General features: G+C 45.9%; 2 protein-coding genes across 2 annotated transcripts in view; both read left to right on the top strand.

Moving 5' to 3' along the window:
• The first annotated feature begins 3,484 nt into the window (after positions 1-3,484).
• On the top strand, positions 3,485-26,681 carry TMEM209 (transmembrane protein 209). Its single transcript, XM_075063621.1, has 15 exons — positions 3,485-3,501; positions 9,096-9,235; positions 9,351-9,409; positions 12,368-12,499; positions 14,481-14,719; positions 15,124-15,328; positions 16,033-16,208; positions 17,267-17,338; positions 18,532-18,628; positions 19,578-19,703; positions 20,243-20,340; positions 22,145-22,259; positions 22,351-22,448; positions 23,329-23,402; positions 24,545-26,681. The coding sequence occupies exons 2-15, from the start codon at positions 9,096-9,098 to the stop codon at positions 24,597-24,599; spliced, it is 1,686 nt and encodes a 561-aa protein (XP_074919722.1). The 5' UTR covers positions 3,485-3,501; the 3' UTR covers positions 24,600-26,681.
• A 17,792-nt stretch (positions 26,682-44,473) lies between these two features.
• LOC116825165 (uncharacterized) overlaps positions 44,474-53,637 on the top strand; it is a 46,634-nt gene continuing 37,470 nt past the window's right edge. The window contains exon 1 of the mRNA XM_075061907.1: positions 44,474-44,547. Within this exon, the coding sequence (XP_074918008.1) occupies positions 44,474-44,547 (74 nt within the window). The remainder of the gene's footprint in view (positions 44,548-53,637) is intronic.

Raw genomic sequence — 53,637 nt, 5'->3', positions numbered from 1 at the left:
GCATGTCACGCTGAACACGTGTCACATTCTGGTGCTGTACATTATGGAGGTGCCATGGGCGTCCACGCTGAGTGTACTTCTGGTGCTTGTAATTAGGACAGGTGCATGGGCCTCTGGTCACGCTGACGTTGTACCTTCTGGGCTGTACCACTTATGGAGGTGCAATTGGGCTTGTCAGCTGAAGTGTCACTTCTGGTGTGTACCATTAGGCAGGTGCAATTGGGCTCTGTCACGCTGACGTGTCAACCTATTGGGCTGTACCTTATGGCCAAGGATGCATGGGCTCTGTGCACGCTGAGGTGTCACTTTGGCGTTGATACCAGTTTATGTGCAGGTGACAATGGCCTCTGTCGCTGAGTGTTACCTTCTGTGCTGTAATTATGGCTCAGGTTGCGAATGGGCTCTGTCACCGACAGTGCTCAACTTCTGGTGCTGTACATTATGGCAGTGGAATGGGGCCTCTGTCACGCTGACGTGTCACTTTGTGTGTAGATTATGGCAGGAGCAATGTGCTGTGTAGCTTGAGTTCCTTCTGGTGTCGTAACTATAGCCGGTGCCCCCATAGGCTGCTTGTAGCTGAACGGTGTCCATCTGGTGTGTACATTAGGCAGGTGCAGGGCTCTGTAAAGCTGAGTGTCACTTCTGTGTGTGTACACATTATTGCGGCCAGGTGCATGGGGTCTGTCATGCTGACGTGTCTTGTTACTTATCCAGGTGGCATGGTCTGCATGTCACTTGGGACTTGAGGTGCGTGCAACGTGCTGGTGTCCGTTTACTTGCAGTGACGCCTGTATCCGACACCTCGGCTTGTATTGTGAGCTTGCAGTAGTCCATGTAGTTTAGTTCAGCTAGGTCGCAATGCTTCAGTCACGCTGAACGTTCACGGTGGCACAGTTCTGTTCATCACCCACGCGAGCTCCTGACCTGTCATATGGGACATACTGTTAAGCAGGCTACCGACTGCAACCTGACGCGTCACAATGTGGACGTTATCATCATAAGCATCGGCACAAATGACCCCACTGTCGATGCTGGTGTGCACGTTAGGGTTCCGCAACGTGATGAAGCTTTTTTAGGAGGTTTTTTTCCAATTCATAATAGTATTTGTTATATTCCAGATAAATCTCTGGCCCTCTCAGATCAGGGAGATGATGCGATTCCGGGAGGCTCACTCCAGGAGCCAATCCTGGAGGTTGGCAACTACGTGGCGCACGCAGCGTTCGCAACGCAGCCGCGCCTCTGCTGCCACAGAGGCGGGCATTGGGAGTGGCGGGGCGCTAGTGATGGGGCGGCGGCCGGAAGTAGCTTGGGCTCGCCTCGAGCGGGGCTCTCGCGCGCCTTCATGGCCTCACACCGCTCACCAAAACGGACAGCGAAGAGGAGGGGGGGGGAGCAAACGGCTGAAGGCGAGGCGCGTCTCCCCACCTGGAAAGCCCTATCTCCTTTGTGGAAGGCTTCGGCTCGGCGGCGTGCTCGCGTGGTGGCAGTATGTCAGCAGTGAAGCTGAGGCCGGCGACTCCCACGAACGGGCGGGGTGAGTTGGGGAAGAGGGGGTTCGCGCCCCCGCCCTGGGGGGCGGGTGGGCTCTCCGCCTTCTCCGCTGTGGGCATCGCGCGTGCCTCCACGGGGAGGGAGGGGAGGGGAGGGGCTGGGCGTGGGGCTGGGCTGGTGTGAAGGTTTGCCCATTGCCCGGGCTTGGTGGTGGCCCGCGTGGCCCTCGGCGTGGGCGATAAGGGGGAGGACCCGGCAAGCCTAGGCGATGGCGTCGCAGTGGGGCTGGGGCCCGCCCTCGTGAGGGTCCATACTGAACTTGGGCCCCGGCAAGCAGCGCGTTAGCTGTCCTACAGTGTAGACAGCGCTCTGTGCGGGCACCCAGTAAGGGGGCTGATTCTGCTGCAAGGGCACCGGCCTATAATGTCCTAGTGGGTAGAACACAGCTCGTGTCGGGCCCATAAGGTGGGGCTGCTCTGCTGAACGTTGTCCTTCTGGTGCTGTAATTATGCCAGGTGCAATGGGCTCTGTCACGCTGACCGTGTCACCTTCTGGTGCTGTACATTATGGCAGGTGCAATAGGGCCTCTGTCAGCTGACGTGTCAACCTTCTGGGCGTGTACCATTATGGCACCAGGTGCATGGGCTCTGTCCGCTGGGGTCACTTCTGGCGTTGTACCATTATGGCAGGTGCAATGGGCCTCTGTCGCTGACGTTACCTTCTGGGTTGTACCATTATGGCCAGGTGCAATGGGCCTCTGTCACGCTGACGTGTCACCTTCTGGCGTTGTACATTATGGCCAGTGCCAATGGCCTCTGTCACGCTGACGTGTCACCTTTGTGCTGTAGCCATTATGGCCAGGGCAATGGGCCTTGTACGCTGAGTTCACCTTCTGGTGCTGTACCTTAGGCCAGGTGCCAATGGGCTTGTAGCTGACATGTCATACTGGTGTGTACATTATGGCAGGTGCAGGCTCTGTGCTGAGGTCATTCTGGTGTACATTATGGCCAGGTGCCACTGGGCTTGTTACGCTGACGTGTCACTTCTGGCGTTGTACCATTATGGCCAGGTGCCAATGGTCTGTAGCTGAGTGTCACCTTCTGGCGTTGTACATTATGGCAGGTGCGCAATGGGCCTCTGTCAGCTGCCGTGTCACCTTCTGGCGTTGTACATTTGTGCCAGGTGCACGGGCCTCTGTCATCGCTGACGTGTCACCTTCTGGCGTTGTACATTATGGCAGGTGAATGGGCCTCTGTCACGCTGAGATGTCACCATGTGATGTGTTACAGTTCAGCTAGGCAATGCTTCAGTCACACTGACGTTCACCGGTGGCACAGTTCTGTTGCACCCACCGCGAGCTCCCCTGACCTGTCATATGTGGGATCATACTGTTAGGGCAGGCTACAACTGTCACCTGACGCGTCACATGTGGCACGTTTACATCATGAAGCCAGGGCCACCATGCCCACACTGTCATGCTGTCGTGTCACCGTTAGGGTTGCAACTGACTGAAGCTTTTTCTAGGAGGGTTTTTTCCCAATGTGGCATAATGTCCATTTGTTTAACTTCCATAAAATCCTCCTGGCCCGTCTCAGCAGTCAAGCGGGAGATGGATGCCGATTCCGGGAGGCTCACTCCAGCCAATCCTGGAGGGTTGGCAACCTACGTGGCACGCAGCCGTTGCCACGCGCCGCGCCTCCTGCTGCCACAGGAGCGGGGATGGGAGGTGGCGGAGGGCTAGTGAATGGGGCACGGCCGGCCCGGAAGTAGCTGGCTCGCCTCATGCGCGGGCTCCTCGCGCCTCCATCGCGCCTCACACAACGCTCCCGCCAAAACGGCACAGCGAAGAGGCAGGGGGGGAGAGAGCAAACGGCTGAAGCGCGAGGCGCCGTCTCCCGACCCGCATGGACAGGCCCTCCCTCTCCTTTGGGAAGGCTTCGCTTCGGGGCGGCTCGCGCGTGTCGGCGATGCGCAGTGACAGCTGAGGCGGCGACTCCTCACGCGGGCGGGTGAGTGTGGGAAGAGGGGGTTCGCCCCCACGCCTGGGGGGGGGTGTGCGCCCTCCGCCTTCTCCGCTGTGGAGCACGAGCCGGCTGCTCACGGGGAGGGAGGGGGAGGGGAGGGGCTGGGGCTGGGGCTGGGCTGGGTGAGAGGCTTTGCCCCCCATTGCCCCGGGCTGGTGGTGGGACCCGGTGTGCCTCCCGCGTGTGGGCGATAGGGGGAGACACCGGCCACGCCCCCTCAGGCGAGTGCGGTCCGCCAGTGGGGGCTGGGGCCCGGCCCTCGTGAGGGTCCATACCTGACATTGGTGCCGCCGCAGCAGCCGTTAGCGTCCTAGTGTGACACAGCCTCTGTGCTGGGCACCAGTAAGGTGGGGCTGATTCTGCTGCCAAAGGGCACCGGCCATTAATGTCCTAGTGTGAGACACAGCTCTGTGCTGGGCACCCAGTAAGGTGGGGCTGATTGCGCCAAAGGGACCGGGTTAGCGTCCCTAGTGTAGAACAGCTCTGTGCTGGGCGCCCGTAAGGTGGGGCTGATCTGCTGCCAAAGGGACGGCCGTTAGCGTCCCTAGCGTAGACAAGCTCTGTGCTGGGCACCCAGTAGGTGGGGCTGAATCTGCTGCCAAGGGCACCGGCTGTTATCGCCCTAGTGGTAGACACAGCCTCTGTGCTGGGCACCCCAGTAAAGTGGGGCTGATCTGCCGACCAAAGGGCACCGCCATTATGTCCTAGTGTAGACACGCCTCTGTGCTGGGCACCCAGTAAAGTGGGGCTGATCTGCCGCCAAAAGGGCACCCGGCTGTTATCGTCCCTAGTGTAGACACAGCTCTGTGCTGGGCGCCCAGTAAGGTGGGCTGATCTGCTGCCAAAGGGCACCGGCCATTAATGTCTAGTGGTGACACAGTCTCTGTGGGGCACCCAGTAAGGTGGGGCGATCTGCGAAAGGGCACCGGCCGTTAGCGTCCTACGTAGACACAGCTCTGTGGGGGCACCTCCAGTAAGGTGGGGCTGATCTGCCGCCAAAGGGAGGCCGTTAGCGTCCCTAGTGTAGACACAGCGTCTGTGCTGGGCGCCTCAGTAAGGTGGGGCTGATCTGCTGCCAAGGGCACGGCCGTTAGCGTCCCTAGGATACAAGCCTCTGTGCTGGGCACCCAGTAAGATGGGGCTGATCTGCCGCAAGGACACCGGCTGTTTCGTCCTAGTGTAGACACAGCCTCTGTGCTGGGCACCCAGTAAGGTGGGGCTGATCTGCGCAGGGCACCGGCTGTTAGTGTCCCTAGTGGACACAGCCTCTGTGCTGTGTCCCCAAGTAGTGGGCTGATCTGCCGCCAAGGCACTGGCCGTAGCATCTAGTGTAGACCAAGCCTCCTGTGCTGGGCACTCCCGTAGTGGGGCTGATTGCTGCAAAGGGGCACCGGCGTTAATGTCCCAGTGGTAGAACAGCCTCTGTGCACCTCCGGGGGCACTCTGGCAAAGGACGCCCATGCCTGTGTGAAGCACTGGCTCACCCCTTAGTGGCGATCTGCCAAGGACATCGGCGTTATGCCCTAGTGTAGACACAGCTTGTGCTGCCCAGTAAAGTGGGGCTGATCTGCTGCCAAAGGGCACCGGCCATTAATGTCCCTAGTGTAGACACAGCCTCTGTGCTGGGTGCCCCCAGTAAGTGGGGCTGATCTGCCGCCAAAGGGCACCGGCTGTTAGCGTCCCTAGTGTAGACACAGCCTCTGTGCTGGACACCCCCAGTAAAGTGGGGCTGATCTGCTGCCAAAGGGCACCGACCATTAATGTCCCTAGTGTAGACACAGCCTCTGTGCTGGGCACCCCCCAGTAAAGTGAGGCTGATCTGCTGCCAAAGGGCTCCGGCTGTTAATGTCCCTAGTGTAGACCCAGCCTCTGTGCTGGGTGCCCCCAGTAAAGTGGGGCTGATCTACCGCCAAAGGGCACCGGCTGTTAGCGTCCCCAGTCTACACACAGCCTCTGCATGCGTCCGGTGAAGTGGGTATTCACCCACGAAAGCTCATGCTCCAATATGTCTGCTAGTCTATAAGGTGCCACAGGACTCTTTGCTGCTTTTACAGATCCAGACTAACTTGGCTACTCCTCTGATACCCAATGTCCCTAGTGTAGATACAGCCGTGTAGTACAGAGGGGCTCAATTGATCTGCACATCCCAAGAGTGTCCTGGAGATTGGCCAACTCTGGGAAATGGGAAGCACTGTCTTACAGTTATGTGTATTACCGTAGATAACGTTCAGGAGTCCCAGTCATGGACCAAGGCCCCATTATGTCAGGTGCTGTATAAACAGAACAAAAAGACAGTCTCTGCCCCAAAGAATTTACAATCTAAAGCCTGGTCTACACCGAAAACTTAAGTCGACCTAGCTATATTGCTCAAATTAAATGTAGGTAAACTGACTTAAGTCCCATGGTAGATGCCGCTAGGTTGACAGAAGATTTGTTCTGTCAACCTAGTTACTGCCTCAGAGAGGTGCATTTACCACAGTGATGGAAAAAGCCCTTATGTGGCTGTAGCAAGTGTCTGAGACAAGAGATAATACATAGATACAGACCGACCGGGGAGTATGAGGAAACAGCAAGCTAGGGGAACACTTAAAAGTTTAGTCAACTGAGCAGCGTTTCTCAGAGGTGAGAAATCCACACCCCTGAGCAATGTAGGTAAGCAGACCTAACCACCGGTGTAGACAGTACTAGATCAACCTAGCTACTGCCTTTCAGGAAGGGGATTAACTATGGTCATGGGAAAACCCCTCCCGTCACTCTAGTGCGTGGCTATGCTGAAGCTTATAGTTGTGCTTCTGTAGTGTTTCAAGAGTAGACCAGCCCTGAGACAAAATTGGTCAGTGTGATGTACAGTGGCCTCAGCATGCCAGCAGCCTAACTTGTTAAGTGTTTGATGTAGGCATCATGGCAAAGGAGAGTTTGAAAGAGAACAATAAAATAGCTTTGAAGACAGGGCCGGTGCAACCATTTAGGCGACCTAGGCGATCGCCTAGGGGACTAGGATTTGGGGGGCGCTATTTTCTTCGGCAGCGACTGCGGCGGCCAGATCTTTGGCCGTCACAGTCACTGCCGGCATTTAGGCTGAGGGAGCTGGGACAGGAGGGTGCGGGGAGGGCCGCCTGCAGCAAGTAAGGGGGGGGCAGCATGCAGGGGAACTCCCCACCCCAGCTCACCCCTGCCCTGCCTCCTCCCTGAGCACGCCGTCGCTGCTTCACTTCTCCCACGTCCCAGGCTTGTGGTGCCTAAGCTGATTGGCGCCGCAAGCCTGGGAGGCAGGAGAAGTGAAGCAGCCATGGTGTGCTCGGGGAGGAGGTGGAGCAGGGGTGAGCTGGGGCGGGGAGGGTGTTTCCGGGTTGGGGGGTGGGGAGCTGCCACAAACGGGGGGGTGACTCAGGGCAGGAGCACGGGGGCGGGGGCGCAAGGTGGAAGTTTCGCCTAGGGCGCGAAACATCCTTGCACCGGCCCTGTTTGAGGATATTTATTCAGAGTTCCTCCCAAGCATTAGGGGCAGCATGGGAGAAAGTGTGAAGCTGCTTGTCTGAAATGTTCACGTATTTTACCATTAAGATGCAACTAATCTGATTCACTGGTGTGTGATAACAGTTCTGTGAACACATATGTCCCAGTTTCTACATGTTATATGCTCCATCTTTGAATGGGAGCATAACAGATATTTAAGCAGGCAATTGTAGGACTTTAGTGGAGGGTTACGGGTGTTAATTATGCTTAGTTAGATTTTCAAAGTATAGCAATAATATCATGCGCAGACATAGTGAGCTATGGAGACGGTCAGGGTGGATTTAATTTAAATCATGGAAGACTCGATTTAATCATGGTTTTCCACATAAAAGTGCATTCTTGTTGGTTGTTATAACCTTAATACATATTCTTCACAACTCAAGGTGTGGGCTTCCTTTTTAGAAGGTACACACTATACATTTTTAAACAGTGATTTATTTTGAAAACTTTTCAGATTAGTTTTAAAGCTATATCAGAAAATGAATGATTGTTTGGTTATTTCATTTACCAAAGGTAATTGAAGCAGATATTTATGAAGTCATTGGGAGGTGAACTATCTCCAATTCAAGAGATTAATCATTAATATTTGGAGGATTTTCTTGCCATGCTGTATTAGGAGGAGAACATCACCAGACAGACATTTAAATTGTTTTATTTAACTAAAACAACGTTAAGTATTCTGGATTTTTTTCTTCAGCAGTAAACATATATTTTAACAAAACAAGCATATGTCCCTTGCTTCTCACATTTATCTCCAAACCTCTGCTCCTTGTCCAAATCTATTCTACCCCCAACAATCTTCTATTCATTGAACTTTTTGAAACTTTGCACTTTTAGAGAGAGGTAAGGGATTGACTCTGTGTACACAAATTTGTAGAGGGACAACAAGAGTTGAGGTCTGTTATTTCTCACCTCTATATATTATTTATTTATTTAAAAACATTTTTGCTGTTAACAAGCATGTTGCCTCTGGAGACACAAATCCAGAGTCTGAGAACTGCAAAACTAAGCATCTCTGATGGTATCATAGCACCGAGTCCCATTGGGTAGATAGAAGGATTAACCTAAATAATCTATACAGAAGCCTGTGAAACCCCATAAAATTGGGTCCCTAATCCGTGAACTACTGAAACTCATTTACAAAACTTTCCTTAAACATGACATGAATATATTGTCTCATATTATAGAATTAGAATGTCTAATCCCTGTTCCGTGATGAGGTATCTTTGAGCTATAATGTATCTAGATACTTTTTGAGGAAAAAAAACCTATTTTATAAAAAAAATCCAATTTTAAATAAAAAAAATCAGATTTAAAAAAAAATCATTGATTTTTATCCACCATGGAGGTTGTATTTTAGTGCACTAGCCAGTTCTCAGTCCAGCAGTGTATGTAGAATAGTACTTATTAAAGTGAAAGGGAAGTGTCTGTACAGGAGGACTGCAGGATCTTATGAAGTCTCTCATCCCTATGACTCCACACAGACTAGAAGAGGAAAAAATCTTGCCTATCACTTACTAAAGGACAGTAGCTTTCAAAAAGGTACTGAGTGGTTACTTAATCCATGTGACTCCTGCCATCCCCCATGTTTTATCCACAAAAGCTGGGGGTAAAGGTGTCCTTTAAGCATGTCTGTAATGTGAAAAATATGAACTTCCAGGAATTTGATAGTCTGAACTTGATTCTGCTTTGTTACCTAGTACATATTAGGACTAACTCTATTGTAAAACTGGAGTGAGATGAGAATCTGGCCCTCCGTCCTGTGTGGGTAGATTTTTCCTTCCCCATGCCCAAATGGTAAAAGTAGCTCAGTGTTAATTATGGTCCTAATGAGTAGAGAATGCTCACAGAAGGAGCTATGTTAAAAAAAAGCTCCCCTCCGCCCACCCCCAAAGAAAGGACTGAATGCTATTTACTATTAAATATTAATTTGTAACGAGAAATTAACTCCCTAAATGCAAATTCCTAGGGACTGTTTAACATTTCTTCAGTCTGGTGCTGAAGGAGAGCGACACTATATAAATATCTCCATTCTTGTCTTTCCCTATGCTTCTGTCTTTATAGATGATGCAGGGGGAACAGAGTCCAGCTACTTCCCTCATTGACAGAACCATCAAGATGAGAAAAGAGACTGAAGCCAGGAAAGTGGTTTTGGCTTGGGGACTCCTTAATGTGTCAGTTGCAGGCATGATTTATACTGAAATGTAAGTTCCCTAACAGTTTTAAAATTTAATCAATAAAAAGATATCATTATGTTCCTAGATGTTTCCATGTACCGTGGGTCAGAGAGATGCCAACTCAATTTTTTTTCTCTTTCAGGACTGGAAAACTGATAAGTTCATATTATAACATTACATACTGGCCACTGTGGTATATTGGTAAGTGATTGTACTTTGTGATGGTTTACTTATGTGAGGAAAGAGCATCTAAATTCAATCCTTTTGTTTTCTTTATGTCGGTATTTGAAAATTTTTAACCCGCTTTTTGATCATACAGAAATTGGACTTGACTTTCCATGTCCAGTTTGGATCTGTCTGGGATTATCTCCTGTGACAAACTTGCAGCAAAAAAGGCTTATCTGTTATCTTAGATCAAGTTGCATGTGTGTTGAGGCTTTACGTGGTGCTATAGGTGTGCTTTACATTTCATGTAATGGTTAGACAAAGCTCTTTTTTTCAAGACACTTACCATCTAAATGAGAGATATGAAACTAACAAAGGATGAAAATGAAGGGTGGGAATAGACATGTAAGAGATCAGTGATAGCAAACCTTCGAAAAGGCTGGGTTGAGGAGAGGGAGTTGTAGGTTGTTCCGAACCTGGGGATGATATGAAAATGAAAGCATGTCGCAGCTTTAGGAGAAATTGCTTCACATTCATTAAACTCAGTGATGTGTCATCATGTCATGCATGTTGATATGTAAATATAACACTATTTAAACTAAATATAAACTAAGCTAACTTGGTATTGACTTCCAGCCCTTTAGGCATAACTTGTTTTTGCAAATGGTGGAGTTACACTTGTAACTTTTAGAGATGTCAGCTGGTCTCGATTCCAAAATTTACTTCCTCTAAAGAATGTGAAGCTTATAAAGCAGCCCTTTGTTTGTTTATGTGATATTTTTTTTTAATTCACTTGTATGATTAAAATATTAGTCTCAAGTATATTAAACCTATCTCCAGAGTTCTTGCATAAAATATGTGCCGGACCATCTTTGCTAATAGCTGTGGATCCTCCATTAACTTATCTAATTTTTTTTAATCCTGTTACACTTTTGGTCTTCACAACATCCTATAGAAACAAGTTACACAAGTTGACTGTGCATTGTGTGAAGAAGTACTTCCTTCTGTTTGTTTTAAACTTGCTGCCTATTAATTTAACTGGGTGACCCTTTATCCTTGCATTATGTGAATGGGTAAATAACGCTTCCCTGTTCACCTTCTCCATACCATTCGTGATTTTACAGATTTCTATCATATCCCCTCCCCATAGTCGTCTCTTTTCTAAACTGAACAGTCCCAGTCTTTTTAATTTGTCCTCATATGGAAGCTGTTCCATACCCCCTACTCATTTTTGTTGCCTTTCTCTGTACTTTTGCCAATTCTAATATACCTTTTTTGAGATCAGGCAACCAGAACTGCAAGTAGCATTTAAGGAGTTGATGTATTATGGATTAATATAGTGGCATTATGATGTTTTCTGTTTTATCTGTTCCTTTGCTAATGGTTCCTAACGTTCTGTTAGGTTTTTTTTGGCTGCCATTGCACATTGAGTGGATATTTTCAGAGAACTATCCATGATGACTCCAAGATCTTTCTTGAGCGGTAACAGTTTATTTAGACCTCATCACTTAGGATTATGTTTTCCAGTGTGCATTTGAACTCATTGACAGTTAATTTCATCCGCTGTTTTGTTGCCTAATCACCCAGTTTAGTTAAAAGTACCCGTTTAAACTATTAAAATTATTTTGGTTACCATTTTAATCTTTAAGTTCACAATTTACGTTTTACATCCCTATTTTGGACTTAACTATCTTGAGTAGTTTTGTATTGTCTGCAAATTTTGCCACCTCACAGGTCACCCATTTTTCCAGATCATTTACAAATATGTTGAACAGCACAGGATCCTTGGGGGACCCTGCTATTTACCTCTCTTCATTGTGAAAACTGATTATTTATTACTACCATTTGTTTCCATCTTTTAACCAGTTACTGATCTATGAGAGGACCTCCCTTATCCCTTGATTGCATTTGCTTAAAAGTTTTTGGTGAGGGATCTTGTCAGGCTTTATGAAAGTCCATGGAGATTATATCCACTAGATCACCCTTGTCCACATGCTTGTTGACCTCCTGAAAGAATTCTAAATAAATTGGTGATGTATGATTTCCCGGTATAAAAGCCCTATTGACTCTTCCCTAGCATATAATGTTCATCTCTCTGTCAGATCATTTTGTTCTTTGCTATAATTTCAACCAATTTGCCTGGCATAGAAGTTAGGCTTACTGGTCTGTAATTGCCAGGATTGCCTCTGGATCCTTTTTTAAAAATTGGCGTTGCATGAGCTATCCTCTAATTATCTGGTACTGAGATTGATTTGAGAGAGAGGTTACATACCACAGTAGTAGTTCCGCAATTTCATATTTGAATTCCTTCAGAACTCTTAGGTGATTTACCATTGGGTCCTGGTGACTTACTGTTGTTTAATTTATCAGTTTGTTCCAAACTTCCTCTACTGACATCTCAGTCTGGGACAATTCTTCAGTCTTGTCACTTAGCTAGAATGACTTGAATGTGGGGTTCTCCCTCATATCCATTGCAGTTAGGACTGATGCAAAGAATTAATTTAGCTTTTCAGCAACGGCCTTGTCTTCCGTGAGTGCTCCTTTAGCACCTTGATTGTCCAGAGCCCCACTCACTGTTTGGGAGACTTCCTGCCTGTACTTTAGTAAACTTTTTTTTTAATTTAGTTTTGGTGAATAATTCATCTTTCCAAAATGGTACAAAGAATATACAGTAACTTTTACCATGGTATTGTTCATATCAGCAGAGTGGGAAAACAACATGAGAGTCAAAGAGACATGGTGGAGAGGTAATATCTGGACCTCTGTAAGCTCAAAAGCTTTTAGTGGACCAACAGAAGTTGGTCCAATAAAAGATATTACCTCACTCACCTTGTCTCTTTAATATCCTGTGACCAACAGGGCTACAACAACACTGCATACAGTATAAGATGTTAACAGTTATTGATTTTTGTAAATGGTGAGCAATTTAAGAACACTCTAAAATATAAAGAACTAACTTGTTAAAATAATGTGTGTTGGGTTTTTCTGTTCTAGAACTTGCACTTGCATCTTTGTTCAGTCTGAATGCCTTATTTGATTTCTGGAGGTATTTCAAATACACAGTTGCACCAACTAGCTTAGTTATGAGTCCTGGACAGCAGACCCTTCTTGGGCTTCAGAATGCATGTAAGTCTGACAATTATCTCTGGCAGCACTCTTTAAAATGGTGTCTATAAATGAGTTTGTAAATATTTAACCTTCTGAACAGATTGTCATAGGTCTCAACGTGGCATGGGCCTCCAAACAAACACAAATGTCTAGAAAAAGAAAAGAGATGCAGTCAATAACTTTTGAAGGGTAGGAGTGTTGATTGAGAGAGCATTTTGATTGACTTCACCTTACTGCTCCCTGCAGATGGGGTAACTAGGTGAAGTGGAATGAAAATTCAGAAGATCAAGAAGTTACTTGATTACTGTGTACTTGTAACTTCATGAAAGAAAGTATTGAGCGATAAAGGGCCCTTTACTTCAGCAGAGAAAGGCATAACAAGAACCTATGGCTGGAAGCTGAAGCCAGACAGAGTTAACTTAGAAATAGGGGACACATTTTTAACAGTGAGGGTGACTGACTTTGGAACCAACTAGGAAGTGGTGGATTCTTCCTCTCTTGATGTCTTTAAATCAAGACAGAATGCCTTTGTGGAAGATATTCTTCAGTCAAACAGAAGTAGGGGTTCTCAAACTGGGGGTCGTGACCTGTCAGGGTGTCGCAAGGTTATTATATGGAGGGTCACGAGCTGCCAGCCTCCACCCCAAACCCTGTTTCACCTCCAGCATTTATAATAGGGTTTTATATATATATATATAATTTTTTTTAAAGTGTTAATTTGTAGGGGGGGGTCGCATTCAGAGGCTTGCTGTGTGAAAGAGGTCACGAATACAAAAGTTTGAGAACCGCTGGCATGGGGATAATTGGGTTAATTGATACGGCCAGTGTGAGGAGGTCAAACTAGATGATCGCATGTACCCTTCTGTCCTTAATCTATGGATTTGTATCACTGCTTCCAACATCTGAAAATGAATGCATATATCTGAACGGTTCATAACGTCTCTTCCATCTTTGTACCAAATGTGGAATGTCAGTACACTACTATCACACTCAACCAATCTGACCTCTAATTGCAGAAAAATGCCATCAGGGTGGAGGGACTTCATAGGAAAGCATGAATAAAGATCAGGAGCATAGAAAAACATCAGTAACGATTGTGGCGTAGTGTGATTGATTTATGTGCAAAGATTAAAACAAGTATGTGTAACTTGACTGAACTATGAAGGGAATGTATCATTTCATGAGTATTGAAACTCTTTGAAGATGATGTGTATAGGTAAGGTTAATAAAATGAAGTTAAAAAGGGAAACTTGCCCAAAGAACCTGACTGAAGCTCCTTACTAGAGACATTTTATATTAGATATACCTATAATAGTGCTCTGTGCAAAGCACTCTCTTGCTGTTGTATCGAGGCACAGTACAAGGGGTTTAAAACAGCAGGGTCCATGCATAAGGAACAACCTCATAAAGAGTAGGAAATGTTCCTGCATTGACCATAGGGAAGGACTGGAGGTGACTTAATAGGTCTCTCATTATGTGTGTTGTTATTATTTGTGTATACTGCTATCTTTGTAATAGTAAAGTGCCTACAGGTCCCAGCTGAAATCAGGACCCTGTTGAGCTAGACTGTATATAAACAAATAGTAAGATAATCCCTGCCCTGAAGTGGTTTCAGTCCAAATAGGTAGGATAAAGGGTGGAAGAAAGAGAGTATTCTTATTCCCACTTTGCAGATGGAGAACTGAGGCACAGAGGTGTAGTGACTCACCCAAGGTCACACACTGTGTCTGTGGCAGAATTTAACCCAAGTCTTCTGAGTGGCAGTGCAGTTCCTGAACCACAAGACCATTCTTTTACTCTGTCACAGCTCTAATTTCTGTGCTTGTGACTTGGCTGCTAAATTTTATGGCTCTGAGATTTCTTTCAAATCTCCTTTTCTCGTCTCAGTGCAGGATTTTCTTAAGATAGTAAAGAAATAAAATAACAATTAAGAAAAATAATCTGGACTGCTGCTCCTTCAGCCCTAATTCTGCTTTTTTTCTTTTTTTTTTTATTACAGCAGTACAAACAACTCCACCCCGTGAGCTAGTGACAAAGAAAGTCCCTTCTTCAACACCTTCTCCTCCAATCCTGGGTCAGAGCGTGCTGAGTTACAGCCCATCTCGCTCACCTAATACCAGCCCAAAGTTTGCCACTGGTTGCATGACTGGGTACAGCCCCCAGCTACAGGCTTTGTCAGGCAGCAGCGGTTCTTATAGCACTGCTGTGACCTACTCACCAAACAGCAACTACAGTAAGGTAATAGCCTTGATAACTCAATGTAAGAAGTTGGAATTTGCTTATTAGATTGCTTGTATTGTGCCCTACACTGCAGAACCTGATTCTCCAGTAGTTTGCACCTTGTGTATTTATTTACACTTTTTGCACAGCAGGTGTAAAATTTTACCCAACAGGAATTCTCCAATCTCCCACTGGTGATAGGATTTTATTCACTTTGCACCACCTGGCGGGTGATGCAGTAAGAATTTAAATAAACCAGCCAGCAACTGAAACATACTAAAGCCAAAGTAGTGTCTAGTTTAACAGTAACTAGCAATGCAGTAACAAGTTGGATAAATACATTAATTTTGTTTACAAATTGAAACTAATAAGTAGAATTCCAGCTTTACAAAATAACACAATCCTCACTCTATTCCCCACAGGTATCCAGCTTCAGTCCCTCCTCTGGGGGCTCACCGTACCCCACCAGCATTGGACCAGTGGAAAGCAGCGGGCTGAGGTCTCGGTACCGTTCTTCGCCAACTGTGTATAACTCCCCTATTGGCAAAGAAGACTATATGACAGACCTAAAGTCCCTGGACAGCTTCCTTCAAAGTGAAGAAGAGAAGCAACATCGAGTTCAGCTGGGTAAGTAAGTAGCTCTGTTTGGTCTAAAAGTTATTGGTTTTTATAAGTGCATTTGTGGGATGGTATTCCAGTTCCTCTCATATAAGTAGACACAGATGTGTCAATCTTAATGAAATGGACTTAAGTCATTTGCACAGTATCCATCCTGTAGAAGGCACAATCTGAAGGCTGATGCAGAACAAATTAAGTCTTTTACTGAATAGTCTAAGTGAGATGTGAAGCAGAGCTCCATGACTTCTACAGCCCTTTGCACCACAGAAGCCTTGGGGAAGCTTTCCAGAGAATAAAAGCCTTGTGGTATAGATAGAAATGTACCGCTGTTGACACTCTGGAGACAACTCATGGATGTCTATAAATGACAAACTATATCTGTATAGGACTTATTGGCCTACAGTAAAGAGCCAGGGCCTTCATCTTGACAAGAAGTGTGGCCTGTGGAGAAGGCATCTCTGATCAAGATGCCAAGTAATCTACAATGATCTGTGTCTTGAAAAGACACTTTTTATTATTGAGATGACCGTGACTAATAATATTTTACATAGACTGAGTTTGGCATTTGGGTTCATAGCAACTTGTGGACGGCGTCCCTCCAGTCAAAGCGTAAAAGGTCTGACTTGTCATCTGTACAGGAACCTCGCACTGCTTAAAAACTGTTTGTCAATCAACATGGAGTAATTATTTGTTTACTGAATGGATAATTTCAGGGAGTTCAGATTCCAGCTCTCCTTCCAGCAGTCCGAGTCTTTGGAACTACAGCCGTTCCATGGGAGACTACGCACAGATGCTGAGGAAGTTCCAGTACCAGCTGGCCTGCAGGTCCCAAGCCCCATCAGCGCACAAAGATGAAGCTGATCTGAGCTCTAAGCAAGCTGCAGAAGAGGTAAATAGAAAACTCAAGGGAATCAGGACTGAAAAAGATACAGTTGTGAATTTTGCAATCTTCTGCAAGGATTTGGGTGTGTCTTCCATTCACATTACTGGAAAGAGAGGGGATAAATCCCATAGCATTGAATTGCCTTCATATAATTTAGAAAAATATTTTCTTGCTACAAATTTATATTCCAAACTTCAATCTGAACTAGTTTATTGTACATTACCTTCACCAGTAGAGGGCAATTATAGATTTGTTTGGGGTAAAAAAGTTACTTCTGACCAAACACTTCTGGATATATCTGCTGTATAGAATTTTATGGTTTTAGTATTCATTTTGTGAGCAGTGGTGGGAAACAGTAAACACAGATTTAACCTTTTCCTGTCTTAACCAATTTCTCACAAACATCTTAATTATGTAGTAATATATAACAATTCTAGATAGAGTAGTTCAGTCTGGAGTTCAAAAACTGGTAGTTTGCGTTCTTGGACTTAGTGATGTTGAAAAATCCTCTCTTCTGTCATTTTATACTATGGATAAAAGTGTTTGTAACAGTAACAATTAACTGCATCTAGTGGATTTCAAGCAGCTGAACATATATTGAAAATCCTCCTTTGCACTTGTACATGCTCAGTGGATTTTGTGAGACACATGGAGAAGAGTACCGCACATCTGACTTTAGTGTGGCCAATAGGAGTAGCTCTTAACTTGCCTGTCTTTTCATTAAATGTTACCCCTTTTCTCTACCCTGCACATTGATTTAGTGTAACTTTCCATTAACTTAAACCTTTTCTAGAAATCCTACTAGCTTAGACCAGTTTTATCCGAATACAAATAGCTAGGTACCAAAATAGTGCATCTGGACTTGGTGTGTTTAACTAACTGGTATATAGTCCTCATGAAATGCCCTGTGAGAGACGACCATTCTAAAACCTAGCTGGGCCTTATGATGGGCACGCTGTAATGAGTATCAATAAAATGGCTTGGCCTCTAAAAGCCACATTGTGTTCAGCTGTGTTCCTATATCTTTGCAATAAGTCTCTTAAACTACTTAACTTTTTACCTAGGTTTGGTTGAGGGTGATAACGAATCGACAACTACTCAATCATGTGGACTCATGGACAGCTAAGTTCAGAAATGTAAGTCCTATCATTGTTCTTTAGAGTCTAATATTTGAGTATCCTGTCCTTATTTCTGTGGAACTCAGAACTAGAAAATACATGAGAACATCATCATTTGCCTCAGCCTTAATGGAACTGAGTTATGGTATAAACTTGGTAGTGTGTAATACTTCCTTAATGATCTTTGATTTGTAACAGAACTCTTGCTTTTTGATCTAATTGTATTATATTAGAATGGTGGGAGAGGGGAGAAATCGAGTTGCCACATATGTACCTAAGGTTATAGAAAGAACTACAGAGTGTATTTGAGGATTAGCATATGGCTGTGTAACTAGCAACTAACACAAAGCATGCTCACAAAGGGCCATATTAAGTTTAAACGTTCAACCTTAACTCGTGCACTTGCTGACTTTTGTGCTATGACATCCTGGAAACTTCAAATTGTAAAGTTCATGCCAGTGAAAATGGGAAGACTTGTTTTTCCCTTTTCCACAACTCAACCTGCTGACTCTGTTTTCCTCAAACATTTCAAAATAACTCACCTGGGCTGACCTGAAGCATGGAAAATCCCATCCCCAAGGTTAAAATTTTCCAAAAGGTCTGAACAGCTGAAAAGTTAGAATGAAAATCCTGACGTAAGAACTGTTTGTTGTTTCTGCTGTTGCTAATGCAGACCTGACTACACTTCAAGGTAAAAGTATTAGGTAATCAAATAACAAACTACTCCAACACACCGCTTGTTGGAGTTCATGGCGCTCCCCAGGCATGTTTGTTTGTTAAGTCAATAATATCCATGAAAAGCTCAAGTGTTCACAAATAATATATTTCTATTGGCATCCTTCTTCCTTAAAACAGACTGTGGGAATTATGGACACATGCAAGCATAAATTAACTGTTGGTGGATGACTTACTGCTCTTCATACCATTACTCCCCTCGCCATCCAAAAAGTCTGTATCATGGTCTAGAAATGTTGTCTAGAACTCACTCACTGAATTTTTTTAATAGTCATTCAAATGCTACCATAACCTGATAGTCTATTTACTTAATAACTTTGTATATCTCTTCTGCTTCCTTAAACGTTTGTTGTTCACCTTTTTTACTTCACAATCATAACAGTAATTCAGATACTGATTAGGGTATAGTAACACTTCACATAGACTTCCTGTTCCTTCTTATCTTTTTAATTGTGTGCCTTTCTCTCCTCTTCTAGTGGATTAACGAGACTATTTTAGTGCCGCTTGTGCAAGAGATTGATTCTGTGAGCACTCAGCTGAGAAGAATGGGGTGTCCAGAGCTGCAGATTGGAGGTACTGTATGGAGATACTGTAATTGATTTAGTTCAGTTCTCATTAGTACCTGTGCTCAGGATGAAAACTTCCAGACAGAAAAGGGTGTTCTTTGCAATGTTAAGACCTAGAAACAGGTTTTTTTTTCTGAGAGAGAGCTTGGATTATACAGCAACTTCCACAGGTGCAGAATTGCAGAAAACACAGGAACCTTGTTACAGCTGCATCAGTGAGAGGACTATGTTCATTCCAATTGAGCCTCCTGAGGCAAATCCCTTAATAAGATGATAACCTGGTATTTGATCTCTAACTGTTAGACGCTCTTATAGCTGCTAGCCTGGATTCTATCTTCAGTTAAACTGGCGTTTAATCTGAAGTAATTCCACTTATTTGCATTGTTGCATCAAACTGAGAGCAGAATTTGGCCTTCTGTTTTGTAGGTTGCTTAAGCTTTAATCTCTCCTTAAAACCCACTTCTGCTGTGACACGTATGAGAAATTAACCAACTAATAATGGCTAGATGGAGAGGCAGTTAGGAATCTGCTATATACTTAGTCAAATGGAACACTAGAAAGTTTGTCGTGTCCCCTTTTTCCACCAGTATAAGTGTCTTTTGTCTCATAGGATGCAAGGTTTTCAGGACAGGGACTGTCTTCCTGTATGTGTGGTGCCTAGCATGTTTTGTATGCTATGATGATGTAAATAATACAGGCCCAATCTTTCTCCCAGTGAAGTAAACATAGAAGTAAACTTCTCTAGGATCAGAATTTGGTATTTGACAACATCAGTAGTGATGTAGTGTGCTAACTATTCCTAGGACCCAGCTTCTCAGAGTGCAACAGGCAAGCAAGCTGAACAGAATGTGTCACTTCTTTGTAATAGTCTGTGAATGAGCTTCTGAGTAGGTGAGGATGTTCAGTGTTCTGCTATGGCTGTAGATCATATGTACTGGTGCTCTTTTGTATTTCAGAAGCCAGTATTAGCAGTCTGAAACAAGCCGCTCTTGTTAAAGCTCCACTCATCCCCACGCTGAACACTATAGTGCAGTACCTGGACCTTACACCAAACCAGGAATATTTGGTTGAAAGGATCAAAGGTAAATGGTCATCATGCACACTTAAAATGTGCTTCATTACAGTTCTCATATGTCAAGTGTTAGTGATGTTGAACACTGTCAACAAGACCTTTGAAACTTGTGTATTTCCACTACTTGAAAAGCAGCACCTCCTTCATGCCTGCGGAGACCCAAGTATTTGTAATTTTCTACTCTTGTTTAAAGTGACTTAATGATGTGGGATCTTAATATAATTTACAATACTCTTAAAACAAAAGCTTTGTCACCTTTTGAATGTGTTCTGGAAGCTTATTGTTGGATGTAATCAATCTCTTCTCTTACTACTTTATCACTCCCTGATTTAATTCCAAATAAAAATGAGTTTTAGGATTTAAATCTTTTTTTAAATCCTGATGGTGATTTTTAAAATTTGCTTTGCAAGTGTTTCTTGCATGCATTTCTCATGTATGCAGCATCATAAATATGCATGATGTCTGAAACAGACATAATAGATTTCCTTCTTCCACTTCCATCTCCAGCCTTGCCCCAAAAAAACTTCATATAAACTCTGTTGCCTTTAGAACTTTCTCAGGGAGGATGCATGAGCTCATTCCGATGGAACAGAGGAGGGGACTTCAAGGGCCGTAAATGGGATACTGATTTGCCCACTGATTCTGCTGTAAGTTTGCGTAGTTGTGTTTGATGAGACTTAAAATGCATTATTTTTCAGTGCTAGTAGTAGGAATACGAAGCAGAGATACAGCTTGTGAATCTCTTGAGGAACATGATCTAAATCCTGCATACCTCATTTACCCAAGTAATCCCATTGCACTTAATGAGATTACTTGGTAGAATTATGCAAACCAGATCTAGCCCCATATAGATCACAAAAATAATGTTATGTATCTTAATCTTATGTCACTCTTATTTAGACATAATTAAAATGCCTGTTTAATAGCTTTAGTGGGTGTGGCCTGACTTGCTCTGACCTCTCTATTGCAGTTGTTTTTCTACATTCGGACACAATTAAGTAATCATCTGCATTCAAATGAATCTTCTGTAAAATAATTCCTAATACAGGAACAAATTATTAAATGACTTCACCTTGATTAAATGTCTAATTTCAGTTCTCCAAATCAGATTGCAAAGTGAACAGACATGAAAGAATAATAAACATGGATTGAGTGGCCTTGTGCCCATTTAATTGAATATTGTTTGCTGTGAAATCCTAAATGACTAACTCCGAGGAGTAAATAATCTAGTTAGAGAGAGACTTTCAGTGTGGCTCAGCCGAGCAACCTGAGAGACCAGAGGATAAGTGTTTCTCACCAGAAACAGTAACACGTACTTGAAAATAGTGAAATAAAATATTACTTCTGTTGTCAGAAAACTGACACGACATAGATACAAAGAATAAGGACACATAGCTGAGTGACACAATTCTGAGGATTTCTTTTTCTTGCTGTCTCTGCAAGAAAAGATAGCTGAAGTCTTGCCTTAAGTCAAGTGGTAACTTGCAAGTTCTTAAGGGAAAGCACTCAGTCATGGGGTAGAACATCACATCCTGTAATTGAGCCTTTTTTCCCCCTCCCACAAACAGCCAGATGAGATGCCATTGGCGACTATATTGAAGATAGATTCTCACAAATCAAGGGTTAATAGGAGCTTAGGATGAATGAGTTACTAGTTTAAAATATATTCAATATACATTGAGGAAATGTTAAAATTGAAAACTTCAAGACCAAAGTCAACAAATGCAAAATTGCAGTTTATGCAATATGAATGTTACTGTAAGAACCTTAATACTGAGTATACATTTAACACTAACATACAGTAGGTAGAGTTTCATTTTATCTGCTTGCCACTCTGTACTGGTTCTAGCACTCTTCCCCGTGTGTAGGGCATACTTGTTCAGACTGAGAGAGGTGGGCTTAAGTTTTACAAAAACGTCAATGTGTGAGTATACTGTTGCTAAACCATGCTTGGTTTGAATCTGTCAATCTCTATCAAACCTTTCAAGTTAATGAGGAGGAGGGAAGGAATTAAAATAAATATTCTGGTTTGGGGCCCATGTTCGCTACTAAATTCTGCAACTTCGCTTTGAGGTGCAGAGATAAAAACACTGCATGTCTGAGCCTCTGTATAGCCAATGACATAGAGCCATCTCAGAAAGGGAATGGATATGCCGCATTGTGGCTGAAGTCTTGTTGTTCAGCTGACAGATGAACCTTGACTTGTCAACATCTTACATAAATATTCTGGCCAATTTCAAGCATTGGGCCACCAAGGAAAGTGGTTAAAGCACTCCACTGCTTTGTCCCTTTTTAAATTTACTGGCAGTCAGTCAAAGCGGCAATAGGTTCACTGTCCCTTGGATTCTGTAACGAGTATCTGAGACAGGTAAAGATTAACCTCTTTATTGTAGCAGTTGGTTCTACAATCTGTCTGATGAGCACTAAATTCTGATATATTTTTTTCTTCAGATCATTATGCATGTGTTCTGCACTTACCTTGACTCCAGGCTGCCTCCTCACCCAAAGTATCCTGATGGCAAAACATTTACCTCGCAACACTTCATTCAAACACCAGATAAGCCAGGTATTGGCATCGTTGGTCCCTTTGTTTGCTGGGATGGACTGCTTGATCATGTCCTTTATGTCCATATTACTTCTTAAATTTCTGTTCATAGATGTTTCAAATGAGAATGTGATTTGCATCCACCAGAGCACCATCAACCCTCCCCACTATGAGCTTATCTACCAGTGCCAAGTCTACAATCTACCCAAGGTATGAACATGGTGCTTTTCTTCTGATACCTCAAGAAAGCTACATACATTCTGAAAACTCTAACTGATGTTGATTGGTTAGCTTTTTTGAGCAGTCAGGTTTATTGACAGGGAAATTGTCCTTGAATATAGCAAAGGTCAGTGCAATGTACAAGGCAACATGTTACCTTGATCTAGTCATAGCCCTTGGCAAGTAAGTTGCTACTGAATAAAACCATTACCATAAAGAGCCTCAGTAGAGTACTGAAGGCAGTGTCTTCCCCTTGTTGCATGTTCTTTTGGTAAGTTTCTAGTGTTTAAAATAAATAAATAAAGACCCCAGAGGTCTGTGTTAATTCTTCAGTGCCACAGATCTTGTGTCTCTTCCAGCAAAAGTCTGTGTTGGAAAAATTACCATTCTCAGAATCAAAAGGTTAAAGTGATGCTGTTGGATCCCTGTCAAAACTTGAGCCCTAGTTTCAGAAATGATTGTCAATTCCTCTAATCCTTAAAAGAGTGGAAGGTCATAATCCAGCCTAATAAATTCTCTCTTTTTTTGCATTTGCCCAGCTGAAGGATGTAAGCAGTGTCCCAAAACTAACTTAAGTCCTGGAGGTTCATTATGGTGAAGAAGACCATAATATTATTCCTTTGGTAATGGTTTCTCTTCTATAGCAGTTTTCAGGTCAGCATAGAAACTCCATAATGACATCTTGCTAGTTAAGTGCAGCCACTTCTGGTGTGGAGTATGACAGCTGTTTAACAGTACAAAGCAACATTACACAAAATCTTCGGACAGAAAGTGAAGGGTTTTCTTTTAAATAAGAAATTATGCAGAACTTTCAGACTGAATACTGTGTGTATTAATTAATCTTCACCCTCTTTCCTTCCCGTGCGTTCAGGGCAGAAACAACATGTTCCATACCTTGCTTATGTTCCTGTGCATCATAAAGACAAAAGAATCTGGGATGCTCGGGTAGGTATAGAGTGCCATGAATCCCTGCATGTAGTACAGGCTTTTGTAACATTCCCTGTTGTAAATAAGCAGTTTAGCTGCATGTAGACTGATCTTAAGTTCCTGCAGAAACTATCTGTATTCTTCACTGTATGGCAAATTTCTTGCTGGTCTGCAAACATCCTATTTCTTTCACTCCCCCCAACGCTCTCTTTTGGCTGCCTCCTACACTCTCATGTTAAATAACTTAAAACTTGCTATTTGCATTTCTAACAGAAATACAGAACGTTATTCTTCCTCCTCAAGCCCGAGACAGGGATGTGAGGGCCCTTTTCTCCTTATGAACTAAGATATAAATCTGCCTTAAAAAACTGACTCTACTTTCACTTTCCAGTAACAGCAAAAAGTTTTCATTTCAGGATGAGCTCTTCAAACACAAGAGCTTTACTCTGAACTTCCATGGGGAAAATCAAGCTCCTCAGTTTCTAAAAAGACTAATTCAGGGCAGCAAATGTGGACTGACAATTAAATGCGCTTAAAAAAACGTACTATGGGGAATCATGGACCCTTATGACGTACAGAAATCTGGGATGGGGCACTTAAATTATGGGAGTTCTAAAGAGTATCAAATTGATTAAGCAAAGAAAATTAGAACACTAAAGTGAAATGCAAATTTGTTTTTAAAAGCTTCTTGTACTTATATAAGCCTCTAGGTGCATAAAAAAAGTTGAATTTTTTTGCAGGCTGACAATCTTTTGGAGCACAAACTGTGGAATATTGGCCTCTTTAGTCACTGCCTGGCTACTTCCTGGCCTGAAATCCACTGCCATCGAGAAATATAGGTATAAGTAGATGCCATCATTAGCCACTAATCTTTGCTTTTGGAGCAGTATAAGAAATTTTGAATATGCCGTATTGGGCAACTGTGCCTACATTGGCAGAAAAGTGAAGTCCAGACTTTCCCATTTAATTCCTGTGGGGTTGTACTCTGTTCATAGTGAAGCGCAACTCCTAAATAGAAAGAACCTTTGGCAGGGATTGAAAGAACTGTTGGAGTCAGGAGCTTGCAACCTGACCTGGCAACTTTCTTTTATAACAAAACTTTGCTTTAAATGTAGGTTTGTACTTACTGTTATTTTATTATTATGATTTTGTCTTTGCAGGCGGGTAAATCTTGGCTTATCAGGAGTGAATGTTCTGTGGATCTTGGGAGACTAGTACATCATGGTTCATTGAGGATGGCCTCCACCTTCACATAGTGAGAAACAATTGTGCATCTCTGACATAACTGAGTAGCTTATTACACTTGTGCCTTGAACATAAACCTACAACGATGTACTATTGTGATATCCTTGTGAACATAGGATACGTTTACATCCAGTACACTGTTCGCATGAGAACATGCTTCCAGCATTGAAATACTCCTACCAGCTTTTATTGCGCAAAGACGTCTCTTTACAGCTTCCTACCTTAACAAGCCCTACTTTAGAAGCCTTCACCAGTCTTCTGGCCTAGTTGCCCTCCAGAGGCCATGATTGCTGATACTTGAATTAGAAGCGGCTCAATGGTACCCCCACCAGCTTGGGAAATGAATTGTGAACCCATCTCATCTACATGGCAGGGTAGAATACTACAGTGCAACTTGGACTGCCCTACTAAGGTTGTACATGGCTGCTTGGTACTTATTACTTAAGTGCTGCCACCTGAAAAATCAGTCACTGCAAGTGTGGCCAAGTACAAGATCCACAAGCACTAGGAAATGCCGCATAACCAGGATTCTCTTTGGCTTATGCAGAAAGGCTTGTGGCTAACCATCATTGGAGTGCCAGTGTAGTGGGATTTTGTGGCACCACCACACTTTTAAAGTGACTGCACTGAAGATGTAAGTGAAAGAAAACTTCAGATCCTACACACCAGTTAGGCTATATTCTTATGGACCTTTTTTTAAAAAACAAAATAACCCAATATATTTTAAACTTGAGTGTGTTTGGGGCAGCAGAACATTGCTGATGTCTTGACTGCAACTGAAGTCTTGCCCTAATGTCATTTTTTTTTTAAAAAAGTTCTCACATTAGTATTTCTGGTATTAATCCCCTATTTTAGAGGTGTTTGAGCTGTGTAAAAATTTACTCTAAAATGGAACATAGCTTCAGTGTCTCTGCATAAGAACAAATTTTACACTTAAATCAGGATGTCCTAGGAGTCCAAAGAGACATCCTCTCCTCCACCCCCATATAGCCCCATATTGCTGTGAATTTCTTTATAACCAAGGACCAACATGCAACTTGACCAGCGTTAGTCATTGGAGGGAGTTGAGGCTCTGCTATTTTTTCCTGCCTGGGGCAGATAGCAATGACCCAGAAGCAAGAATCAACTGTATGACTTGAACTCCTATCCTCTATGGGAGGCACGTCACTTTAGATCCTCAGACCAGCCAACACTTTATTTGGAGAAGAGTCCTGTTTTGCTCTTTACTACAAGTATATATAATGATGGGGTGTCCCTGGATAACCCGTGTTTTTTTTTACACTTATATAAGCAATTGCTCTGCAATGTAGACTAGTTGCTCCTTGGAAAAAAATGAGTTACACTTGTTTTAAACAAAATGGATTCCTACATGTCTGCCAAGGTTTTTTTCCTACAGGGAATAAGGATCCATTGCAAATCGTGATAACCAGGGAATTTTAAAAAAGTGTGTTTATAGGTTCTAAAAAAAAAAAAAAATATTGTGGGAACAATTTTAGAAGGGTAATGTTAAGGGTCCTCCTGTTTCTCTGTCTCCTGTCATAAGGCATGAGGTTAAGGCCGAGTGGCCTACTTAATTTTACCTTTCAACCCACAATGACCAGAACATTGAGACCTTAATGTCACTGTGTTAAACTACTAACGATGATGCTCTGTGGAATCCTGCTAAAAGTATTTCTCCAGGATTCAAAAAAAGAGCTGGCTGGCTAGACTTGTGAAGAATACACACGATTTGTATTAGTTTTACAATGACTACACTCTTTTGTACTGTGTTCAGTTTTTTTACTGAACTGTGGATTGCATACCTAGACAAGGGCAGGTGGGGAGGGGTTTGGAAATGTGTCCTTGTTTACTATGCTCAGCACAATTACCATTCATTATCTCAGTTAGACTGGTTTTTTTAATGAATGAGCTGAACTTACTACCATTGTCTGTCAGAACTGCATCTTGAAAAAGATACAACTTCCCCAAGGGGAGGTATGAATTTTTCCTGGAGATCAGACTGTTAACAATGGTTAATTTGGTGCCTGTATTAAATGGGTTCATCTGGTTAAACATTTGTGTGTGGTTTTGTGCAATAACAAATGGCATATTTTGTTGCCCAAATATCTGTTTACACACCCCATATCATCTAGTTTGAGACTTATTTCCACATTATATAATTCATTGTCAGGTTTGCATGATAGTTCATCTGTAGCAATGAGTAACAGTAATGTGACATGTTTTGCTTAGGATAGGTGGCAAAGAACTGATAAATAAATGCCACTCAAATAGTAATTTTAAGGTAGGAAGGAAATTGGTTTAGTCTGGTAACAATCATTCTCATGTTGGTGCTTGCCGTTCTCACTGAAGCTCAAGGGTATCTGAAGGCAGACAGTAGATCTGTCTTCCATTCTGAAGACTACACATATCTCGTGGGTGAGACAGCCGAGCAACAGGTAATTCAACTATTACAGTTCTAACACCTCTAGTACTAAAATATATCACATGCTTCTTCCTTTCTGAACTTTCAAATTGTTTGGGAATGGAAGAGAGGAATAGAGGTAGTTGCTGAAGCTTCTTTAAAAAAAGAAAGAAAAAGAAAAAAGCTGCAGAGTTCAAAATTTACTTGGGTTTTTGGTCTGAAATCTGAACAAAGTTAGCTAATAAGTCCTTCAGGAGTAATATCTTATCCAAGGGCTACTCTTTCCTTAAAACCAACATAATTATATATATATATATATATATATATATATATATTATTATGTTGGTTTTATATATATATAAAAAAAAAAAAATTCCCCTCTCACCCCTATGGGTGGTATGTGTCTTTGTCAACCTTGGGTTCTCTACCAGAGGCCTGGGAGTTTGAGGGTTCTGCGCAGTATCTTAGCTGTTCCTAGCACTGCACTCTTCTGGACAGAGAGCGCTGATGTTGTTCCTGTGATCTGTTGGAGCCACTCACCCAGCTTAGGAGTCACAGCCCCGAGTGCTCCTACCACCACTGGGACCACTTTGGCCTTCACTTTCACACCTCTCTAGTTCCTCTTTCAGACCCTGGTACATTTCCCAGCTCTCATTATTCTTTTCTGATGTTGCTGTCACTTGGCACTGCTATTCTTCACACCGCTCTGCTTCTGCATCCTTGTTATACCACGATTCTTGGTTGATTGGCCGTACCTGCCTGTCTGTTGGGATCTGGAACCCACAGAATCTTAGCCCTCTATTCTCCGCAACTTTGTGGCAATCCTCCATCTGTCTTGGGAGCGTCTAGCCATACGCTGGTGCAGAGGTTCCTGTTACACAATGCAGCCTTGTTGTGCCGTCAGTGTATGCGTTCTGCCTACATCTTAATCCTGCCACTATGTTGGCTTCTTGGCTCTCGTCTGCACAGTCTCACCTTGGGTCTCTCTATGTGTAGACCCTGCTCAATGGATCTGTGTCTCAGTGCCTTGTTCCTGGGCTGCTGATGATTCAGTTGCCTCAGGCTGTCTTTATCCAGTCCCTTTCAGCCACTGGTAGGATTTCCCAATGGTACCCCTCAGCTTCGTTGATGGTACTTCCATGCAGGGTCTGTCTTGCCTGGCACTTCTTCTGCTTGGTCTTCCTCCCATGTTGCTGCTATGCCTCAGGCATTCTCATCAGAGCTCTCTTTGGGCCATCTGTACTGATGTACTCTGGATATCCGGGTTTCGTCCAGACCGTGCTTGGACGCTGCACCAACCCCACCCGCCTTCTTTCCGCCGGTATACAGTCTCTGGTGTGGATCTTGGTGGAACCTCGTGCCTTGTGAAGGACTCGGGTCTTCACAACAGCAGCCTCCTGTCTCCTTCGTGCCCAGCTCACTTACCGGGCAGAGTATTGATGACCGGTAGGGCGGATCTGTTCGATAGCTGGATCTTGTTCTTCACTGAGCTGCTCTTCAGGACTGTCTTTCCTTGTTATCTTGATGTGCTGGTCTTCCTTGTCCTCCTCATCTGTTTCCATGGACTGTGGGACGCCAATGGTACTGGTAGCTGGATCTGTATAGTCTCTATGTGGCCACGCTGGTAGTTCCACCCCATCAGTCCTTGATACCATCTCTTCTTCACTACCATCTGGCCACACTTCCCAGTCCGAATGACATCCCGATATCCTCATCTGTAGATCACGCATCAGGTGGTTAGCGAGTCGAATAAAGGTCTCGTTCATTTTAGCATACCAGCTTTGATGCGTCCATGTAGGGAGGGGTGATGGTGAGTTCCACTCCTGAATTCTGAGCCCGTATCCAGTCCTTGTATTATCTGCTGAGGGGGTTTTAGCCTATGCAGAACAGCAGCGGGGACAGTGCATCACCTTGTATATGCGCAACTTTGATGGCCACTTGTGCAAACTGCCTTGAGTTGACTTCCATAGTCCCATGAGTTCTTGAGTAAAGGTCCTTAGTGTCCTGTTGACTTGTATAGCGCCAGACATCAGAGATCCACGGTGTGTGGCTGAGTCGTAGCTTTCGTAGTCAATCCAGGCTGTGCTCAGATTGGTCTGTTAGACCTTGAGTCTTGGGCGACTTGCCTTATCTATGAGCATCGTGTTGTTCCCCAATGCCCTTCTGAGCTGTGCTCATGTACTGGCCCATATGGCCTGTAGCTTGGTGGCTGTATGCTGATAGGACTTTCCATGTTGTGGGGAGGCAGGTTATTGGCGGTAGTTGGACAGTTCTGTTCCCTTGCAGGGGTCTTCAGATCAGCCACCTGTGCCTTCCTTGTGTTAGCTGCTGCTAGCAGCGGTTCATCTGTCTGCTAGGCGTTCATGCACTGCTGTTAGTTTCTTAGCGGTAGGTTGGATCATGTCTGGTCCAGGTGCTGTCCAGCTCTTCATGTTCTTGACCTGCTGCTGGATGTTCTACTGTGATGGTGACTGGTTCTGTTCTGGAGATGTGCTGTGCTTTGTTCTCAGCTCCTGCAGCCACTTTGACTGGTGTTATGAGTCTTCTCTTTCTCCATATGTTCTTCAGTACTGTTCAGTTTCTGCTGCCGGTGTCGGTCTGTTGTTGGTTGTTGCACTGCAGTGGAGTACATCTTGGATGGTTTTGTGAGAACAGGCATTACTTTTGGCTCTGCTTCTCTAGTGTATCTCTGTAGCCTGGTAGCCGTGCTGTGAGCCTTTGTTAGCAGTCTCTAGGCTTAGATGGTGCAGGCCCTTGTTTTTTTCAGTGGCGAGTCTTTATCCTAATCTTCACACCTTCTGTAGTTCCCCAGCTGACTAACTCTCTCCGAGTCGCCTTGATCTTATCATCCAACCTCATTTTGCAAGGTGAGTACATACTGTTGTTCTTGATCGTAGTCCAGCATCTCCAGATTACAGAGGCTGTAGCGTATACCAGGTCATTGGTTTGAGTTATGGTGTAGTAGGGATGGTCATGAGGCTCTATGGCATCTTCTAACATACTATCTGAGGTACTTCTCCACTGAGCCTTGGTAACGTCTCTGAGGATTGACTGTAGCTAGTTTCTCCATGATCCTATGCCTCATATCAGCTGCTTGTCTGCAATGGAGGGTGGTAGTGAAGTTTCAGCTTAGGTGTGGCCTGCACATCACTTGTTCTTCCTGTTCTTGAGCCTGGGATGTAATGTGGAGTTGGTCTATTCTCAAGCTGTGGAGAGCGCTTCCTCTTTACCATGTTGAGCATTGGGTAACTAGCTGTTTCTCAGTAAGTTGGCTGTAGGTCTTTTCATCCATAGTCCCTCATACGTTTCATATATCCCCTCTCATTAGAGTCTGCTGTTGTAATAGCATTCATCAATTCCAGTTCTTCTTGTCTAGTTCATGATGTTTCAGTAGCCCACTTATCGTCAGATTGTCCTGGTTCCTCAACATCTGGCGTGGACCTTGTTAATCTGGGCGACGTCCGAGCCGGCATGACTCTCCTAGTTCATGTCGCTCTCATATTTGAGGTAGGCAGGTGAAGCGTTAGGGGGTCTTTTGCCCAAGGACCCCTACTGGAAAGTTGGGTACCAACCGGGATTTGAACCCCAGTCTCTCGTATCAAAGGGCGGTCTCCCGTATCAAAGGGTGGCGCTCTTAATCACTACGCTATCCAGTCACTTATATATATATATAAGAAAGCTCAACCAAATTTTGTTTAATTGTTTGGAGCCTGCCAGTGTTCCACTGAAAGTGCCTACTGTCCTGAGTGCAAATATTATGCAGGCAGTGTAGCCTAGTCCTATAGCCCAGTGGCTCTCAACCTTTCCAGACTACTGTACTCCTTTCAGGAGTCTCATTTGTTTTGTGTACCCCAAGTTTCACTTCACTTAAAAACTAGTTGCTTACAAAAGCATGCATAAAAATATAAGTGTCACAGGGCACTTACTGAAAAATTGCTTACTTTCTCATTTTTACCATATAATTATAAAATAACTCAATTGGAATATAAATATTGTACTCAGTGTATAGTATATAGAGCAGTGTAAACAAGTCATTGTATGAAATTTTAGTTTGTATTGACTTCGCTGGTGCTTTTTATGTAGCCTGTTATAAAACTAGGCAAATAGCTAGATGAGTTGATGTACCCCCAGAAGATCTCTGTGTACCCCTAGGAGTATGCGTTCCCCTGGTTGAGAACCACTGATCTAGCCAATGGAGGGTTCCAATTAAAAGGTGAAGTATGATAGTAAAAAGCTGAGATTGCTAATAAAATTCTGATAGCCTTAATTACAAACCTGATCTCAGTCTAGTTCTTAGAGAACGAGTGTTCATGTCACAAAAAAGGAAATGCTAATTGACCACTTGTTGGCAGCCTCAGAAGAGAGACCAACAAATGAATTACTATGGAGAGTGAATTCCTCTTACCCCTAAATGAGGTCCCTCTAAAGCAGGATTCACGCATGCCGGTAGGACAGTATGAGGGAAGCTCACTCTGCTTATTTTGTCTCCTGTGTGGCTAAAGAGAGGGCTCAGGCCCCAGTGATCTTAAGCCAACACCTTTCAGCAGCACTAACTTTCCATTATTGCTTTTAAATATTTATAATTAAAAGAAAGGTTTTGTAAAGGTGAGCTAACTGGAACATAGGCTTTTCTCCAGTAGCTGAAGAGCATTTCTCTTGCTACATGGATGATTTCAATGTCAACTACCTGTTTTGCTTGCTTCTATAGCTGTCCTTTGTGCATTCTTCCCACTGTCCTATGTAGGTGAGGCTCTGCAAGACCTTTACCAGGTCTCTTACTTCAAGTCACTTCTCAAGACCCACAACTGTGATGCCAACAACCAACTGCTAATAATGACTGGTTTGAGACACGAGATGGTTAATAAGTTTCAAGTGCCTTCCTAGAGTGTGAGCTCTTTGGAGAACAGGCCCTGTTTCTTGGATGCTTGAAAACCCAGCTACCCTTTGAGATCTCCTGTACGTCAAATAAGACATCTCTATTGCCTGCAATGGTTCAAGGTTTTGCATTAAATGTTAGTAATGCCTTCTACTCTTGGAGGAGATACTCAAATTCTCCAAAGGTACTGTGTTTCAACTACCATGTTTCAAAATGTATTTACTTTGTATCATGATAGTCTGTCAATGATTATTTTACATTTTAAAAGCATTTGGTTCACTTCTTCCTAAACCTCTCCATAGCCTTTGTTACTGACTTAAGAACATAAGAATGGCCATAATAGGTCAGACCAATGGTCCGTCTGTCCCAGCATCCTGTCTTCTGATGGGTCAATGCCAGATGCTTCAGAGGGACCAGCACAGGCCAATTATCGAGTGATTCATCCTCTGTTGTCCAGTACCAGTATCTGGCGGTCAGAAGCTTAGGAACACCCAGAGTATAGGGTTCTACCTCTGACCATGTTGACTAATACCCATTGATGGACCTATCCTCCATGAACTTCTTATCCTTTCTTGAACCCAGTTATACTTCTGACCTTTGCAACATGCCCGGCAATGAATTCCAAAGGTTGAATGTGTGTTATATGAAGAATTTATGTTTGTTTTAAGCCTGTTCCCTATTAATTTCATTGAGTGACCCCTGGTTCTTGTGTTACGTGAATGGATAAATAACACTTTTTCTCCACACCACTCATGATTTCATAGACCGCTGTCATATTCTCCCTCGGTTGTCTCTTTTCCCAAGCTGAACAGTTCCAGGTTTTTTAATTTCTCCTCATATGGAATCTGTTCCATACCCTTATTTTTATTTCCCTTCTCTGTACCTTTTCCAGTTCTAACACATCTTTTTTGAGATTGGGTGACCGGAACTGCACATGGTATTCAAAGTGTGAACATACTATGGATTTATATAATGGCATTATATTTACTGTATCTATCCCTTACCTAATGGTTCCCAACTTTGTTTGCTTTCTTGACTGCTGCTGCATGTTGAGCAGATGTTTTCAAAGAACTAGCCACAGTGACTCCAATATTTTTCTTGAGTGATGACAGCTAAATTAGACCCCATCATTTTGTATTTATAGTTGGGATTATGTTTTCCAATGTGTATTACTCTGTATTTATCAGTATTGAATTTTATCTGCCATTTTGTTGCCCAGTCACCCAATTTTTGTGAGATCCTTTCGTAACTCTTTCCAATCAGCTTTAGACTTAACTATCTTGAGTAATTTTGTATCATCTGCAAACTTTGCCACCTGTTTACCTCTTTTTCTAGATCATTTATGAATATGTTGAACAGCACTGATCCTAGGACAGATCTTTGGAAGACCCTTCTATTTACCTCTCTCTATTGTGGAAACTGACCATTTATTCCTACCCTTTGTTTCCTGTTTTTTAGCCAGTTACTGTTCCATGAAGAGGACCTTCCCTCTTATCCCATGAGTGCTTACTTTGCTTAAGAGCCTTTGGTGAGGACCCTGCCACTGTGGCTTAACCACCATGTAAAAGAAGCAGTGGGAGATAAAAAGGCATCTTTTAAAAAGTAGGAGTCAAATCCTGTACGGTAAATAGACAGGAGACAGCACTGCACAAATTAAGTGTAAGAATCGTAAGTAGAAAAGCCAAAAAAACCGTGGGCCCCTGGCACGATCGAGCCTACAAAGGAACATTTAAAGATATAAAGTCACTGTGGAGAAACTAAATGAATTCTTTGCTTCAGTCTCTGCTGGGATGTTAGGGAGATTCCTAAACCTGAGCCAGCTTTTGCAGTGACAAATCTTAGAATTGTCACAGATTGAGGTGTCATGAAGCAGGAGGATTGGAATTAATTGATGAACTAACAGTAACAAGTCACCGGGACCACTGAAGAACTCATGTGCAATTGGGGAACTACTAACTATGGTCTGTTAACCTGTCCTTTAAATCAGGTTCCATACCTTTATGGACTAGAAATAGCTAATGTAACAATATTTAAAAAGAGCTCTAGAGGTGATATCGGCAATTACAGACCGTAGTCTATGGTGGTAACCGGACAGATTAGTTGCAGAACAATTGTAAAGATAAAATTCCCAACACATAGAAAACAAATATGCTTGGGCAAAGTCACCATGTATTCTGGTAAAGGAATCCATGTCTTTATCTAATCTATGATAAGTTCTTGAAGGGGTCAACAACATCGGCAAAGGGGATCCAGTGAGACATAGCCATGTACTTGATTTCTAGAAAGCTCTTGACAGGGTCGCCTACCAAAGGGCTCTTATGAATGAGTTGTCGTGGGATATAGATGGGAGATCCTTTCAATGGATTGAGAACGGTTAAAAGGAACAAAGGTAGGAATAAAGTGTAAATTTTCAGAATGTGAAGGGGTAATGGTGGTGTCCCAAGGTGCGAGCTACCTAGGGATAATCTACTTCCTGCTTAATAAATATCTGAAGAAGGGGTAAACAGTGAGGTGGCAAAGTTGCAGAGATACTAAACTGCTCACGAAATTATAGACAAAGCAGATGTGAAAGAACTTCAAAAAGATCTCACAAAACTAAGTGATTGGGCAACAAAATAGCAAATGAAATTTAATGTGGATAAATTTAAAGTAATACACATTGGGGAAAAATAACCAACTATACGTACGATATGATGGGGGCTAATTTAGCTACAACTAATCAGGAAAAAGATCTTGGTGTCAGCGGTGGTCCAAAAAGCAAACAGGATGTCAGGAATCATTAAAAAGGGGATAGAGAATAAGATAGAGAATATCTTATTGCCGTTATATAAATTGATGGTACACCTACATCTGGAATACTGTGTACAGATGTGGTCTCCTCATTTCAAAAAAAGATATACTGGCGCTAGAAAAGGTTCAGAGAAGGGCAACTAAAATGATTAGGGGTTTGGAACGGGTCCCATATGAGCGGAAATTAAAGAGGCTAGGACTTTTCAGCTTGGAAAAGAGGAGACTAAAGGGGAATATGATAGAGGTATATAAAATAATGAGTGGTGTGGAGAAAGTGAATAAGGAAAAGTTATTTACTTGTTGCCATAATATAAGAACTAGGGGTCATCATATGAAATTAATGGACAGCAGGTTTAAAACAAATAAAAAGTTCTTATTCACACAGTGCACAGTCAATTGGTGGAACTCTTTGCATGAAGAGGTTGTGAAGGCTAGGACTATAAGAGCGTTTAAAAGAGAACTGGATAAAATCATGGAGGTTAAGTCCATTAATGGCTATTAGTCAGGATGAATAAGGAATGGTGTCCCTAGCCTCTGTTTGTGAGAGGGTGGTGATGGACGGCAGGCGAGAGATCACTTGATCATTGCCTGTTAGGTTCACTCCCTCTGGGGCACCTGGCATTGGCCGCTGTCAGCAGACAAGATACTGGGCTGGATGGACCTTTGGTCTGGCCCAGTATGGCCATTCGTATGTTCTGTCAAAGGCTTTCTGAAAATCCAAGTACACTGTATCCACTGGATAAGCCTTGTCCACATATTTGTTGACTCCCTCAAAGAATTCTAATGGATTGGTGAAGTATGATTTCCCTTTACAAAAGCAGTGTTGACTCTTCCAACATATTGTGTTCATCTTCGTGTCTGATAATTCTGTTGACTATAATGCCAACCAGTTTGCCTAGTACTGAAATTATGCTTGCCAGCCTGAAATTGCCAGGTTGCCTCTGGAGCCTTTTTAAAAAAATCGGTGTTACATTAGCTAGCCTCCAATCATGTGATACAGAGGCTGATTTAAGCAATAATTTATATACCACAGTTAAGCCTTGTCTACGCTACAGAGTTTCATCAACAAAACGGTGGAGGAAAGGTTCCTGGGCGCAGAGCTGCTTTGTTCCTTCCTCCAGTGTAGGAAACTTTCCCAAGTCAATTGGCAATCACATGTGCAGTGTGTAACCAGGTGGTGTGGCTCCCCTCCTCACCAGGGAGGGTCGAGCCCCGTCAATCACCCATAGGGGCGGGGCCTCTGAGCAGAAGTCCCGCCCCTCAGAGGGTCAGGTGGCGACCCGGAAGGATAAAAGCCGGCCCTCGGCCCTCAGTTGGAGCCCAGCCGCTGACAGGAGCAGACCTGCCAGCAGGTGCTCCTGACTGCGAAGCTGCTGAGGCCGGGGGCCGGTGCTCGGACTGGCCAGAGCTTCCCCGTGCTTGCTACGACGAGGAGCTGCCAGTTTCCCCGTGCTTGCTACGATGAGGAGCTTTCAGAGCCTCCCCGTCCCTGCTACGGCCCCAAGGAAACCCCGGAGCAGGCCTGGCTGGACTTCCCGGAGGAGCTGCTGGACCTGCCGCCCAGCCCTAGCTGCGAGGAACGTATGTTGTGGGACTTCCCTGAAGCTGACACCACGGACCAGGTAGGCACGGAGGGGGATAGTGGAAGTAGCCCTGGGGCAGCCGACCCTAGTCAGGCTGCAGATTTTCCGGTACCCATGACAGTGTGTTGCGGTCAGGATCCCCACTGACCACCTGCAGCGGTGACAGCCACTACCAGGGCCCCGGGCTGGAATGCAGTGGAGTGGGTGGGCCTGCGTTCCCCCTGCCACCCGTCCCCGGGTGGCAGAATCCCCCTCTCCCCGGCCTAAGGAGGCCATTTAAACGGAGCTGCTATAGCTGTGTGTTTGGTGCCCCGCCCGAACCAAGGGCTGGGTCCCCTTTGACTGTGCCACTGCTCGGTCCTGCCCCAAAGGGCCCGAGCTACCTGAACTATTGACAGCTCCCCCCTGAATCAAGAGGGCCGGAGCTGAGATAACTGTGTGTTTGGTGCCCCGCCTGAACCAAGGGCTGGGCCCCCTTTGACTGTGCCACTGCTCGGCTCTGTCCCAAAGGGCCCGAGGGACCTGAACTCTTGACACCCGACCCTGAATCAAGAGGGCCGAGCTGAGATAACTGTGTGTTTGGTGCCCCGCCCGAACCGAGGGCTGGGCCCCCATTGACTGTGCCATTGCTCAGTCCTATCCACAGGGACTGAGCTACCCAGACGGTGGACTGCAGTTCCGAGGATCGAGGCCCTCAGACGACAGGTTGAAGCCGGTGTGGCTCCCCTCCTCACCAGGGAGGGTCGAGCCCCGGCGACACCCTCGTTTACAAGTGACTAAAGTGGCACACAGACAACCAGCGTAGGGACCCGGTCTGAAGCCGCACCCGTCTAAGAGATGCACTCTTTCATCCTTACTTACCCTCAGGAGTGAGATATCAGCTATAATGACCCCCTCCTGTTGAAAATGGTGGCAGAATTTGCAATTTTGTCCCTAGGTGCCTGCAATGATCCCCTTAAAAAAACACTTCGACCCATCTTGAGGCCTCCCCAGGCTGAGCTCACCATGTTTAGGGTGTTGGCCGAGCTCTGTGCTTGCCACGTGCCATTGAAAAACTGATTCATAAAAAGAGGTGTTACTGTGCTGTGAGTGCACTAACAATCATGTTTGTTTATTCTTTCTTGTGCTTCTGGAGATGTGGCCTTCGGGGAACCCCTTACATATTGTTGAAGCACCTCCACCAGATAAGGAAGCAACTGAGGAGGAGCAAAGAGGACATGTTTTGACAGGTGCTCCAATCCTTGGAGGATGATGAACAAGAACTCAGGGCACGGAGAGAGACTTTAAAAAGACAAATATAAAATAGGACAGAAAGGAGAGCTAGGAGTGAATTTTAATGAGCCAGGAGTGGATGATAAAAGTAATGGAAGACCAAATGGAGATGTTGAAGTCCCTAATTACAATGGAGGCTGAATTCATGTGTGCTTACCTCCTCCCCCCTCGCAGCCAATACCTAACTGCTTGCCATGCTCTCCCCAAACTCCTCCCATACATTCCTTCCAGCCTCTCGGCCTGTCTTATTACTTCATTCACTCCATCCCTTTGGACAGTTTCCAAAATGATGGCTGGACTTACACAAAGCTATGAGAGCCTTCCCTGCCCTTCACTAATATCTCCCTTCCCCCCAAGCATTTAGTGTGTGTTGTTATTTTGTATTTAATAAAAACATACTCTCTGAAAGAATCTTTGTCTCCTACACCTGGTGGTTGCTGCTTAAATTAATACATAGTGGCAATTGGATCATTTGCAGACTACAAATCACTGTCAGGAATAATTAAAATTGTCATGCAAGGCAGCAAGTTAACAAAGCATGGCAGAGAGCTGTATGACTGGTGTTCATTGTCAAAATGGAGCCACAAGGCCTCCCTGATTCAAATAGTCCCACCCCCTTTTGCCCTTCTAAGAGCCCTGGTAACTGGCTCCTCAAAATCAGCTGCTAGGCAATCTGCCTCTGTGTTTCAGGCTGGGGGAAACTTTTCACCCTTAGCCTCACAAATATTGCAGAGCGCGTGTTTAGGTCTAACCTGCCATAAAGGCAGCACCAGCATGCTTTTAATCTGCCAAATACACATTCTATGGTCATTTTGCACCTGCTCAGCCTATTGTTGAAGCGTTACTTGCTGCTGTCTAGGTTTCCTGGGTAAGGTTTCAGGAGCCATGGGAGGAAGGGGTAGGCTGAGTCTCCCAGGATCGCTATGTGCATTTCAACATCTCCCATTGGCATTTTCTGGTCTGGAAAGAAAGTCCCTACTTGCAACTTTCTGTACAGGCCAGTGTTCCTGAAGATGTATGTGTCATGCACTTTCCCTGACCACCTCACGTTGATGTCAATGAAATGCTCACGGTGATGAACAAGTGCCTGCAATACCATAGAGAAGTACCCCTTTCTTTTTAGATACTCTGTTGCAACACGGTCCAGGGCCAAAATAGGGGTATGCATGGCATTTGTGCCCCACTGCAGTTAGGGAATCCCATTGCCGCAAAACCATCCACTGTTTCATGGACATCTCCAAGAGTCACAGTCCTTCATGGCAGGATGTGATTAATGGCCCTGCACCCTTGCATTAACACAGGCCCAGTAGTGGACTTTCACGAATGCCAACTGATTTGTGACTGATCAGTACCAGTCTGGAGTTGCCAGCTTCCACCCGGCAATCGCCACGTGCTTCTCCACTGAGAGGGCAGCTCTCATTTTGGTATCTTTCTGCCACAGTGATGTGGCGAGCTCCGCACACAGTCCCAGGAAGGTGGTTTTCCGCATCTGAAAATTCTGCAGCCATTGATCGTCATCCCAGGACTGCATAACAATGCAATCCAACCACTCAGTGCTTGTTTCCCAAGCCCCAAAGTGACAGTTGACTGTGTGCAACTGCTCCATGAATGCCAAAAATCATCTGGTGGTGTTTCTTTCCATTGCATGCAGCAGGTCAGGCAGCTCTGATTCCTGTTCATATTGGGTGCTCATGATATGCTGCATGACCAGCTGCAGTGTGTTTATAACAGTGACACAACAGTAGAGAGCAGTGCAGGACCCATCTTTTCAGGAGCCATCCTGTCTCATCAACAAAATGCGCAGAATGTTGCCTACAGTGGAGTCAGCAGAAGCTACGGGGAGCACCTATAATCTAACTCATATGAACTAGCTGTGGGCAATAGCAGCATACATCATTTGATGGCTGGCTTAGTGGCGATCTGAACATTGCCAATGGGATGGAATAGCTACCCTAGTCTTCCCTCTCTTAACATCTGATTCCGTGCTCCATCTTGTCCTGTTTAAGAATAAAAACAAGGTAGGCACTAATTAAAATGCAGTTTGCATAGACAGCCATTTTTATTGGCCAAGGGTATGTATTATTCTAGGCTTCTTAGAGCATTGTTAGTGACACGTGTAACATGGTCACCAAAAGTGCCTGCCATTAGGAGCAAGCCTCTTAGCTGATTGCATAAGTCAACTTTTGGAACCAGTTCTGCTTTCTTATGAAAAAAGTTTGTGAATTTGGCAGGTTACCGGCTGCTCTAAAGTCTTACTAGCTCAGAGAGATTCAGCAGAGGCTGAAGAGTCGCCTGTGGCTCTCAGAGAGTCCACAGAATGAGTTTATCTGTTGACTTTAGGGGCATTATATCAGAGAATTTGGCCCCATCAGTCTGATCTGAACTCTGATCATAGAGAGGGCTGCTGGCAGAAAGGATCCTTCAATTCAGAGGACTTCCTAGCAGTGTAGGTGAGCTCTCAACTGGTGTTGCAGAGAGCCACAAAATAATCGTGCACTGCCTTAGGCCTGCTACTGCTAACAACTAATGGAGTCTCTCCTTAGCTCAAGTGATAGGCACCTGTGTGTTTGGAACAGGAGCATCTAAGTCCTCTCCTTGCGGTCACTGCGACATTCCAGGTGGCCTAGTGTGAAAAATAAAGAACCAATCATGTCCTTGAGGCCATATGTTCATTAGAGTCCTGATGCCCCTCGCTAAAACCAATTGAGATAAGAACTTCCACTAAATAGACAAGACAACTTTGCCTCCAATACACTGATTGCTCTGCTGTCATGTTCTGCCCCTTTCCATTATCCTTTCTCTTGTCTCTTCAGATTGTAAACTCTTCTGACAGTCTCACTGTGACTGGAAGGATGAATTCAAACTGGAACTTGTACAGAGAAGGGCTACTAGGATGATCCGAGGAATGGAAAACCTGTCTTATGAAAGGAGATTCAAAGAGCTTGGCTTGTTTAGCCTAACCAAAAGAAGGCTGAGGGGAGATATGATTGCTCTTTATAAATATATCAGAGGGATAATACAGGGAGGGAGAGGAATTATTTAAGCTTCAAGTACAAGGACATAAGAACAAATGGATATAAACTTGGCCACCAGGAGAGTTTAAGATTGTGAAATTAGACGTAAGATTTCTAACCATAGAGGATGAAAGTTTGGAAAACAGCCTTCCAAGGGGATGTGATGCAGTAGGTCTGTCTTGTGGGGGGGATGGGAGAGCCGGGAGGCGTATAGGTGAGGACAGGATTATTTTAAGCCTGTAACACTGAAGCCAGGTAGGGGAGGGAAGTTAGCACTTTGCCGGGAAGCTGGGACAAAAGAATTTGGCCGGCGGAGGAGGGGCAGTGCAGTTCGTTTTTGGGCTGGGTGATGGAAATTCATGGATCCTAAGCTGGGATCCAGCCCTGAACCCCCACAGGGAGTCGAACTGAGGGGTCCTGTGTTGGGCCTCCAAGCTCTGCTGTAACCTGCATTCTGTGGCTCAATAAACCTTCTGTTTTACTGGCTGGCTGAGAGTCACTGTGAGTCCCAGGGAGGGGTGCAGGACGGACCGCCCACACTCCATGACAGGGGAGCAGTGGCGGCCAAAAGCATATCTGGCTTCAGGCTAAGCTTGATAAGTATTGGAGGGATGCTATGTATCGGAATAGCTAATTTGGGTAATTATTGATCTTGACTATACGATATATATGCACATGGCCTGTATGGATGGTTAGATGGGGGGTGAGCATTACTAACAGAATAGTGCTTTCCTGGGTGCTGGCTGTGAGGTCTTGCCCCATGCTCAGGGTTTATGCTGATCGCCATATTTTGAGGTTGGGAAGGAGTTTTTCTCAGGCAGACGGAAGGGTTCTGGGGTTTTCGCTTTCCTCTGCAGCGTGGGACATGGGTCACTTGCTGGAGGATTCTCTGCACCCTGAAGTCTTTACACCACGATTTGAGGACTTCAATAGCTCAGACATAGGTTAGGGGTTTGTTACAGGAGTGGGTGGGTGAGATTCTGAGGGCTGCATTGTGCAGGAGGTCAGACTAGATGATCATAATGGTCCCTTCTGACCTTAAAGTCTGTGGCTCTCTGAGGTCCCAGGGGGGCCACGCTGAAATTGCTCAGTCAGGGCAAACTGCAGAGAATGGGGCAGACAATCCCTAAATCCGGTGGTGGTTATTCTATTTAGATTCGCAAAACCAGCAACAAAACAGCTTCTACAACACCTTGCTGCTTACCCAGATGACAAAACATAGTCCCCTTCAAGCAACCCAGCCTCGGGCTCCCACCCACCCAGACAGCCAAGTCAAATATAAGGATTACTGAAAATCTTCATCATATAAAAAGTTCTACCAGTCCCAAAGGATTGGACACATTACCCACCAAATGAATGAATATTTCGGATTTTACCCAAATACATGCTTCCCGGTGGTGGTGGTGGTGGTGGTGGTGAGCGGGTATTAGCCCCTGCTCCTTCTCTTCTTGCCAGGCTAGAAACTGGAGCTGGCCAGGAGGAAGAGCCGCCCAGGAAGCCCAGGCTGCCCCGGGGACCCTCCACCTGCCCCGGGTGGCATGTCTTGTGGGGCAGAGGCACGGGCCGGCGGCTGTTCTTGGGCAGCCTGGTCTCCACCCAGAGCAAGTGGAGGGTGCAGGGCTCCCCCAGCATCCTGGGCAGGTCTGGCTTCCTGGTCTAGCAGGGCGGGGGGGGGCGGTATCAGGCAGTAAAGGAGGAGCAGGGGACATGGCCACAGAGAGGGGTGGGGCCTATGGGCAGTGGGTGAACCATGGACTTGGGGAGGCTAGCCCCCACTCCAGCCTGCCCCTTCTGCCCAAGGCCCTGCCCTTCCCACCTGTGCCGGGCTGCCAGAGCACCTCCAGCCCCAGAGTGCTGGGCAGGCAGTGCGGTCCCCTGACCCGGAGCGCTGCAGCCCCAGTCCCAATCCCCCAAGCAAAGGGCAGGCAACCGCAGCCACCCCAAGTCCCGGCCGCAAGCCGGCCAACCTAGCCTGCTTCCCAGAAGAGTAGCCGCCTGCCCGGGCTGGTGCCAAGGGGAAAGTGGCAAGCAGGAGGGGACCTCGGGGTGGAGCGGGGATGGGGCCATGTGGGGCTGTTTGGGGAGACACAGCATTCCCCAGCCTACTATACGTGCCACCCATGCATGGGGCTCCTTCATGTGTCCTGCTTTGATTTTGGAAAAGCTGGTCACTCCATTTCTAAATAAAATTCAGCCTGAGTCATGATCCTGAGCAGGGCCAGCTTTATGAAGGGTGGGGCCTGATCTGAATACCCAGCGGCGGCCCAGGGCTTCGGCGGCACTTCGGCGGTGGGGGTCCGCTCCGTGGCACCAAAGGGCCCCTGCCACCGAAATGCCGCCAAAGACCCGGATCGCCCCCACCACCACCGAAGACCCAGAGCGGACCCTCCCCCACCCCACCGTCTGGTGAGTAAAAAAACAAAATTTAAAAAGACTCCTAAGGTGAGGGAGTTGCAGCTCCGTGCACCCAGTGGGGTGTGTGTGTGCAGAGTAAATACACCCCTTGTAGCACCATGCACCCAGCAGGGGAATGCAGAATAAATACACCCCTTGCAGTTCCGTGCGCCTGGCGGGAGTGGGGAAATGCAAAGTAAATACACCCCTTTCAGCTCTGTGCACCCAGCAGGGGAGTGCAGAGTAAATACACCCCTTGCAGCTCCATGCCCCCAGGGTGGTGGTGGTGCAGGGTAAATACACCCCTTGCAGCTCCGTGCGCCCGACGGGGGGGAGCAGGGACTGTGCACCCCTTGCAGCTTCGTGCACCCAGCGGGGTGTGTGTGTAAATACACGCCTTGCAGCACTGTGCGCGCGGCAGGGAGGGGCCAGGGTAAATACACCCCTTGCAGCGCCGTGCAGCCGGTGGGGGGGCAGGGTCCATGCACCCCTAGCAGCACTATGCACCCGGCGGGGGAGGCAGGGTAAATACAGCCCTTGCAGCACCTTGCACCCGATGGGGGAGGGGCAGGGTAAATACAGCCCTTGCAGCACCGTGCACCCGACGGGGGTGGGGGCAGGGTCCATGCACCCCTAGCAGCACTATGCACCCGGCGGGGGAGTGCAGAGTAAATACAGCCCTTGCAGCACCGTGCACCCGACTGGGGGGGCAGAGTAAATATAGCCCTTGCAGCACCGTGCACCCGACGGGGCGGCAGGGTAAATACAGCCCTTGCAGCACCGTGCACCCGGCGGGGGGCGGCAGGGTAAATATAGCCCTTGCAGCACCGTGCACCCGGCGGGGAGGGGGCAGAGTAAATACAGCCCTTGCAGCACTATGCACCCGGCGGGGGAGGGCAGGGTCCATGCACCCCTAGCAGCACTATGCACCCGGCGGGGGAGTGCAGAGTAAATACAGCCCTTGCAGCACCGTGCACCCGACGGGGGGGCAGGGTAAATACACCCCTTGCAGGACTCTACACCCGGCGGGGAGGGGCAGGGTCCATGCACCCCTTGCAGCACTATGCACCCAGCGGGGGGGGCAGGCTCTATGCACCCCTTGCAGGACTCCGCACCCCGGCGGGCCGAGCTGGGTGCAGACATTCCCTCCCCCCACCCCGCTCATTCCGGGGATGGGGGGCGGTGCCAGGCGCATGCTCCGCGCTGTCCTTTAAATCCTCAGCTGCGGGCCCGGCTGCCGCACGTGCCGATCCCCGGGGGAGCCGCTACAGCCGCCGCCTGCTCCTCCTCCGCCTCCGCGGCGCCCGCGCTGCCATGTCCCACGGGTCGGACCCCGGCCGCCGCCGGCGCTACACGCACGACACCTTCGGGAGAATTTCAAAGTTCCCACAAGACGTGGAGGATGGCTAGTGCCTAGAGACAAGCTATGACTGAAGCCTGGGTTATTCTCTTTCAATAGACTCCCTGTGTGGACTTGGGATGACCTTTATCGTACCTCAGTTCTCATCTGAGAGATGGCAGAGAGCCTGCCCTACCTCATGGGGCGATTGAGAGATAAACTCGCTGAGCTGGAGGTGCTCAGGCGAAGGTACAGGGTCAAAAACCTATAGTTGGAATGGTGCTTCTCCAGAGGTTGCAGGTATTGATACAGGTTATATGCATTTCCCTTCCTAAACTTCATGCCCCCCAACTACCCCCTTTCATCTGTAGTTAAGTCCAAATCTAACAGCCATCGAAAAAGACTTACCCTCGTAAAGGGTGATGCAAGGAAACCACTTGCAGTAGTTTTGCTCCCATAACAACTGACTATGGTGCGTTGCAGTTGCCTACAGGTCCTAGTTTGGTCAGGGACTTTAGCCACTGAAACGAACATGATGCTGCTCTACAGATCTCATAAGTGCTTGCAGCCACATATGCTGGTGGGGAGTAATGATTGTAAGGCCGGGCTCATTCCAACGTACTATGTCTAGTCACCCTGGAGTGACGCAGTATTATACCGGCATAACAAGTGTGACGCCTGGGTGGCAATGGAGGTGTTGTACCGTTGACTGCTACCAGCACTCGGGCAGGAGGAGAAGGGCTGGAGGACCTATGTCAGAGTGGGCAAATACGGCCTGCGGGACCTCCTGCCCAGCCCCTGGCTCGGCCTGGAGGCTCCCCGCGCCATCAGTCACTCCTCGGCGGACAATGCTCTAGGCGGGTCTGGGCCCAGCTGCAGAGCTCAGCATGGGACCTCGGTGTGCTGGGCAGCATGGTGTAGCGCGCCCAGCCACCCGGGGGGGCACGAATGGGCAGGGAAGGTCGATAGAGGACAGGGGAGTTCTAGAGTGGGTGGATGGGTCGGAGTCACGTCAAGGGGCGAAGTTTGGGGCGGCAGTGAGCGACAGGGAAAAGGTGGTGGATAGGACAGAGGTCCTGAGCGAGGCAGTCGGCAGGAGGGCAGTTGGTAGCAGTGGTGGACAGGGAGAAGGCGTGAGTGGATGGGGCAGAAGTTCAAGGGGGCTTGTCAGGGCAAGAAGGGGGGAGGTTGTTAAGGGGTTGGGGCAGCATGCTGGCTGATTGGGAGAGGCACATTCCTTCCTACAAGCCTCATACAATTTTGGAACGATGCGGCCCTCAGGCCAAAAGTTGTGTGCCGTCTTCTGACTATTTGACAGGAGAGTTCCTAGTTGGTTGTGCAGATTTTCACGATGTAAAATGCTGATGTAGAACTGCAGACCGGCCCTAACACGCCGCATTTATTCAGGCGTATTTTATAACAGCATTGGCCCATTGTATTTTTATGAACAACACTTGGTCACTCACAGTTCTCTTGCTTTGTTGCAGGTGGTATCAGAAGCAGCTCATTTCTGTAACACTTGGCACTAGCCTTGTAGATAGGGACAATGCTTGGCTCAATCTGAAGACAGGCTGCCGAACAGCTTCGGAGACGCGGCCTTGTGTGGATTTGTTCTATCCAGTCGGAGTGGATGACTGTTGCTATGGAGCATTTGAGCATATTCTTCACTCACGGCTTTTTTGATGAACACCTATTAGTCAATTCCAGCTTAGTGCCCTCCAGATGACTTTTACCCTTCGTGCATAGGCAGCGTCGCAACCAGACCCGCTGGATCAGTGGTCAGGCTTACTTTTGCTGGTCCTCAGATTGTGTTCACTGAATGTATCTGGTTAACGCGTGCAGGAGTGAAATGATTTTACAGAACAAACAGACAATGGTGGTTTTCGCACATGAGCTCGCCCCATTCTGCATTTAACACGTCAGAAGGTTTTATCGATACCTGCTTCCCAATGGAGGGCAATTTGCCAGAGTTAGTCTGGTCCAGAGGCTATGTGAATTATCAAGTGTTGGGACAGAGTGGAAAGAGGACTTGTGAGGGACAGGAGGGAAAGAAAGCGGTTTGTTTTTTAATTGGAGATAACCTGTTCCTAGATGGGAAAGGGACATTGAAGGTCTGAGTTCCAGCCCCTGCTTCACTGAGACCATGTGTTTTTGAACCCAGCCCGTAAGTGGACCCCTCAAGAATTGAATAAAACTGGTTTAGCAGGCCAATGCTCACACATAGCTATCCCTCCCCCTTTGACCTGATGTCCTCATCCTTGCATACCTAGGGATTACCCTTCTGTTCTATTCTACATAGTTCACACACCCCCGCCCACCACGCATCAGAAGTACAGTCGGGACTGAAGACTGTTTGCTCGTGTGGTTTTTCTCTCTCCAGGAGGAGGATTTCTGTGATCAGAAGGGTTCGGAGGGCTTCAGCCTTCGATTCAGATTACAGGATGTTTTTGTATGTTTACTAGGCCAATTGGGTGGCTTTTTATCTGCACCCAGGAGAAGAAAAGAAGCCCCATGCTGCTGAGCCTGGAGGATGAGAGTGGCTCCCATACCCGACACTGGAGGGAGATCGCCTTTGCACACAGTTCCAAGCCCCAAGTTCTTTGGGAGTCTGCACTCTTCGAGGTGGTGCAGAGACAAAGAGGTGATGGTCTCGGTCGCCCTGCCAGAAGGTCCTTGTATCTGTCACAAGTAGACCTGCTTGCTCGGAGTCTATAAGCAAAGATGCGATGGTTGGAGGTAGAGACAACTTTCTTTGGCCGTTGCTCGCTCACCCTTTTAGCTTCCCACAGGTTGAGGGTTCCTTTCTGCAGCACCAACGTGGTTTTAGATGCGGCGCTCCCTCAGAAAGCGCACCTAACTCCACAAAGGAGTCTTTGCTCCACGCAGTTTCTCTCAGTGTAGCTGCGGCTCCGACGGTCCATTAGCCTGGGAGCTAACCCTTGCAGCTAGGCAATAATTTGTATACTGACTATCTGGGGAAGTACTGTCCTGTCCAGTCCCTGGCGTGGCCGACTCCTCAACATGGCTTGAAGGGAGGGAACGCTCCAATCTTCAGTGTTTACTAAAGGTGACCCGTCGGCATGTTGCTTCTTTGAGAGGCCCCCATATAGGATATAGGGCCCTGGTGAGTGGGTAAACTACGGTTTTAAATGGAGGTGGATTTGCATAGCGAACAGCCCAAACATGTGACCAATTCATAGGTCCATGAAAAAAGGTGTGTTACACTTGTAGTGACCCTTAGAAGAACCAATTCTTTATTTAGGTTCAGGTAAGTTAACAGAACTAAACTGGTTACTGTGTACTGTTCGTTAAATTGCATAGATGCCTTAGTTCTTGCTTTACTAAGGCCAAATAATTAGCAATGAATCACTTGTTTTTAAAGTACAGAAAAGTAACTTATAAAGGTTCATTGCTAATTATCCACCTACCCGTGGCTAGCAAATTTGAGTTCTTGATTCAATGCTTCTGTTGCTGTTTGCTGTAGTGAATTGCTATTAGGTTGGCACGTTTTAGAGCAAATGTATAAACCACTTTTTGCTTTGGATTTAACAAAAATATGGTTAATCCGTAGTGTTGCAGTGATTACACTGCATAAAACAGTATAATTGCACGTGATCTATGGGGGAGAGAAGGTGATCGAGTCAGAAGGTATTTAGCAACAGCAGGCCGAATGCAGGTCATGCCATCGTAGAGAACATTTTAGAGAGAGACTTAGGCAGGAGGCCATTATCTAGCCTCGATCGGCAGATGGGCGCCCTGGGGTTACGGTCAGATCAGCATGGGCGTAGGAAGCAAGAGGTTTTAAACCAATCGATCCTTCTGAGGGGAGGGCAGGTGTGTTACCCATGTTTAAATGGCGAATGGACGTTTTAAATAGTAACTTTATATCTCTAGAGGTTTGGTAAGGAACGGAGTGCGATGTGTTGTAGAAAAGGCAATGATAGAAATAGCGACTTGTTGGAATAGCGATAAAGCCAGAAACACTGATAGTGGGTGGAAGACTCTGGCTCAAAGAAAACTAATAGATAAGAGGCAGTTTCTAAAAGGTTCCTGACCGAAGGGTTATGCAAATTGATTTTAAATCAATCAGAGAGTCGGTCTTAATGAGCATGTGGCCTCCCTAACACACACCAGTTACGCCATGTAGCATGTGCGTGGGAAAAACTTGGTGGAGAGGAGGGAAGAAAGACCTTGGGGGAAGGGAGTTAGTAAATCTATCTGTTAAGAGGAAATCAGGGTGAACGTCTGATTGGTCTTTAGCTGGAGTCATCTTGCGGTGAATCACTGTTTGGTTAAGGATAATTTTTTTACGCAAGGGTTCATTTGCTAATACCTGCGGTTCCCACACTGAAGCCAACAGGATGTATGGTTCAGAAACCTGGGGTTATGGCCATTTGTAATATCCTTTGATCAAGTGACATAATGGTTTTGTCTGTTGTCGTAGTGTTTAATTAGGCATTTTTAGAACCTGCAGAAATTACATTTTGGCGCTTTGGATTTTATAGAGGATTATGGGTTACAGTGGTGTTGGTGATTCCATATTAATTCAATTTGATCATTCAGCGATAGGGAATAAGGCAAAACGTAAGTGACTTGCCCAATGTACAGATGTGATGTAGCCAGGCAGTGTTGTACAAGTTTCAGCCTAGTTCTCTAACCACTGAGCCCTTTGCTCTCAGACACAGGAAGAACTGACCCTTTTTGCAGATCCTATGCTGCAGGGGTGGTTTTCAGGACTAGGTCCTCAAGACAGGTGACAAGGGGCCATTGCTTTGTATTGAATCCAACAGCTGCACTGAGTGAGGAAAAAGCCATAGCACTCTGAGAAGAGAGAAGCACGTCTGATTTAGATGTGCCGAGGAGGAGAAGTTGCGACTCATCTAGATTTATGGCTTCAGTCATTGCGTATGACAAGGAGGGGGGGGGGGGGGAAGAGAAAACGACACAGAACAAACCTTGAGTTGTGTGAGGAGTTTGTGGTGTCTTACCTCGTTTATTCTGCTGTGTGGGTTTTACCAGGCAGCCGTCACAATTTTTGGAGCGGGAGGGTGGAGTCACGGTGCAGGATTCAGTTGGAGGAGAAGTAAGATCCCTGTAATCTGCAGAAGATCAGGAATTTCCGTTTCTCAGGGTGGTACAATATTTTTTATCTATATTACCCATAAGGACCTGTGGAGATGGCCGGACCCATTTTATCTAACCTGGAGACAAATAAATTTGCAGAATAGCAATTCTCGTGCTATTTGAGGTCCACTTATTATTATTCGCAGGCAGACGGTGGAATGGTATTTGGTGGGTGATCTAAACCAGTTCAGACAACATTCCTATAGTCTAAAAGGTTCTACCAAGAACAGTGTTTTCTATCCTTTTTAGAAGTTTACGCCCAATCAGGAAGTAAGCAGCACCTGTTGCTTTGTGACACTTAAGCACCCAAGACATTGTTCTGTTTCCAATCCAGTGGTTTTCACGCTGGTGGCCTGCCAGAATCACACATCCACAGTGCTTGCGGTGGGGTTTTGACTCCCGCAGCTAACTGGATAAGAAGTTTTTCATTGGCAGGCATCATAATCATCTAGTCTTTTTTCTGTCAGTCAGGCACGAATTTTTCTGTGCTAGGCCCTAACCTGAAATTCATGTGCTGTTCCTATCAATATTCCTGGGTTAGATTTTTCCGGCCCCATTGATACCATAAAACTTTCCTGTGAATTGCCAGAGTTGTCATGCGATCTAGAGGGGGGTTTTTGAGCCCTCTTCTCGGACAGGCAGTTCTTGCATGGTGAGTTTGAGGACCCCGGCCAGTTCAACAAGTCAGTTCCCACTCCAAGTGCTTTGGGAAACATGAACGAAACCGATTCTACCAATCCTCCAGCCAGCAATCACGAAGGACAAGAGGACGCAGCCAGTCCGCTTTTTTTTTTGCTGTGACCGAGAAAGGGAAAAGGTACTAACCAAGCGACAAGAGAAAGAGCAATTGTGCATCTGTGGACTTCAATAATCCCACAGGGAGTACAGAGACTGCCGAGGGATTGTACCAAGGTGTAGTAGTATTGAATGCATTACCCCACTCCCTTCCGAATGAGGTCTTTAACGTACTGGACACGCAGGCAATTCAAGAGGTACGGCCATGGCCAAGCTTTTGACACAGGACATGTTGCTTATAGCTGCTTTGATGTAGAACTGTTAATCCTTTTTCCCATTTTTGGATGCCACAGTTGTCTCCACTAGCGGCAGTCCGGCCTGGCGAGAGCATTATTCCTCCTATCTAGACTAGCTTGCAGGTAATGAGAGATCTTGTCTACCCGCTCCCCTCGCCTTTGGCCAACCTCACACTCTTTCGAATCCTATTTTTGAGACCAGCTCCTCCCCCCGTAGGTGCGAGGTAACCGACCAGTATAGCAGGGATACGTTACAGAAGTTTTATTTTTCTTTGGATGTTTAGAAACCTAAGTTCTTGCTATTCTTTTAATAACCAATCAGCATCCATGCAAATATAACCATTACCACGCAGGTTTCAGGGATCCACATATAACGAGCATTATTAGTTAGGAGGCCAGGCTCTGGGTTTTGACCCAGCTCTCTTTGTGAAAGGTCATCTATGCCCAGGGTTTTGGCTTTCTCTAAGGGCAGATGCTGCGTCCTCAGTTTATCATTGTATGTGCCGGCATTAGATCCTTCAACCAAGGTGTGCGTTGAGATTGTCCACTAGGTTGTGGTGTGACCGCCCAGAGCTGGAGAAGTGGTCAGACGACCCTTGACTGGGAATTCTCTTGTTTGCTATCTCCCTTTCGGTTGGAGTGCTTTCTAGTAAGAGCACAATCAGCACCTCTCCTTTCCTCGCAAAAGCACTAGAATCTTTCCATTGCCCCGAGACAAACTCGTTAGTGACCCTAACATCATGACGACCTTTCAGTCCGTACTGGCGTATCCTAAGGGGGTCATAATGTGTGCTGATGGGATCCCGATGCATTTGTCCCAAGTCTCCATGGGTGTTGTTTTTTTCGGTCACAGCGTTATTTTGGTGCTCAAATTCTTGTGGAAATCTGACAGATTACATTTAAGGTAGCAAGGAGCATCGCATCGGGGCACAGTGCCTGTATTAGCACAGTTTGAATGCCGATGGCAATGTATTTATTAGGACAGGGGGGAGTGGTGGGGGAGGAAATGCGAAGGTGGAGATCATGGTGGGAAAAAAGGCAAATTGAAGAGACACGATAGAGAGAAACTCCTCCTTGAAACACCTGGACTTTTTCAGGTGATATCCTGTTCTGGCTCATCGTTGCTCAGGGCATCTTGGGAAAGGACCCAGTTGTTTACAGCTGTGGCGTTATTTTCTGCAAAGGATGCCTGAGAGAAATCAGGGGAGGAGGATTTGGTTTTGCCATTGAGTGTTGTTCCTGCTGGGTTAGAGGCATGGTGGATTGGGGTCTCTTAGACAAGGGTACAGAAGGTTACCTTTGGGCAAGGAAAGGGGCCCCCCACCTTCCACCTCTTCCCCCCCCATTGCCACCTTCCCCATAGATGTTATAACCCCGCCCTCTTGTTTCCTTCAACGTTGGACAAGTTTGTACTAGGATAGATCTGTTCTAGGCATTTAACTCTGCTTGGACTAGAGCAGAGGCGATCAAGCTTTAATTATACTTCCCCAAACAGTCCACGTGTGATCGATGACAGCACGGATAACAAATCAGTCATAGGGTTTTTGATCTTCACCAATTTATCATTTAGGTGCCAGTTAGAGGGATATTTTTTGAGTGTTTTTCATGGGTACCTCAACAGCATATTGCTCTTCATAATCATTTCGTTTCCCCTTATGTTTTGGATCAATCCTCCTCCCTTCCCATCCTTATATTGGTAAAGTGCTGTAGGTAAGCAGTTTCGGGGCATCAAGAGGGCAGATCCAGGCTCATTTCAGCTTACCCACCTACCTACTTTAGGTATCAGAAAAGTGACTCAAGTTCAGGCTCGTCTAACCGCTGTTTTTACACACAGAAATATTGTTGACTGCATTGGTAGGCCTAGCACTTTGCCATGCTGATCCGTCCCCTCCAACCGCCTCTTGCCTTCAGCTAATAAATCTAGATACACATCGGGGGTCTTTTGGTCAGAAGCTATATGCTTTATAAGGCCGATTCTTGTTCAGGCCTGTGGAACAATAGCGCAGCTTAGCCAGACAAGAAGGCACTCCAATAAGCCATACTTAAGTTGTGAACGGGTTGTGATAATGAAAAGAAGAATTTTAGGAGTCAAGTTATTTTTCACAGCATCAGGGTTGCCACTGCTCACCACTGGTTATTGATGGTCTGCGACCATTTTCAGATTCTTTAAAGAACCCAGCTGCTGGATCATTTCTATTGCATGGAAATATCACGCTTGATTTAAGTTCTAGTCCTTATGGTTGCAGAGAAAACTTGGATGTGGAGCTTGTGCATCCTTAGAGACTTAGGGCGGGGAGCGCAAGACAACGAGGTAATTAATAACTATAAAATATTTAAAGAGTCTCTCAGGATCTGTAACATGCGGGTGATCATTGGGCTGTTTTGTTAATACTTCTCACTTTGGGATTTAGAGTTTCTCTTAAGATACAGTTTTTTTGACTATATCCAGCAAGCAGCACCCCAAGAATTTGTTGGTCCCCCAATCCAGTTGACAGGATACTGAGCTTTAGGCCGAGGCCTGACTGGGGGGACATACCAGAAGCACACATGTTTCATCAACACACAGCAAGATTATAAAAATTGGGCTAACAGCGGTGTATTCCAGGAGGCATACGCACCCCTGCGCATACAGCTCGCAATGGCTCTCCTACACTAGACAGGACACAGCTCTAGCATCAGTACTGTGCAGGGGGAATTTACACATGCATAAACGTCGCCGCTGGAATTTCAGAGGTGTTATTCACAGTGTCAGGGTCTGAAGCCACACGTCAAGCATTGAATCAGCATCAGTAACTTTCTAGGGGCGCAGTATTATTAAGATGGCTGCCAGGAAATAGAAACAAGCCGAGGATTGGGGGGAGTGTGCGTGGATAGAGCCAGCTGCTTTCCCCTCCTTGCTTGCCAGGCGAGCGTTTCCAGTTGCTGGCCTCAGGCGCATGGCCAGCTGACCCCGTTTTCACGCACCCAGGTGTCGGAGGAGCTGCTCCTGCGTTCGCCAGGCAGAGTGCAAGGCTAGGTTGCGGCAGGGCCAGGCTCGGGGACTGCTCCCAGCTCCCGGGCGTCCTCACTGGCTGACGCGTGGAGGCGCGGCTCGGCTGTCGCCGGGCTATCGCGCTGCAGCACAGGGGTCCTGCGGGTTTCACGCCATGGCCCCAAACACGCCCGCCGGGCAGCCCCGCGCTCA

The sequence above is a fragment of the Chelonoidis abingdonii genome, chromosome 1 (assembly GCF_003597395.2).
Source record: "Chelonoidis abingdonii isolate Lonesome George chromosome 1, CheloAbing_2.0, whole genome shotgun sequence".
In the NCBI taxonomy this organism is placed as follows: Eukaryota; Metazoa; Chordata; order Testudines; family Testudinidae; genus Chelonoidis; species Chelonoidis abingdonii.
The sequence above is the reverse complement of the archived record's forward strand: the minus strand, read 5'-3'. Positions and strand labels throughout refer to the sequence as shown.

Excerpts from the sequence above, each read along its gene's own strand:
- TMEM209 (XM_075063621.1), top strand. The coding sequence starts at position 9,096 with ATGATGCAGGGGGAACAGAGTCCAGCTACTTCCCTCATTGACAGAACC. Across the intron at positions 18,629-19,577 it reads TCCAGAGCTGCAGATTGGAG|AAGCCAGTATTAGCAGTCTG; the intron begins GTACTGTATGGA and ends TTTGTATTTCAG. Across the intron at positions 20,341-22,144 it reads ATTTGCCCACTGATTCTGCT|ATCATTATGCATGTGTTCTG; the intron begins GTAAGTTTGCGT and ends TTTTTTCTTCAG.